This window comes from Scyliorhinus canicula, chromosome 16 (genome assembly GCF_902713615.1).
Source record: "Scyliorhinus canicula chromosome 16, sScyCan1.1, whole genome shotgun sequence".
Classification (NCBI taxonomy): domain Eukaryota; kingdom Metazoa; phylum Chordata; class Chondrichthyes; order Carcharhiniformes; family Scyliorhinidae; genus Scyliorhinus; species Scyliorhinus canicula.
Window position 1 is genome coordinate 105,991,504 of NC_052161.1, and position 71,602 is coordinate 106,063,105.

General features: G+C 49.4%; 2 protein-coding genes across 2 annotated transcripts; both read left to right on the forward strand.

Annotated features, from left to right (window-relative positions):
* The first annotated feature begins 4,338 nt into the window (after nucleotides 1–4,338).
* On the forward strand, nucleotides 4,339–42,208 carry LOC119951036. The gene is made up of 9 exons (XM_038774070.1): nucleotides 4,339–4,461; nucleotides 4,923–5,134; nucleotides 5,208–5,374; nucleotides 7,070–7,230; nucleotides 20,699–20,890; nucleotides 22,672–22,817; nucleotides 26,754–26,861; nucleotides 28,059–28,162; nucleotides 41,795–42,208. The coding sequence occupies exons 1-9, from the start codon at nucleotides 4,339–4,341 to the stop codon at nucleotides 41,965–41,967; spliced, it is 1,386 nt and encodes a 461-aa protein (XP_038629998.1). The 3' UTR covers nucleotides 41,968–42,208.
* Nucleotides 42,209–59,235: 17,027 nt separating this feature from the next.
* On the forward strand, nucleotides 59,236–67,987 carry LOC119951037 (calmodulin-like protein 5). Its single transcript, XM_038774072.1, has 4 exons — nucleotides 59,236–59,266; nucleotides 62,038–62,154; nucleotides 64,926–65,042; nucleotides 67,815–67,987. The coding sequence occupies exons 1-4, from the start codon at nucleotides 59,236–59,238 to the stop codon at nucleotides 67,985–67,987; spliced, it is 438 nt and encodes a 145-aa protein (XP_038630000.1).
* Nucleotides 67,988–71,602: the final 3,615 nt, after the last annotated feature.

Consider the following 71,602-nt stretch of genomic DNA (forward strand, 5'->3'; position numbering starts at 1 on the left):
TTCAAAGCACAAGAGGAAGGGACCACCAGGTTAGTATTGCCTGTGTTAGACAGTTTAAACTTGAAAGTGCGTTTAACATGCTTGATGCACAGTGTTGAAGAAGAGACTAATGCTTCGCTGATTTTCTGATTCTTGTTGTTGGGATGGAGCAAGTGGAGAACAGGCATAATTCAGCAAAGCAAATCGGACTGATGTGTCCCTTTGAGCACGTCCAATCAGCCAGTTGCCTAGTTGTATTGATTATAGGCTGAGAACAGGATGATTATTTGCTGTGTTGGTGGCACCTCTTTCTCGATCTGACTAAGAAAATGGTGAAGCGGTTTGAGAGAGGAGAAAAGACACCCGGCGGAATTCTCCCATCGGGAGACAAACAGCCGACGCCGGCGTGAAATCCGGAGTGTTTCACTCCGGCGTCGGAGGCCGCTCCTCGCCCCCTATTCTCTCCCCCCCCGGGGGGGGCTAGGAGCGGCAGCGCGTGAATCTCGGTTGGCCGGCGCCAACCCACGCATGCGCGGTTGCCGTCTTCCCCTCCGCTGCCCCGCAAGACATGGCGGCTTGATCTTGCGAGACGGCGGAGGGAAAAGAGTGCGTCTTTTAGAGACGCCGGCCCGATGATCGGTGGGCACCGATCGCGGGCCAGACATCTCCTGAGCACGCCCGTGGTGCTCGCTCTTCCCTCCGTCCCCCACAGGCCCCACACACAGAGGTCGCGCGCAGATCACGCCGGCAGCAACCAGGTGTGGTTGGCGCCAGCGTGAACCGGTCGGGTTCGGCAGGCCGCTCGGCCCCTCCGGGCCGGAGAATCGGCGGTCGCTGTGAGACACGCCCTTTTGGGGGGGGGGGGGGGAGAATCGCGGGGGGTGCCAGGGCGGCGTGTCATGATTCGCCCGGCCCTCCCGCGATTCTCCCACCCGGCGTGGGGTGCGGAGAATCGCGCCCACCTTGTGAGCTGGAGATAGCTGCCCTCAGCCAGGGAATAAATATTGGGCGGGATTCTTCATTCTCTGACAGCGATTTCATAATTGCCGATTGGGTGCTGAATCCCTTTTGACGCCAAGATCGGTGGTGGGGCCTTTTTGACGCAGGTGTTGTATGCTCCGCCCACTCCAAAATGGGGTCATCGCATCAAGCACCGCAAGCCGTTCGGACGGCCTGAATGCGTCACCTGAAGGCCCTACCCCAATGCTCCACCCCCGATGGGCCGAGTTCCCAGCTGTGTGATTGACATGTGGTCTCGGCGGTAACGGACCCAGCGTGGTGGCTGCGGACTGTGTCCAGTGCTGCCACAGTCAGGCGGGAGCTATGCTGCTGGCCAGGGGGTGGGGGTGGGGGGGGGGGGGGGGGAGGCTTCCACGAGGGCTGGTTGGGGGTGGCCAGGAGGGCACTCTCTGGAAGACCGGGTCCGCGCATGGCCAGCGCCATGTTTTACATCGCGACTGCTGCAGGTAGGGTAGGAGCCATGCACATGTGCGGCTATGGATTCATCCATTCTCCGGCGATTTATAGCATGGGAGCCAGGGGTTTACTGCGGCGTAGCTGCTAACCCCTCACTTGATGCAGGATCGGTGAGCGGGCGTCGCCGATTTCTTTCAGGCCACAGATCCTCCACATTTCGGCTCAGAAACAGAAAATCCAGCCCATTGTCTCAGGAATAAATATGGGCTCAGGACAGGATGTTCCCTCTGGTAGGGAGTGCAAAGCCCTGCTCCGCAAACCCAACCAGAGGGAAAAGTGCCCGGGGAGTTGGGATTTTCATTCTAGGATGGCGGGGTTCTTTGCAAGTCAGGCTGGGTGGCCCCAGTTGAGACTGTCAGCTGCAGAGGAATGCTTTGGTGCACAGATTCTTCATCAAAGATTTATTCGAAAAACATTGAAACAAAAAACAAACCCATCAGCCTCACACCGTTCATGCCCTCTTAACACTTTTACACACTCCCCATGCCCTAGCCATACCGCCCCATGCCACCTCATGCATCTATCTACCCCATGGCACCATCATACTCTCCGTGCCAACGAATGCCCCTCCTGCCACCCCTTGATCCTATGCCAACCGTGCAGCTTAAATCCAGCAATGATAGCACCCAGGCTTTTGTCAATAGCTAGGGTGAAATAGAAAGCAGAACTCCTCGCATGTTTTCAATTATATAAAGCGCAGGAGGTTCAAATGCCTTGACAGCTTAACAGTTGTTTTTGATACTTTTGACAGTTTTGACAGTTCCTCTTGACAGTTGTTTTTGACAGCTCTCCTGGCAGTTCCAATGAATTTATGCAGTTTTTCCACACATCTGTCTATGTGGGTTTGCTCCCACAGTCCTAAGATGTGCAGGTTAGGTAGATTGGCCATGCTAAATTGCCCCATTGGTGTCTAAGGGTCAGGTGAGGTAACAGGGATAGGGTGGAGGCGTGGGCCTAGGTAGGATCCTCTTTCAAAGGGTCAATGCAGACCCGATGGGCTGAATGGCCTCCTTCTGCACTGTAGGGATTTTATGATTCTATGATTACGGTCCACCAAAGTGCAAAAACTCTCACAGGACAGCAAAATGTTACAGAATCTGGGAATCTGAATTAAACGCAGGGAATGCTGAAAATACTCAGCAGGACTGGCAGCATCAGTTGACAAATAAACAGGGTTAACAACTTTTATATTTACAAGGCGGCAAGGAGGGAGTGAGACATGCAGTCATATCTCATTACCATTTCCTTCTTTTGTTTCCTGCCCGACAACTGGTCAGATTGATGGGTTGGAATCAGTACCTGGATTCATGTAAATTTTCTGGGGTGGAGATAGAGTCCAACAACATGAGAGAATTAGGAAGGGAAGGAAAGATTGTAGTTTGAACTGGGGGCTTAGACGGGGTGATGTGAGTGCCTGGTATTGGCAAAGGAGGTTGGGGTGAATAATGGGGAACGAGTGTAGGTGGTATGGTAATTGACCAATCATGGGGAAACCAGGTGACCAGGGGGTTGAAGATGGATAAGGTCAGTCAAAAATGAAAGCGAGGAGAAGCCACAATCAGCAAGAGGGAGGCCATCACATTCCTTGGGTCAGGACTCCTGCTCCCCTTGGCCCACAAGGAGTGCTATAAAATGTTGAAGCTGCCAGATTTCCTGACCCCTGTGAATCCCCACGAGAAGATGTTCCTTTTAAATAGGGCTACCAACTGGGAGCCTGTTTTAGGTATGTTAACAAGTGAGCTCTGTTTGGAGAAATGCCCCTGTGCACTGCGCCTTTGTATACTGCCCTTTGCTGTGGTCATATGACCTCTGAGGTCATCTTGGGTAAAACATGGGATTGAGGCAGAAGCCAGTTTTTCCATCTCATAAAACATGGTATCAGTCGTGTGCAGCTAGAATCACGTGAACTTTGAGGGCCATTGTAAGACACAGCAGAGAATAATTAAAACTTCAGTCAGCAACTTTGTACAAGACATTGACTGCTGGGTGAGTTAGTATGGCTTTGAATAATCCAGAACTAGCTCCTAAGCATGTGAATGCAGATTTGAAAATGAATTGGAAATTCTTGCAGTCTTAAAGGCAGAACTAGGAAATTGCCACAGAGTTAAACAAGAAGCCTGAACAAATAAGAATAGCGCATCTGGGGAAAGAGTGCTACAAGCTGTATTGCACCCTCTACCTCACTGGCAGCACGGGAGCATTGTGGACAGCACAATGGCTTCACAGCTCCAGGGTCCCAAGTTCGATTCCGGCTTGGGTCACTGTCTGTGCGGAGTCTGCACATCCTCCCCGTGTGTGCGTGGGTTTCCTCCGGGTGCTCCGGTTTCCTCCCACAGTCCAAAGATGTGCAGGTTAGGTGGATTGGCCATGATAAATTGCCCTTAATGTCCAAAATTGCCCTTAGTGTTGGGTGGGTTACTGGGTTATGGGGATAGGGTGGAGGTGTTGACCTTGGGTAGGATGCTCTTTCCAAGAGCCGGTGCAGACTCAATGGGCCGAATGGCCTCCTTCTGCACTGTAAATTCTATGAACAGGAGCATGGAGGAGCACTCTTGTGAAACTTTGGAGGTCTTAAATCATCTTCTAAAATGATCTATGATGCTGCCTGTTCAACACCAGAGCTCAGGAGGAGGAGTTGGAATATTGATCGGCATGTCACTGTACTGAGATGTCTATCTGAACCTTGTGAGTTTGGCCAACTAAAGGATGATCATATCAGAGATAGGATTGTCTTGGTGTTTCATTATAAAGAGTAAAAGTAATCCCATAACGATGATTGCTGAAAAGACATGACATGATGAATCCGATGAATCACTCTCTACGCTCGCAAAGGTCGGCACTGTCAAATCTCAAGGCAAAAAATGGTTTGCGACTATCGGAATGATGACTGCAGAAGGAGAGCATGTGAATTGTCAGGTATACACCGGTCCTCTTTGCAACATCATGACCCTTGCAAACCTGTGTGAAGCGGCTCAAGATGATGACCAGAAAGTACAGCCATCGATGGTAAAGTTGGGGTTATAAAGATGCAACAATTCTCACCTCTAGAGGACAGACCAAACTGACAGCCAAGTACAATGGAGAGAAAGAAGATCTATAGTTCCAGATGGTAGCCACTAAACAAATGCCTCTCATCTCAGCTCAGACAAGTCAAAAATTAGATTAATACCCCTCCATGTACCAAAAGAGACTTGCAATGTTTCGCAGACATTGACTGCTGATCAAACCCTAAAAAAAACTACAAAGATGTTTACACAGGTCACAGATGTCTTCCTGGTGAAGATCATCCTGAAGTAGACGAGAGTGAGACCAACTGAGGATCTTCTAGGAAGAGCTCAGCGGCCTTTACGTCCAGTCAAGGGGTGTAGGGAAAAACCAGGTAAGGATGGCAGATTTTCCACACTGAGGGATATTAGTGAACCAGATGCGTTCTTACGACAATCCACTCTGCCACTGTCTCCTCTCAGATTGAAGAGCAGTGCCTGGCGATTGTCTTCGCATGTGAGCATTTTAATCAGTACCCATTTGGAAGAGACAAAGTGATGGGAGTGCCTGACCACAAGCCCACTTCAAAGCACCTTTCTCAAATTGCTTCCAACTTCTCTGAAGTGCATGCAAAGGAGTTACTTAATTTGCAGGGAGATCATTTGGAAGGGAAGGACAAGAAAGACGAGCAGATGTACTTGGCTGACATACACTCCCTTTGAAGGAAGTTGATGATATTAGTACAAAGTGTATGTGGAATCTTCCAGGTTCAACGAGGTTCTTCCAGGTTCAACCCAACAGACATTAGATCTGACAGTCAAGAATCTTGCTCAGGTCAAGCAAACTACACAGTGTGATGCAGCTCTCTACGTTCTCTGGGACGTAGTGATAAGAGGATGGCTTGACACCATTAAGGTTGCACTTGTTACTAAAAGTGAGTATTAGGCAGACAAATAGTAAATGATTGCCCAAAATGGCATCTTGTACAAAGGAACAAGAACAAGAATCACGATCCCTAAAGAGACGGGTGAAGAGATGCTGGGATACATGCATGGAAGTGACCAAGGAATCGAGTCTAGTCTGAGGAAGGCAAGAGAAGTGCTCTCGTGGTCAAACATGTGCAGTAAAATTGAGGAAAACATGAGCCAGTGCAATGCCTGTCATGAACGTCAAGCTAAGCAAGATCATGACGCACGACATCCCAGAACAGATTAGAAAGGTTAGCTTTTACTTCATGTGTGTTGACATTTCTTTTATAGACTAGGCATGTGGTAACTTGCAACTTCAAATGATACTGCATACAATGTGTTTATCTTTTTATGAAAGGGGGATGCTTGAAGAAATGTCTTTGTGAACCACTGACCTTTGTGACTTGCTAAGGTCATGTGACCTCTGAGGTCACCTTGGGTAAACAAAGGATTGAGGAAGAAGCCATTTTATACGCCATTTGCAACGCGCTGCACGACAAACAGACTGTTGCAAAACTGGTGGCCCATGCCTAATTTGCAATCTGGTGACACTCTCCCCGATATTGTTTAGTTTTAACTCCTTTCCATCTGCTCTGGGAAGGTATCAACTCCGGTGTTTCAGGGCAATGACCTTCCATCAAAACTGTAAAGTAACTCAGTCAAAATTGCCCAACCGAGGGCAGCACGGTGGCCTAGTGGTTAGCACAATCGCCTCACGGCGCTGAGGTCCCAGGTTCGATCCCGGCTCTGGGTCACTGTCCGTGTAGAGTTTGCACATTCTCCCCGTGTCTGCGTGGGTTTCGCCCCCACAACCCAAAAATGTGCAGAGTAGGTGGATTGGACACGCTAAATTGCCCCTTAATTGGAAAAAATAATTGGGTACTCTAAATTTAAAAAAAAAAAATTGCCCAACCTGCATTTCCTACCGTAATTCCAGATTTCCAACCTTCATCATTTTCCGCTTTATATTAGCGGATTACAAGTCAGGAAGAGGGGAGAAAATTGTCAGGAAATAAATGGTGCAAGCTCATCCCCATCCCCTCAAAAAACCTGATATATCAAAAATGTCTTTGAACAGGTGAGGGCAGCGCTGTAAGGTAAATGAAAGTGTGACATTTAAGAGCTCTGAATTACTTCTGTAACCTTTTAACTAGCCCTTTACAAATATGAAAGCGCATTCCGAAAAAACATGGCATTCTCTCAGTTTCGGGAATTGATTACTGACACAACTATAGCTCTGCAGCTCTCAGCAAACATGAGCTTAAACACAATCACGGTGCCTTGGAGGGGGGTGGGGGGTAGGTCCGGGGAACGGGGCAGCTAGATCAGATTTCATTTTGACATTTTCTTTGACGTAAACTTGTTTTGAAAAAGAAGCATTTGCAAAACTATCAACTGCCCCCTCCTCTGCAGAGAAAAAACATTCAGTGCAGTCATACGATGTGACTCAATCTCTTCCCTCCCTTCAGCACAGAAAGGGACTGAGCTATACATGTTGGTGGTCCGAGTTTGTTTTCCCCGTCCCTTCTCTGCTGAGTTATGACATTGCCGGCGGGGCAGTGCCAGAAGGCAGTGCCAGGGCACTGCCAGGCATGTCCCTCTCCCTCCTAAGGTCTGTACTTACCTGTGCGTCTCTAATGTGGTCTTTTCGCCTGGTTCAGCTTGCCCCACGCCTGTTGTAAACCTTGTTGACGGGACATTTACATCAGCAAGGGGAGAATTCCCAATGTGGGAGGACGACACAGCGGGGATGCTGCTAATGGAATGGAAATGTGAAATTCCCGACCTTCCTGGGAAGGAACACCATCATGTCAACGGTCAGGTAGGGGGGGGGCAGGAAGGGACCATCACATCACCAGACCGCGCAGGCAAGATTCTCGTTTTTGGCCTCTTGCTGGATTTGCACCCACATCGCCATTTCACGGACGCAAAGCCCCGGTCAATTCGTGAGATTTCATAGATACATAGAAGATAGGAGCAGGAGGAGGCCTTTTGGCCCTTCGGGCCTGTGGTGATATGCATCACTGTAAATACACAAGGGGTTAATGTAAATACACATAGACTAGCTAGATACTAGAGGGAGCACCAGAGACATGACACACAGACATTCAACCACTAGGCCAGTAAGATAGGACACGACCAATGGGCATTCACGACACACACAGAGGTGACACTACCACAGGGGGGGCATTACACCAACCCATATATAAGGACACAACACACATGCTCAGGCTCTTTCCAGTGGAGACACTTAGTGAGTACACAGGGTTGATTGAAACACATCACACCCACTACGTGGTTGTAGCAGACTGGTTAGATCATCTGAGTAGCTGTAGCAGGATTAACAGGAGAGTCGAATCCAAGTGGGAGAATCGTTAACAGTTTAATAAATGTGTTAAAGCTATCTCCAAGTCTGAACCTTCCTTTGTCAGAGTGCACATCAAGGAAGCAGCTTATGATACGTCAAGAGCATAACAAGACAGAGCCTGCTCCACCATTCATCACGATCATGGCTGATCATCCAACTCAACAGCTCATGATTGCTATCCAATATCACCAGGAAAGTGCGCATGGGTAAATGCTCGAGGGGAAGGGCGGCAATGAGCTTTTGCGTGACTGAGTTGTCTGGCAGCATTGTCCAGGCGCCCCCCTGGAAATGCCCCGAGCAACGGTCAACCCTCATATGGCCGACAGGGCTAGGCTGATGCAGTACAGTTCAGCTGCCTTCTCAGGTTGACGGGAAAGATCGTGTCTACACTATTCTAAAAGAAGAGTGCAGCTCTTCCCCAGTGTCCTGGTGTGTTTATCTCTCAACCCACACAACTCCAAAAAACAGTTTCGTCATTATTGCTGTTTCTGGAAGCTTACAATGGACAAATGTGCTGCCATTTTTCCATTCAAACAGTGCCTCCATTTTCAAAGTATTCAATCAGCCGTACGGTGCTTTGGGAGTTCTTCAGACCCTGACAGTCTCGATATAAATTCTTTCTTTTCTTTTTGATCACTATGAAGTCAGGGGCTCCATCAGGTTACGGTTGAGAAATCAGACTGAAAATAGGTCGCTGGTGAGGATCTTCATTCAGTCGTGAAATGGTGCAGTTGGACTTGCATATTTGATCTTCAAAAAACCAGAATAAAAACAATTATATTTTGTTTGATATTGTGCTTGGAGCTTCAGAACATGTTACAAATCCAATTTTCGCATTGCAATTTTAACTTGCATCTTCACGTAAAGGTTAGAGTGAGCTGGATTCTCCGGTTTCCCAGCCGTGGGTTTCTTGGCAGTGCGCCGCTGGTTTTTGAAATATTAAGTTGTGGAGCTGTCTTTAGATCCAGTGTCACCTTTCATTCCGCCCATCTCTGTCCCTGTCTCAGATCCTACATTGCTGAAATCTGCACTCACAAATTTGATACCTGTAGAAGTGATGATTCAAATGTTCTCCCAGGACTTGCCACCTTGCTTAAGCTTGAGCTCACCTAAGACCCCAGTGCCGGTGTCCTAAGATGCACTAAATCCCAATCACCCATCACCCCCCCATGTTTCCTGCCTTACACTGGCTCCCGGTTAAGCAACACCTCAATTTTAAAATCCTCCTCCTTGATTTCTCATCTCTCAGTTGGCTTCTCCCTGCCAATATCTGCAACCTCCACCAGCCCCAAATCTCTGCACTCCCCCAATTCAGGCTTCTCGTGCATCCCTAACTTTCTTCGCTCCACCATTGGATGCCTGGAGATTCATCTCTGGAATTGCCTCCTTAAACCTCTTGGTATCCCTCTCTACCTTTACGGGCCGATGGGTGATTTCTCCCATGGAGCTGAACTATAGGCACCACGTTCAGGAGATTGGAGTAAGGTACAACACGCAGCTGATTCCATGCATACTCTATTGTTATTTCCACCAAAAAGTCAGACTATTTTGCAAGGAGAAAAACGGAAGGAAAATCCACACAGAGGTTACTTTAATGAATCCCCAAGGAATTCTATAGTGTGTTGAGAGTAGTGACGAGGGACCAAGCCCCTCAGCCTATCCTGTCAATGGGAAAGGCACAGTGTTAGGTAGAATTCTGCACTGATAGCAAACTGAAAATATAAAATTAATAAGCTCAGCGAAGCCCTTCATCAGTTTGTGCGCTTTGTCAAGAGTTTGTTTATCGAAAATGCTGCCGAATTATATTTGCCTTTGTCAAGGGAAGGAAAAGAAAACAAGCAAAAAAAAATGTACAATTCTTTCTAAAAATAGGTGGACACGTCGGAAATTCAGGCCCAGCTGAGAACAGGCTAAATACTGTGAACGAACAATGTTTTCAATTGTGTTGATCAATCAGGATGTCACTATCGTTCTTCACACTCACAGCTGAGGGGAAATGAAATAAAATAATGGGCAACCACAGGGGTCCTCAATCAATGTGGTATCATACTGTGATCCACGTGATGCCCTATTTCGACAATCTAAAAACTGGAAACTGTCAGGCCTTTCATTGTGCTAACGTTTTCTATCCAGTTTATAAAAGTTATTTAAAATAAATGGCTTTTTCACAGAATAAAGAGAGTCACGCCCTTCAGAACCTGGTGATGAGGCCTAACGTGTGGCTGTTGCTATGGGCATGTTTCGATTGTTCAATAGAGCTGATCCCAACTTTCATTGTACCTACCTGTATGAGGTAATGGGGCCTTTTGGCAAGTATGAAAGACCCATTGGGGGATTTATAAAAACAGTTTCAGGCATGAGTAGAGACACCTCGACCACTGTCTCGAGCGGCCTTATCGTATTTTTTGTGGGGGAGGCGGTGATACTTCCTCTTCCTTTGTGTCAGAAGGTGCTTGGCCTGTGCTGGCATTCAAGGCCACAAAGTGCCTGCCTCCTTGTGGTAGTTGGTATTAAGGGTATTACAGTACCCTGGATAATGCTGTAAGACCATTAGTGTGGGAGGTACCTGAGACTGCTATATCATTGGTGGAGCCTGCCTGCTGGTCCCGCCCAGTAAGGCGGAGTATAAGAGCCCATGTCTCCCCAGCAGCTGCATTCTGTACCTGCGCTGTTGGGGGAAACATCTAGTACAATAAAGCCTTCAATTGTCGTCCAATCTCACTTCTGGAGTCATTGATCGAGCATCACTCCCCTGAACCAATCCATTGCCTCCCGGCAATCTTTCTTTAATGATTTATTACTAGAATGCCTCACCACACTTACGACCATGATTGGCTTCAGTGGCTTCATCTTGAGTATCCTGCACTGAATCTTTTTGTTTGGTGGGAGGAGAGGTATCTGGATCTCCTGACTTTTTGCGATACAATTCGGAGCTGTATCCATTTTTTTAAATAAATGTCTTTATTGGGTTTTTGAACAAAGTATATTTACCGTTATGTACACAGAATAAGAAATATATATATGCATATATATATACATATATAGAAGAGAAGGGCACACCCAAACATACCAAAAGAAAACAGTGATAATAAAAAATAAAATAAAAAATAAAATAGAATAACTGGTAGGGTATTGTGCACCAGCTCAACAGCAGCAACTCTGTACAACTGGCAAAATTATTTACAACACATAAGTAGACGACTGTTTGCCGGGGGGGGGGGGGGGGGGGAGTGGGGGGTGGAGACTGGGGAAGTAAATATACATTCGGGTGCCGGAGAAACAATTACAGTGGGCAAAACTCAAATGGATTTGGTGTTGTTGTCACTTGGTTCTCCCGGACAGATCTCGCTGCTGTCTCATGCTCACCTCCGCTTCAGCCGTTCCTCCCATCTTTCGCCTGTATTCTCCTTGTTCTTTGTTCCTGGAGATGCCAAGTTTGTTATTGTATACCGTGCCCTCCTTCCGATTTTCATTTCCCTGCCTCCCCCCCCCACCTACATGGTTCTCCTCTCTTGTTCCCTGCCCCCCCCCCCCCCCCCCCCTCTCTCACGGTTGAGCTCTCCCTCTCATGCTTTGGCTACTTTCCCCTAATTCTTGGCTACCTGGCTATTCTTCTGTTTGTTCGTTGGCCACAAATAGGTCCCGGAACAATTGGGTGAATGGCTCCCAGGTTCTGTGGAAGCCGTCGTCTGACCGTCAGATGGCGAATTAGATTTTCTCCATTTGGGGAGATTCCGAGAGGTCGGACAGCCATGGGTGGTGCTGCTGACCGCCAGCCGAAAAGTTATTTAAAATAAATGGCTTTTTCACAGAATAAAGAGAGTCACACCCTTCAGAACCTGGTGATGAGGCCTTTTTTTCCCCCAGCGCCCCACCCAGGCCACCCCTTCCCCATCCATGGCGTCTCCACCACCAGCCCGGGTGACGGAGACTGTTCAAGGACCATCGCTCCCGGACTCCAGGACATCAGCGGAACCACCACCATCGGCTGAACCAACATCACCAACTCCACTGCGGTGGTCTGCCAGGACGTCACGGGCAACGAAAAGGCTGATCGAGTCTATTTAATTTTCAACAACACCATGGACCTTGTATGGACAATATGTACTATTGTTAAATGTCTGGGCCAGTGGGAAGTCAAACCTTTTTTTTTCTCTCTTCTCTGGCTTCTACTCATACCACCAGTTCTCCTCCCCCCCCCCCCCCCCCCCAACCCCCTGGCTTCTTTCTCTGCAAGGGGTGAATGTGGTAGTATGATTTACATAGCTGTCTGCCATTGGTGCAGAACACCGGCTTACCATTGTCCCTGGTCGATCATGTGCCTCTCCTCCGATTGGTTGAGACCAGTCATGTGACGGCTCCCCGATTGGTCGAGAGGCTGAGTTAACCCCGCCTCCAGAGCGAGGTATAAATACCCAGAATGCCCGGCGGTCGTCCATTTACTGTAGTTGACCGCAGGGCTGACATCTAGCTTATTAAAGCCTAACTTTTGTACCGCAACTCGTCTCGCGTCCAATTGATGGTTCATCAGCGCGATTGCTAGTGGTTTGATCGCTAGAGCGAACAGCAGCAGGGACAGTGGGCATCCTTGTCTGGTGCCCCTGTGCAGCTGGAAGTATCGGGAGTTGGTGTTGTTGGTCCGTACTCTCACCATGGGAGCATTTTATAGGAGCTTTACCCAGGAGGTGAATCCTGTTCCATAGCCCGAGCCGCTCCAGTACCTCTATGAGGTATTTCCATTCGACTCAGTCAAAGGCCTTTTCTGCGTCTAGGAAGACGATCACCTCTGGTGTTCTCTCCCCAGATGGGCCATTATCACGTTCAGCAGGCGCCTGATGTTCGAGGTAAGCTGGTTACCTTTGACAAAGCCTGTCTGGTGCTCTGCGATCACCCCTGGTACACAGTCTTCTAGCCTTGTGGCTAGGGATTTTGGCCAGTATTTTGGCGTCTGCGTTCAGCAGTGAGATGGGTCTGCATGACCCACATTCCGTTGGGTCATTGTCTTTCTTAGGTATCAGCGAGATTGAGTCCTGGGCTAGCGGGGTGGCAGTGTGCCCCTAGCTTTCGAGTCTGTGAATATCTCCCGCAGATGCGGGGCCAGTGCTGTCGCAAATCTTTTGTAGAAGTCAGCCGGGAATCCGTCCGGTCCCGGCGCCTTCCCTGCCTGCATGGAGCTAATGCTGTCCATGATCTCTCCCAGTGCTAGTGATGCTTCCAGGCCCAGTTTTCTGCCCTCCCCCACGACTGGAATGTCCAGTTCATAAAGGAACCGTTTCATCCCGGACACCCCATTGGGGGCTCTGAGGTGTACAGCCCTTGGTAGAAGGCCTTGAAGGTTTTGTTAATCTTTTCTGGTTCTGTTTCTAACGTGCCTCTGGTATCCCTGCTTTGTGCAATTTCTCTAGTGGCTGCCTGCTTTCTCAGCTGGTGTGCCAACAGGTGGCTGGCTTTGTCTCCGTTTTCGTATCGGGTCCCACGTGTCTGGCGGAGTTGGTGCACTGCTTTTCTGGTGGAGAGCAGATCAAAGTTCCTTTGTAGCTCTTTCCTCTCCGCCAGGAGCTCTACGGTTGGGGCCTCAGAGTATTTATGGTCTACCTCAGTATGGAGTCGACCAGCTGTTGCCTCGCCACCCTTTCCTCCCTATCTCTTTGCGCTTTGAAAACAATGATTTTGCCTCTTAATACGGCCTTTAGCGCTTCCCAGAACGTGGAGGGTGAGACCTCCCTGTTCTGGTTGTTCTCCATGTACTCTGCTATGGCCCACGATATCTTTTCATTGAAGGCCTTGTCAGCTAGCAGGACAATGTCCAACCTCCAAGTGGAGCGTTGGGCCCTGCCCGTCTCCAGCCTCACGTAATGTGGAGCATGCTCTGATATCACAATTGCGGAGTATTCCACTTTGTCTGTCCCCGGAAGCACCGTTTTCCCCACTGCAAAGAAGTCAATTCTGCTGTATACGTTGTGTACTGGGGAGAAGAAGGAGAATTCCTTCTCCCCAGAGTGGGCAAACGTCCAAGGGTCCACCACTCCATAAAGTGACTGAGTTCCCTTGCCATGCTTGAGGCTTCCCCGTTTTGGGGTTTGATCTGTCTGTCGTTGGATCCTGTACACAGTTGAAGTCACCCCCCCCCCACCCCCATGATTAGTCGGGTCCCTGAGCTCCGGGGTTTCCCTTTGTCCAGGGGGCACCCGATCATGGAAGCCTACCTGCACTCTGGGGACTCCCTTCACCCAGAGACCGTACTGGGTGGGTGCTTGCAGCGATTCCTTGTTTCGAGTCCTTGGTTGTGGCACTTTGTAGCCCTATTGCTATTCCTTTTCCAGCGTTGTTTGTCCCACCTTCCCTGTCCGCCCCCCCCCCCCCCCCCGCCCCCGGGTCTCTCCCTCCCTGTGTCTCCCCCCCCCCCCCCCCCCGGTCTCTACCTTCCCCCCTCTCCCCTAGACACCTCCTTTGTCCCTCTTTCCCCTGTTCCTATCCACGTTTGCTCTCCCGCCTCTGTTGAGTGATCCCCCCCACCCCCCGCACCTTCCCCCATGTTGGGGGCGCGCTGCGGCCCTGCTTTGTTGCGTGCCCCCGGCGCTAGCTTTCCTGCTCATGCGGTGCGCCCCCCCCCCCACCTCGGGATTTACTGTCTCGCTTCCCCCCTGCCCGGCCTCTGTGGTTTTCTGCCCGCTCTTCCCCCATCCTACCCTGCACTCCTCCAGCTTGCTCTCCCTTCTCCGCTACTCTCGTTCCCTCATGCTGGGGCCTGGTCTCCCACCTGAAGCGGCCCCTCGGGCAGTGGTTGTTTTTTGTTCAGGTTGCTCTCGTCGTGGCGGGGGTGGGGTCGGGGGGGACCTGGCGTTGCCTCCCCCTCCCGTCGGAGTGTTGTTGCCACTTGCCAGGGGCCCCTTATTTCTACCCTACCTGTTGGTTTTCCAGCCCGTGTTCCTCGACAAACTTGTTTGCTTTGGCGGGGGCTGTGAAGAAGTATTCTCTTTCTTGCTATGTGGCCCAGAGTTTCGCTGGGTACAGCATACCAAAATGCACTGTCATAATATACTCCAATACATCATGGTGCAGACACACACTGATGGACACACACAGGGACCAATCAACATGTACAAACACCGCAGCCAATCACCAGTTAGAATACACACACTATAAAGGCAGAGGGCACCACGGTTCCCGCTCATTCTGGGTGCTGCTTCTCAGTGTAACAAGAACTCATCCAGCCCAGCACAGACTCACACCATGTGCTGAGAGAATCAACTGGTTCGGACAAGGCTTAGGTCTCTAGTTTAAGTTAGCATTATTTAGACCCACAGTCATCGTGTGTTAGTTAGTTAGAAGTAGTTAATAAAATTGAGTTGAACCTTCATCAGTGTTGGAAGTGTCTGTTAATCTCTCAAGCCTACACTAGCCAACACATCACACACTTCGTTCTAGTGAAGAGTATTGAATTCGGCCCGTCTCCTGGCTAGGTCTGCCCCAATGTCCTCGTAAATTCTAATGGCGTGTCCTTCCCATTTGCAGGTCCTGTTTTACCTGGCCCAGCGCAGGATTGTTTCCCTGCCTTGGTACCGGTGCAGTTTAGCTATAACTGCTCTCGGGTGGTCCCCAGCCTTGGGCTTCGGGCGCAGCGACCGGTGTGCTCTGTCCATTTCTGGTGGGTTGGGTAAAGTTTTCCTCCCCATTAAGTTCCCAGCATCTCGGCCACGTATGCCGTGGGGTTTCTACCCTCGCTCCCCTCCGGCAGGCCCACTATCCTGACATTTTGCCTTCTCGAGCGGTTTTCCTGATCGTCCACTCTGCACTTCAGGCTCCCCTGTGTTGTGCCCAGTCTCGCCACCTCCCTCTCCAGGGCCGTGATCCGGTCGCTCATGTCAGTCACGGCTTTTTCCAGGTCCTTAATGGTAGCCTCTTGGGCTTCCAGTTTCTCCTCTTGGGCTTCCAGTTTCTCCTCTGCTCTGCCAGGGCATGCTGCACCTCCGCCAGGGCCTTGGCTGTGGTAGTCACCACTGTTGTATTATATTGTATATATTGGTATTACGGTAAGGCCCCTGTACTACAGGTACGGGGGTAGATCCCTGCCTGCTGGCTCCGCCCAGTAGGCGGAGTATAAACGTGTGTGCTCTCCGAACAATAACCATTTTGCCAGCTGCTGTAGGAGGCCACACATCTCTGTGATTACTCTCTACACTCGTCTCGTCATAATTGATAGTGCATCATTGGCCATTGCTGCCTGCACTGCAGCCTCCATGTCTGCCCTAGCCTCTGCCTTGTTTTTCTGCTGATGTTCCCTCAGCACCTCGGCAAAGGCTGCCTTCCAGTTCCGGTTCCCCTCTGGCCCAGGGGGAAAATGCTCCTGTCTGCCCAGTTTTTTTTGTTGCGGCGAACCTTCCGTTCCGCCGCTTTGTGCACTGATTTGCTCATCTGAACGGGCTCGCACATTGCCCCGTCTGCTTTTGGTGTCCCTTCTCTCTCTGCTTTGGCTCCCTTCTGGCATTTCTTTCCCTCCCTTTTTTTCCCCCCTCCCTTTTTTTTCCTCTTTCTTTTCCCCTTCCCCCCCCCCTTTTTCTTTCCCTCACCCTTCTCTCCTTTACCACTTTTTTAAATAAAATTATTTTCAAGAGAATTTGATTTTTTTTAAAGAAAATGGGTGAAAAATAAAAGTTATTTTTTCTTTTCCCTCACTCACCCAGGATCGAGAGAGAGAGGCTTCTGGCCGGGAGTCACTCTTCGTTCCTGCCTCGTGGTGGTCGCGCCGGAGGGGGGGTGGGGTCGGTCCTTGTCGCTGGCTCGGTCCCTGCTGTTGGCTCGGCCCCTGCTTTGGCCCCTGCCTTGGTCTGGGCTGCCGCTGGTCTTACCCTGCACTCTCCTGCCGGGGGTGTGGGGGGGGGGGGGGGGGGGGGGGGGTGGGGGGGGCTGCCGGCAAATCGCTCCACTCCCGATTGCCCAGTTTTCCCGTTCTAATGAGTTTCGGAGTCCGGGTTTTTCTAAGTCCTCACTCTCTTGTTGCGGGGGAGGGGGGGGGGGGGGGGGGGGGGGGGGTGGCAAACGGGTGAATTTGCGCGCTTGGCTGCAAGCTCTCGGCGAGGAGTGGGACGCAACTTTGTTCCCCTCCAGGAGCTCCTCCACCCGCGACCACTCTCTTCCCCCGCCGCTCGGATCTGTATCATACGGTTAGATCTTCAATTTGCTTCACTGAGGGTACAGATGGTGCTGACACACTTTGAGCCATCAGCAGATATGAGGAAGAGCCCATGTTCTATCTGAGGTTTCTGCTGAGTCAACTCTTTGATAAGTGTGATGCAAATTACCTCAATGCCGTTCTGGCTGTGAGCAATCAACGATTCATAGGAAAGAAGGACGAGTATGCAGATTGTTGATGTAGTAATCGTCATGTTTGTTCATACTCGCTTAACTAAACCCAGACATTGGGAATGGGAACTTAGAAAGCTGGGGGGGTGCCTTCTGAGACCATACCTCAACTCAACCAAAACACCAATAGAAATGCAAAATACTGCATATGCTGGAATTCTGAAACAAAAACAAAGATCCTAAAAACAGTCAGCGCAAGGCAGCATGGTGGCGCAGTGGGTAGCACTGTTGCCTCACGGCGCCCAAGACCCAGGTTCGATCCCGGATCACAGTCCATGTACAGTTTGCACATTCTCCCCAATTCTGCATGGTCTCACCCCCACAACCCAAAGATGTGCAGGGTAGGTGGATTAGACCCTTAATTTGAAAAAGTGCCGGGATTCTCCAAAATCCTGGCCAAGTGTTGACGCCGGTGTAAACACCGGAGTGTTTCACGCCGGCGTCAATAGGCCTCTTGGCCCAGCGGTTCAGTGGGCCACAGGGGGCCAGCACAGTACCGGAGTGCTGCGCGCTGCTCCAGCGGCGATACGTGGCCGTGCACTGCCGGCGTGGGTCCGCGCAGGCGCGTGGTGCCCATTTCCACACTGTCGTATGCGCGTGGTGGCCGTTTCCACGCCGGCACCATGCAACATGGCGGAGACACACAGTGGGCCCACGGGGAAGTAGGTAGGCCCCCTGCAGATCGCGTGCGCCCGCCGATTGGTAGCCCCTGATCACAGGCCTGGCCATCGTGCAAGCCCCCCACGGAGTCTGATCCTCCCGCCCCCCCCCCTCCCCCCCCACCAGGACGGCCACCGTAGCCGCGGGTCCAAGCTCCCGCCGGCTGGTACCTGGTTGGAACCACGCCGGCGGAACTCGGTGGGAACGTGGCCAGTCGACCACGGAGAATTGCCACGGGGGGCCGTTTACAACGGCCCCCGTCCAGCGCCACGTCCACCACGCGCGCGACTGCCGCCAATTCTCTTGTCGCCGGAGAATCGTGTCCCGGCGTCGGAGTGGCATGGCAGGAATTTCCAGCATCACCGGCGTGGGCTCAGGGAATCCCGGCCAAAGTTTTTAAAATTTAAAAATTCTTAGCGGGCCAGGTGGGGGAGAGAAACAGAGTTAAGTTTTCAGGTCAATGTACCTTCACTATCAAATTTTGTCAAGAACTCTTGTGAACTGCTGGGGGGGGGGGGGTTGGTTTACCGTGTTATACAGGTGCTATACAAATGCAAGTTGACGGTTCATTCAACAGATAGATGGAGAAGGATGGGGAGGATAGTTTTAAAATAATCTAATTTTATGCATTCACTTTAACTCGGTAATTCTAAAATTATTTAATTTTGAGCTCTCAATGTTCCTGCCTGTGACTTGTTTTCTGCTGATGAAGTTACTGTGAAAAGCCCCTAGTTGCCACATTCTGGCACCTGTTCAGGGAGGCTGGTACGGGAATTGAACCGTGCTGCTGGCCTGCCTTGGTCTGCTTTAAAAGCCAGTGATTTAGCCCTGTGTGCTAAATCAGCCCCTGAAAAGATGAGATACAGGCTTATTGTTGAAATCTAAATAGTGGACCTTGTTGAATAACCCTTCATGTACCATTCTGTTTCTCTGTGTATTTTGGATGATTCTCCAGTTGTTCCCTCAGTCAACACCGTCCAATTTCACTCTGGTCCTTGACTGACTAATTACTACTCTTTGGATTGCAAGATCAAGTTGTCTAAGACTGTCACTAGCCAATGGTCAGTCACTGACCATTAGGGACAGCACGGTAGCAGAAGTGGATAGCACTGTGGCTTCACAGTGCCAGGGTCCCAGGTTCAATTCCTCACTGGGTCACTGTCTGTGTGGAGTCTGCACGTTCTCCCCATGTCTGCATGAGTTTCCTCTGGGTGCTCTGGTTTCCTCCCAAAGACGTGCAAGTCAACCCATAACCCAATAACCCCATCTAACCTTTTTGGTCACTAAGGGCCATGATAAATTGCCCTTAGTGACCAAAAAGGTTAGGAGGGGTTATTGGGTTACGGAGATAGGGTGGAAGTGAGGTTTAAGTGGGTCGGTGCAGACTCGATGGGCCGAATGGCCTCCTTCTGCACTGTATATTCTATGTTCAGGTTCCACTGTTAATGCAGTGGAGATGCCGGTGTTGAACTGGGTGGGCACAGTAAGAAATCTTACAACATCAGGTTAAAGTCCAACAGGTTTGTTTGGAATCACTAGCTTTCAGAGCGCAGCTCCTTCCTCAGGTGAGTGATGAAGGAGCTGTGGTCCGAAAACTAGTGATTCCAAACAAATCTGTTGGGCTTTAACATGGTGTTGTAAGGCTTCTTACTGTTAATGCAAACATCCAACTCTCCTTTATCAATAACATGGGGGGTGGGGGGTGGGAGGATTGGCGGCAGTAGCAGGAAATCCTGTGAGAGTCCTGTAATGATATGCAGACATCTAACCAATGGGTCATCGGAACAAGACACAACCAATGGGTAATCAGAACACCCAGCGGTAGCATCACCACAAGAGGGCACCACACAACCACTATAAAAGGACAAGGCACACAGGTCCTCAGCCCTTCCACCGGCAGAAACCTAGATGACTTCACCCAAGTCATCAACTATTTACAAGTTATATCGATGACTTGGGTGAAGGGACCAAGTGCATGGGAGCTAAACCTGCTGATGACACCAAGATAGGTACAAAGTTGTCAAGAGGAGGTAGAGGGTCTGAATAGGAATGTAAACAGGTTAAGTGAGTAGGTAAAGTATGATGTGGGTAGGTGTGAACAAAGTCCATTTTGGCTGGAAGAATAGAAAAGCAGTATACTATTTAAATGGAGAGAGATTACAGAAATTGGTGGTACAGAGGGATGTGGACACGCTGGTACATGAATCACATAGTTAGTTTGCAGGTATCATAGAATACCTACAGTGCAGAAGTAGGCCATAGGATCCATTGAACGTGCACCGAAACACCAAAAGAGCGCTCCACCCAGGCCCCCTATCCTGCCTTATCCCCATAACCCCAGCTAACCTGCACATCTTTGGAGACTAAGGGGAAAACTAGCATGGCCAATCCACTTAGCCTGCACATCTTTGGACACTAAGGGGCAATTTAGCAAAGCGAATCCACCTAATCCGCACATTTATGGATTGCAGGGAGATAACAGAGGACCTGGAGGAAAGCCATGCAGACATGGAGAGAACGTACAAACGTTTTCGTGTGAGGCCGAAAATCTGAGCCTCAGTCCTTTTAAGGCAACGTTAACTGGTTGTCTTCGCCCGTTTAGGCATTGCAGTCCACGAGGACTGTTTATCAACAAGCTCCAAATTTTTTAATGGCACAAAACGAATGAAGCTAGTATTGACTACAGGTAGGACAGCTACAGTCATCAATTTAATTCAATCAACAAAGAGTTTTGTCAAGTAAATTGACTCACAGGGAAACACAAATCTCTTTAGCTGGTTTCAGTTCAAACAGCACCCTCTGGTGATACACTTCAATGCCTACAGCAAGAGGCAAAGACTGTTGGCTTGGGTTGCTAATAGTAACCAAGTTTTAAACCTTCCCCTCCAAGCTGGAGTAGGCCTCGATTGAGACACTGTTACAGAACGGGCAATGCCTCCAAAAAAAAAGAACCATTGTAAAGAAAAAGAAGAAAAAGGTCACCAAAAAAGAGCCTCAGAAAACTTCAGTGACTAATATCAATCCTAAGACAAATCCTCCAGATTCTCTTAAAGCTGACTTTGCACCCCCACCACCTGTGCTGAGGGAGAAGGTAAGACTGTACTTAATCCTCATTATTTTAAATAAAGATTCATTGCCAAGAGTTGATCAGAAAATATTTGGTGCTGCTCAGTCTGCCATGGTAGTCGCTCTTTTAAAATGCTCTTTCCATCTTCTGTGTTGTGCATGTTGCTTGGAAACGAAAAGGCACCACCCGCAATTGCGTGCCTGAGAGTAAGCCTGTATATGTTTATCATCGTTCAATTCCTCAGTGTCTTACCATAATTATGAACATAATTGATTGTTATTTTGCTTTCTTTTTCTGCCCAAATATTTCCCCTCCCTTCCTCTTATAATAAATTTACTTTCTTACTGTGTCACGGATCTATAGACACCAACCAACCCACCATCACCTCAGCCCTCTGCCCAACCTGCATCACCACAGGCACCCCTCCAAGTGAATATCATTCAGAGGCAAACTTGCTCCTCGGGTGAAGGTAAAAGAAAGATAATGAAAGGATTAATATTGAAAGATGGCCGTGCTAGTTTGAAACAAATCCTGATTGGTGTTCAAGATAAAGATATATGTGTGTGTGTGTGTCCCTGAGTGAGTGTGCAGTGAGTGCATGTGATTATGTATGTGTGTGAAAGGCACTCTGAAGTTCTTCTTGAAGCGCGGCAGCATTGACATTAATAACTGGCTGGAGCTTCCCACCAATCCTTCACAAACCTATCCATCAAGTTGCACCATGCTTTGAGTCCAAATGTCTTAACAATGATGCAGATTGACAACAGAGAAGGAAAGAAAAGGAAAGAAACCCTGCATCCCAGATCCCACTTGCAAGTGGGGTGTGGGAGAGTTCTGTTTTGGCTACCAAAGTGAATTGTTGACTTTGCTTGATTGATTAAGTTGTTCTTTCTGTGATCTCTTTTGTCAATGTCTCAAGGTTTATTTGAACAAAATGTAAAAGAATGAAGTATCTGAAGCATCTATTATTGCTACTTTTATGGTCTATCTGATTGATACTTTTATAGAGTTATCGGAACAGCAGGATTTTTTCACGGTAACTTCATTGAAGCGTATTTGTGACAATAAGCGATTATTATTATTATTAATAATTTTAAATGAAAATTTGCGTATGGGTGCTTTTTTTCCCCAGCAGCTCCAACCTGCCATTGTTAATGTGGCTCGTTGGTAATGTGCATAGTGTATAATGGGTGAATGGGCCTGGAGGTTGCACGAGTTGGCAATGAGTTGGCATAGGGAATATGAGTGGTCATGGGCAGTGGCTGTGGGACATGAGTTGGCATGGAGGAGGTCTGGGAGTTATTGGAGGAGCATGGGTAATACCTTTCAAACTTACTTCTTAAGAGGTTGTGGATTCAGATTATGGTTCCGGCTTCTCTGAGGGCTATAGATAGGCTAACCTGAGTCTATGGAAATTGTTGGGGGGGGGGGGGGGGCAAGAATTCCCTACGCCGACAGTATAGCCCACCAGGTCAGGAGGGCAGGGTGTGGGCTTGCTGCCCGCACCCTTAACCTGCGCAGGGAAGATTTGGGGTGCCAGGAGCAGAATCCTGGAATAGGGTCCCACCTGCCATTTTTAAATAGCTTTGGAGTTGTTCTGACTCCCAAGAAAATCCAGCCTTTAACCTACACCTATGACCTGTTTCCAGTTGTTAGCGCATGTGTCATCTTTTTATGAGGTCGCATAACTGTAAATGGCCTTTTGACATTTTAATACGTTGAAGGCGCTTGTTGGTGCCCTTAACCATTGAGCCATTGGGGAAATCCGGCGATCTCTGATCTCTTCGCTGTTCCTTCCTCTCCAGATGTTGGCTTTTCTCCAGGACTGGAAAGCTGAACAGCAGGAAATTGTTCGGGGAAAACTCTCTGACAAAATCGACCAGGAACTAACGGCCCAGGACATCCGGGATCTCAGACTAGTGTTTGACACCACGGACACAAGTAACACAGGGTCAGTGTGAAAGGAAACTTTCCAGACACCACAGGACCCACAGAGAAAACAAAAGAATACAAAGCACCACCGCAGGAATCCACATTATCGGAGGGATGTGATTCCACGGGAAAGGGTGTAGAGGAGAACAAAGAACAAAGAAAAATACAGCACAGGAACAGGCCCTTTGGCCCTCCAAGCCTGTGCTGACCATGCTGCCCGTCTAAACTAAAATCTTCTACACTTCCTGGGTCCATATCCCTCTATTCCCATGCTATTCATGTATTTGTCAAGATGCCCCTTAAATGTCACTATTATCGCTGCTTCCACCACCTCCTCCGGCAGCGGGTTCCAGGCACTCACTACATAGATTTACATAGAATTTACAGTGCAGAAGGAGGCCATTCGGCCCATCGAGTCTGCACCGGCTCCTGGAAAGAGCACCCTACCCAAGGTTAACACCTCCACCCTATCCCCATAACGCAGTAACCCCACCCAACACTAAGGGCAATTTTGGACACTAAGGGCAATTTAGCATGGCCAATCCACCTAACCTGCACATCTTTGGACTGTGGGAGGAAACCGGAGCACCCGGAGGAAACCCACACACACATGGGGAGGATGTGCCGACTCCGCACAGACAGTGACCCAAGCCGGATTCGAACCTGGGACCCTGGAGCTGTGAAGCGATTGTGCTATCCACAATGCTACCGTGCTACCCTCTTTGTAAAAAAACTTGCCTCGTACATCTCCTCTAAACCTTGCCCCTCGCACCTTGTGATGATTGATTACTGCACCTTTAATGTAATGATCCCTTTAAGACCGCGTTTGGAACCCTGGGGGACTCCGCCTCCGGCTCCACCCCCCCAGGGAGCCATATATAAGGTAATGTTCAGTGGGCACACTTCTTGGCAGCTGTCTGGTTCTCTGCTAATTAAAGCCTTTGTATTACCAATCATCTCTCTTGAGTTGTAATTGAGGGCATGACACACCTTAAACCTATGACCCCTAGTAATTGACCCCTCTACCCTGGGAAAAAGCCTCTGACTATCCACTCTGTCCATGCCCCTCATAATTTTGTAGAATTTTTGTAGGAGGTTTACCAAGATGCTGCCTGGGAGTGTTAGTTAGGAAGAGAGATGGGACAGACTGGGGTTGTTTTCCTTGGAGCAGAGGAGACTGAGGGGGGACATGATTGAGATGTATAAGATTATGAGGGGCATAGATAGAGTAGACAGGAATAAACTTTCCCCCTTGGTGGAGGGATCAATGGCCAGGGGCCATAGATTTAAGGTCAGGGGCAGGAGGTTTAGAGGGGATTGTGAGGAAAAACCTTTTCAGCCAGAGACTGGTGAGAGTCTGAAACTTGCTGACTGAAAGGGTGGTGGAGGCAGAGACCCTCATATATTTAAGAAATATTTAGAAGGGTATGAGCCAAGTGCTGAAAATGGGATTAGAATGGTTAGGTGGTTATTTTTGACCAGCGCAGATGCGATGGGCAGAAGTGCTTTTTTTTGTGCTGTAGACCCCTATGACCCTGTGACTCGAAGACTGAAACAAGAATGGCAAATGCTGAAAATATACAGCAGGCCAGTCAGTATCTGTGAGGGGAGAAAGGGCTAAACATAACATTGTGTTTGCAGTTTTGTTTTGGTGTCAAAATTAACTGGATTTTTTGCCATATTTAGAATGAAACAAATACATCAGAGTTTTTTATGTTACAAGGAACAAAATTCTGGGGTAAAGTGGCTCATGCGAATGCTCAGCAAATGAAGTGAGTGGATAAAGTCATGGTCGTGTTCACACCCTGCTTTCGGCTGCATTGAACATGGAGGTTCAGTGGATGGGACAGTCTTGGAGGGCGGAGGGGAAGGATGTGGAATCAGAGGGGAATGGTCCACAACCGAGCAAACTCAGGCGTAACCCATAACTGCACCTCTATCCTAGTAATCCATGTCAGCAGCCAATGCAGGTGTACGGCACACTGCTGACTCACACCCCCAGGGACCCGGGTTTAATTCCAGCCTTGGGTGACTGTTTCTGCGGAGTGTACATGTTCTCCCCATGTCTGCGTGGGTTTCCTCTGGGTGCTCCAGTTTATCCCACAGTCTAAAGATGTGCAGGCTAGATGGATTGGACATGACAAATGTGGGGGTTACAGGCATAGGGCAGGATGAATGGGCCTCGGTACAGTGCTCTTTGGGAGAGTCGGTGCAGATTTGATGGGCTGAATGGCATCCTTCTGCACTGTTGGGATTCTGTGTACCCGGATTGAGGGCTGTATTGTTGTTGAGCCAGGAGGATGAAAGAGAGGATACAATTCATGGAGCAATAGGTGGGAAAAATTGAATAAAATGAATCTGGGATTGATTCTTTCCGTCAACGCACTCCAGGACTCACGTTCAGGCCTGGGTTCAAAGGGCAATATTACCAATAATAGCAGGAATTGTATCCTTAAGTAGATAAATTGTATCCTTAAGTTTGTCTTGTGTATTGGAGTTTTTTCTCATAATGATCCAGTGCTTTATTTTAGGAAAATTTTCAGGATTAAAAGAACATGAAATATTAAAACTTAGTTAAAAGGACGATCTACATTTTGCAACATGGTCGTTTTTGTAGACATGTTTTAATCAAACAGGTTCATTATAACTGGTCGGACCAGAACAATGTGTAATCAGCTCCTAAGAATTGTCGTTTGGAAGGTTACAATTAACACATAATTCCTCTAACCTTTACTTATGAATAATTGCCTTGTGATTTTCTCAAATGAGTTGTTCCAGTTAATATAATGTTATGATCTTCGGTGTATGGTTAATTGAGTGAATTTTCTACAAATTTTATGTATTTGGAATAAAGAATCCAAAGGTAGTCAAATGTGTGATGATCAGAAATGGTTCAGTTTAAAACTCCATTTTGGTATTGTCCTCAACAAAGAAAGGAAAGAATTTGCATTTATATAGCACTCTTCACAACCTGCAGACACTCCAAACTGTTTTTAAGCAATTGAATTAGCATAGTGGTTAGCGCTGCTGCTTCACAGCTCCAGGGTCCCAGGTTCGATTCCCGGCTTGGGTCAATGTCTGTGTGGAGTCTGCACGTTCTCCCCGTGTCTGCGTGGGTTTCCTCCGGGTGCTCCGGTTTCCTCCCACAAGTCCCGAAAGACGTGCTTGTTAGGTGAATTGGACATTCTGAATTCTCCCTCCATGTACCCGAAGAGGTGCCGGAATATGGCAACGAGGGGCTTCTCACAGTAACATCATTGCAGTGTTAATGTAAGCCTACTTGTGACAATAATAATAAAGGTGAAGGTGAAGGTTCTAAACAGTTTTTCAAGTGTTCCTTTAAAAGCATCACCGACCTCTCACCCTCTCCATCTCTACAAACAATGGAGTCTTTCATGTTTGTATTCTAAATCACAATAAGTTCCATTCACCCATTATTCCTGTGCCTACTGATATAAGTTGGTTCACGTTTGAGATTCTCAAATCACCCTTCCCAATCTCTCTAACCTCTTCCAGCTCTAAGATCCTCTGTGATATCTGTGCTCCTCCAATGATCCAATTCTTGCCGCACCACCCTTGGTGGCTGTGTGTTCAAACACCCCAAAGCTTTGGAATTCACTCCCTAAAACACTCCGTCTCTCTACTCTTTCTGCCTTTAAGAAGCGCCTTAAATCCTATCTCTTTGACCAATCTTACGTTCATCTTCTCTAATATCTTCTTATATAGTTTGGTGTCAAATGTTTCGTTTGATAACGCTCCTGTGTAGAACCTCTGATAAAGGTGCGACATAAATGCAAACTGTTGTTGTTAATGCAGAAAAGTTTGTGATCGATTCTAATCAGGCAGCGCATATTGAAAAGTTACACTGTGACCAAGTACAGTCAGAAACTCATGGGATGTAATTTATTTAACGTAAGAAGAGGCTTCATGTGTATTAATTACCTCTTTTACTCAGGTATCTAAGTACAAATGAGGTTTATGCTGCTCTGCGGACCCTAGGATTTAGTGTCAGCCATCAGGAACTGAGGAACACGCTGAGGAATTTGGGGGAGTCGAAAGAAGAGTAAGTTTAGTTGAGATATTTGCTTGTCAGTGCTCTTCATATTACACAATCCCTTCCATCCAGCAGGGTTGCTTTCTTCTCCTCTCTGTGCTCTGCCGTTGACAGTGTTAACCTCTGCTGGGGGAATGGACACCAACATAGACCCTCACCCACAGATCTGTTCTTCATCTGGGATCCCAGACAGTGGGAATCCATAGGTTACTTGCTTGTAGGGATAATCATTGTCCTTCGAAGATTTCCAGTGCATGTCCATGTGCCAGCAGATCCCATTGCATACCGCAGGCTGAATTTTCCAGCCATTCCTGCCAGCAGTACCCCCGCCCATCCGAGGCAGTTTCCCCGGTGGGAGGACCCATGCAGCACATGGCAAATATCGACTGCTGGAAAATCCTGCTCCACATCCTCTTTTCCTTCTTTCGGCCTTTTCCACATAATAATAATAGCTTATTTTCACAAGTAGGCTTCAATGAAGTTACTGTGAAAAGCCCCTAGTCACCACATTCCAGCACCTATTCAGGGAGGCCGGTACAGGAATTGAACCCGCGCTGCTGGCATTGTCCTGCATTGCAAGCCAGCTATTTAGCCCACTGTGCTAAACCAGCCCACATTACCTGTGGCCACCATTTTGCTGGTTGATCACCTTGATATCATTATTTTGTTTGGATTTGGCAGGTGGTTTTTTAGCCGGTCGTTTTTCCTGCTGCTCACCTTCCTTATTTTATCCGGAGGCGGGAACTGGAGCATGGCTGTCCAGGAGTCTCTCCCGCTCATAATGCCTGCCATAGGCAGGTTGGAAGGATTTATGGGTTGACAGTCAACCTGTTTGGCCATGTTTGAACGCACCTTCCTAATGCCATTGCATACCACCCAGGAGTGGAAAAGCAGCCTATGTTTCCCATCCTAATCCAGAGGTACTGAGGGCAACTATAGTTCCCACCATCATTTTGTCTGATATGAATATGAATCAGGTAATAGGAACTTGTTAACTTGCCTATACTGATCGCCTACCACATAGCAAACACCTACTGAGAAAACAGGGAGATCCATTGCTTCCGTCTGCCTTGTCTTCCACCTCAATTACCTTTGTCTTACTTTTCATTTATTTTTTGGTTTTATTTTGCAGTGAATTTTTGTGGCAGAACTGAGGTTACGGGTGTCGGAAAGCTCCACCACTTCTTAATTTTGTGTTTTCTACAGGAAAGTAAGTTTTGCTGACTTCCTTGAGATTGTAGTGGAACGCCAGGGAGATGCCAGAGATACCTGTGAGGAAATCAAACAGGGATTCAGCCTGTTTGACTGTGGTAAGTAGCATTACTGCAACTTTCAAAGCCCAGTCAGGAATGATCACTGGACAACATATTTAAGGGCATAACAAGGCATCATATTACAAATTGGCAGAATGGCAGATTTCCTTCCCGATTAGTCATTAAACTGAGGTCCCTTTTGCCAGTCTGGGTAGATGTAATAGAATCCCCCGGTAAAATTTCAAAGAAGTTATCCCCAGTATCCTGACAAAAATATAATCTTTAATCAACAAGCCAAAAACAGATTATCTTTCAATCTCCATACTGCAGAAGGAGGCCATCAGCCCATCAGATCTGCACCGACCCTCCGAAAGAGTACTCTACCCTAGACCCAATTCTCCTCCCTATCCCCATAACCCCACCTAACCTGCACATCTTTGGACACTATGGGCAATTTAGCATGGCCAATCCACCTAACCTGCACATCTTTGGACTATAGGGAGAAACCGGAGCACCCAGAGGAAACCCACCCAGATACGGGGAGAACGTGCAAACTCCAGATAGCCACTCAAGGCCGGAATCAAAACCTGGACCCTGGGCCTGTTGGACAGCAGTGCTAACCACTGTGCCAACATGTGTTGTTTGTAGGATCTTGTTGGTACAAACTTGCTGTCAAATTTTCTACAGTTTGTTAGGAAAGCTATACTTTGTTCTCTTTAGTTCAGAGGTCGCCAACCCCAGTTCCCGATGCACCGTGGGATGCGGCGGCTGGGAACTGGCTGCAGGTGAACAGTTCAGTGGTTTCGCGTTCTTCAGGCGAGGGACAGGCCTTGGTGCCTTTGCAGATAAAAAATAAACGGAACGGCGCAAAAGAGGCAGGTCAATGACCTGGATTGGAACACCATGATCTTGCAGGTGTGCCGTGGGAGCGAGAGGTCCCGAAAGATAAGCCCAGGAAAAGGACAACAGCCTGATGACAGAAATAGGTCACTTGGGTGAAGATGAAGACATGGGCAGACTAATAAGCTCCAAATTCAAGACCTAGCTGCAGGGAGCAGAGTTGAAATGAAGTGGGCATGAGATGAGCCCTGAAAGTTTGCGAAGGCAGCTGAATTTTGGTGACTTTGTGCTCAGCACGGTCAACGATCTGAAGTTATGCTTGGATGATGTAGCTCAGGGGTCCAAGGGGAAGGAATCTTGGAAGGCGAGATTGAAACCCTGTGGGGTGGGTTATTGGTAAAGCTGTCCAAGTGGGGCCAACCTTTGAAGAGAATTCCAAGGCAAGATCTTCAAACGCGAAGATTGGAATCCTCATGAGAAAGACAAGGGAGTGATCTAACAGAAATGTTTCTAAGTTTCAGAGCCGGCAAGTTCCCCACCACAATCAACCGACACTTAGTCACTTTTTTGGACCCTGGGGAGTTTCTCACCAGTTTAGCCAATACATGGGTGGAATTTACCTGTGGTTCACGCCGGCGGGATATTCCGGTCCCACCGACGGCTCATTGGTTTCCTGGCGAAGAGAGCTGCAGTCAACAGGAAATCCTGTTGACAACGGCAGGACCAGTAAATCCCACTGGTGGGCCACCTCTGTTCGGTTCCGGCCCCGGGTCACTGTCCGTGTGGAGTTTGCACATTCTCCCCATGTCTGCATTGGTCTCACCCCCAAACCCAAAAGATGTGCAGGGTAGGTGGATCGGCCATGCTAAATTGCCCCTTAATTGGGAAAAACAAATGAACTGGATACTCAAAATTATTTTTAAAAGGAACTTTTTTCATCACTGGGGAGCTGAACTCAGAGTTCGGGCCGCCATTTTGAAAGGGTCCCGATCTCTAAGTGAGCTTTGGGACGTCCCCCGCACCCTCCCCACCCCCCCCCCCCCACCCATGGGCAATGCCACTCCCACACACATGGGCATTACTCCACCCCCCCCCCCTGCCAAAGTGAGGACATCCGTTATGGGATCCCTGGGAGCCCCCCCCCCCCCTTTTAGGTCCTCCCAAACCACCTTACAGGCCTCCCCTTCCAGGAACCCCACCCACCATCCCTCCAACCTTCCAGAGGCCCCTTCTTACTTGCCCTGCACCCCACCTTCATATTCCCTCAACCTCCTTTCATGGGCATAGCCCCCCTCAGGCCCTGACTCTTGGCAGGGTGGTGCCAAGGCCAATTGTGCAGAGCCAAGGTGCCCACAATCCAGGCGAGAGCAAGGAGGCCATCCTGTCCGAATCCTGACCACCCAGGGATCTCCAATGGCCTGGGAAACCTTCTGGGCACCGTTCTACCTCGTCCGCGTTTGTGTGCACCAGTAGTGAACGGCGCCCGGCTGGGGACTCCCTGGGGAAGCCATTAGATGCCGGGAGGCCGGTAGATCCTGGGTGAGTAGGCCTCAGCAGGTTTAAGGCCTCTTATGTGAGCGTGGCTTTGTTATGTCCATTGTGGGCGCGTTCCGGACTTGGGTAGATCCCGTGAGCTGTAGTGGCGGCCAGGAAGCCCGCTGGAGGTTTTGTGTCACGGCAGGTAGATCTCACCCACAGTTTCAGTGAAATGGGTTGGTTTACAATGTGAAAATGCCTCGGTGGGCTGTTGAGAAATTCATGGAATCTGCTTTTGTTACGTCTGTCATCTACTGTGTTGTGTGACGTGACACCTGCGTGCTGTTAATTCACATGTACTCATAATGTTAGAGTATAAGATAGTTATTGTAAATTGCTTTATTTCTGCTCCTTCTGGTTCTTGTCAGGTGTGCTCTGTCCACTACTTTCAGCTGCATGAGGAGCCTTGTGCATGAGGAGGTGGAGTTGCTCAGTGCTTCGCTCCAGAGTCCCCACCCTACTTCCGTCACTAGCTCTTCCTCCCATTTGTCCCGTGTCTTGTCCAGTGGAGAGCATGTCCTTTCTAAGAGTTGTCCATACAGGTCCCCACAGTTCCCCTTCCCCAGACTGTCTACGTCCAGTAACTCCTCTACCAATGTGCTTCTCGGGTTTTGTGGCTATGCTGTTGTCTCCTTGCAGAGAAAGTTTTTGACCTGTAGATGGCGGAGTTCACTTCCGTTTGGTAGTTGCAGCCTCTCCATTCTTCTGCGGTCGTTGGTCTGTCTTCAGTGTAAAAGTCTCTTTTTTTTTAAATAATTTTTATTGAAATTTTTACAAAATATAAACATCTCAACTCTATTAACAAAACAACCGCGGTAACACCCCAAGAACAATACCCACCCAACTTCAAAAGCAACTACAAACAAAAGAAAAAAAAACAAAAGAACACCCAAACAACAAAAGGGAAAGAGATAACACCCGCCACATCCCACAAACCCATGTAAACAGTTCTCCCTCCCACCGATCCAAACCCCCCCCCCCCACCCCTTCCCCCGGGGTTGGTGCTGCTGTCGGCCTATTTCCCTACCGTTCCACCAGGAAGTCCAGGAAAGGCTGCCACCGCCTAAAGAACCCTTGTACTGATCCCCTCAGGGCAAATTTCACCTTCTCCAATTTAATGAACCCCGCCATATCATTGATCCAGGCCTCCACGCTTGGGGGCCTCGCATCCTCCCATTGGAGCAAGATCCCCCGCTGGGCTACTAGGGACGCAAAGGCCAGGACCCCGGCCTCTTTCGCCTCCTGCACTCACGGCTCCACTGCCACCCCAAAAATTGTGAGTCCCCAGCCTGGCTTGACCCTGGATCCCACCACCCTCGACACCGTCCTTGCTACCCCCTTCCAAAACTCCCCCAGCGCTGGGCACGCCCAAAACATATGGGCGTGGTTCGCTGGGCTCCCCGAGCACCTAGCACACCTGTCCTCACCCCCGAAAAACCTACTCATCCTCGTCCCCGTCATGTGGGCCCTATGCAGCACCTTGAACTGTATGAGGCTAAGCCTCGCACAGGAAGAGGAGGAATTCACTCTCTCCAGGGCATCCGCCCACGTCCCCTCCTCAATCTCCTCACCCAGCTCCTCTTCCCATTTACCCTTCAGTTCCTCCACCGAGGCCTCGTCTACCTCCTGCATTACCCGGTATATGTCCGAAATCCTCCCTCCTCCAACCCACACCCCTGAGAGCAACCGATCCAGCACCTCTCGTGGGGGCAGCAAGGGGAACCCCTCCACCTGCTGCCTGGCAAACGCCCTCACCTGCATGTACCTAAACATGTTCCCCGGGGGGAGCCCATACTCCCCCTCTAACTCCCTCAAGCTCGCGAACCTCCCATCCACAAACAGGTCCCTCAACCTCCTAACCCCTGCCCTGTGCCAGCCCAGAAATCCGCCATCAATGCTCCCTGGGACAAACCGATGGTTCCCCCGTATCGGGGCCTCCATCGAGCCCCCCATTTCTCCCCTGTGCCGTCTCCATTGCCCCCAAATTTTGAGGGTAGCCGCCACCACCGGGCTCGTGGTATACCTCGTAGGAGGGAGCGGCAGCGGCGCCGTTACCAGCGCCTCCAGGCTCGTGCCCACACAGGACGCCACCTCCATCCTCTTCCATGCTGCCCCTTCCCCGTCCATTACCCACTTACGCACCATCGCTGCGTAGGCAGCCCAATAATACCCACAGAGGTTGGGCACCGCTAGTCCCCACCTATCCCTGCCCCGTTCCAGGAACACCCTTCTCACCCTCGGAGTCCCATGCGCCCACACAAATCCCGTAAGACTCCTGTTGACCCTCCTAAAAAAGGCCTTCGGGATAAGGATGGGGAGGCACTGGAACAGGAACAAAAACCTCGGGAGCACCGTCATCTTAACGGACTGTACCCTCCCCGCCAGTGACAGCAGTAACATATCCCACCTCTTAAACTCCTCCTCCATCTGCTCCACCAACCTTGTGAGGTTGAGCTTGTGCAGGGCCCCCCAACTCCCAGCCACCTGGACCCCTAGGTACCTGAAGCTCTTCCGTGCCTGCTTCAGTGGGAGCCTACCAATCCCCTCCTCTTGATCCGCCGGATGCACCACAAACAACTCACTCTTGCCCAGGTTCAACTTATACCCAGAGAAACCCCCGAATTCACTAAGAATCCTCATCACCTCCGGCATCCCCCCCACCGGGTCCGCCACATACAGCAACAGGTCGTCCGCATACAGCGACACTCGATGCTCCTCCCCACCCCGCACCAGGCCCCTCCAGTTCCCTGACTCCCTCAACGCCATGGCCAGGGGCTCAATCGCCAACGCGAAGAGCAAGGGGGACAGGGGGCACCCCTGTCTCGTCCCCCGGTACAGCCGAAAGTACTCCGACCTCCTCCTATTTGTGGCTACACTCGCCATCGGGGATCGTAGAGCAGCCTCACCCACCGGATAACCCCTCCCCAAACCCAAACCTCTCCAGCCCCTCCCACAAATACTCCCACTCAACCCTATCAAAGGCCTTCTCCGCATCCAATGCCACCAATATCTCCGCCTCCCCTTCCATGGCCGGCATCATAATGACATTGAGGAGCCTTTGCACGTTTGCATTCAACTGCCTTCCCTTCACAAACCCCGTCTGGTCCTCATGAATGACCTCGGGCACGCAGTCCTCTATTCTAGTGGCCAGGATCTTTGTCAGCAACTTAGCGTCGGCGTTTAGCAGCGAAATCGGCCTATATGACCCGCACTGCAGAGGGTCCTTGTCCCGCTTCAGGATCAAGGAAATCAGCGCCCGTGACATAGTTGGGGGCAAAGCCCCCCCCCCCCCCCTCCCCCTTGCCTCGTTAAAGGTCCGGACCAACAGGGGGCCCAACAGGTCCAAATACCTTTTATAAAATTCCGCCGGAAATCCGTCCGGCCCTGGTGCCTTCCCCGACTGCATGCTCCCTATCCCTTTAACCACCTCCTCCAGCTCGATCGGCGCCCCCAGTCCCTCCACCTGCTCCTCCCCCACCCTCGGGAATCGCAGCTTGTCCAAGAAGCGCCCCATTCCACCCCCCTCCACCGGGGGTTCCGACCGGTACAGTTCCCCATAGAAGTCTCTGAAGACCCCATTAACATCTACTTCCCTCCGCACCACCTTCCCAGCCTTATCCATCACTCCCCCAATCTCCCTGGCCACGTCCCGCTTTCGGAGCTGGTGTGCCAGCATCCTGCTCGCCTTCTCCCCATACTCATACACCGCCCCCTGTGCTTTCCTCCACTGAGCTTCCGCCTTTCTGGTAGTCAATAGGTCGAATCTGGCCTGAAGGCTATGCCTCTCCCCCAGCAATCCCTCCTCTGGAGCCTCCGCATATCTCCTATCCACCCGCACCATCTCCCCTATCAGTCTCTCCCTCTCCCTCTGCTCCCCCCTCTCCCTATGGGCTCGGATGGAGATCAATTCCCCCCTCATCACCGCCTTCAATGCCTCCCAGACCATCCCCACTCGGACCTCCCCGTTGTCATTGGCCTCAAGGTACCTCTCGATACACCCCCGAACCCTCTCGGCCACCTCCTCATCTGCCAGCAGCCCCATCTCCAAGCGCCAGAGCGGACATTGGTCCCTCTCTTCCCCCAGCCCGAGGTCCACCCAGTGCGGGGCCAGTGTAAAAGTCTCTAACCGTCATTGTCCCCGCGTCCTGTCTCCACCTCTTAACGGTGGCATCAAGCATAGCTGGTGCGAAGCGATGGTTGCCACAGATGGGAGCCATGATCGGCATTTCGGTCATACCGAAGTTCCAAGTTCTCAGGGTAGCTACCAGCACTGGGCTTGTTGAGTCTTTTGCTGGTGGGAATGGGAGCACTGCCGTGGCGAAGGCCGGGAGGGTCGTTCCTGTACAGGACTTCTCCTCCGTCTTCACCCATTCCATGCCTGACTCCTTCACCCATCACCCATCCTCGCACTTTTTCCGTCGTGGCTGCCCAGTGGCAGTATTCTAGGTTCGGGCGGGCCAAGCCCCCCCCCCCCCCCCCCACCCCCCCCCCCCCCCCCCTCCCCACACCCCCCACCCCCTGCCCCCCCCCCCCCCCCCCCCCCACCACCACCCCCGGGCATGTTTCTTTTTCTTTGTCTGACTTTTTTGGGGATTAGAGGATTCTTTGCGCCCCCCCCCCCCCCCCCCCCGCCCACCACACAAATGTCACAATCATCTTGTCTATTGAATTGAAAAAGGCCTTGGGAATGTAAATCGGTATGAGGAACCTGGGCAGTACGTTCATCTTGATTGTCTGTACCCTCCCTGCCAGGGAAAACGGGAACGCATCCCATCTCTGCATTTGGGGTTTGACAGCAATCCAGTGGTATTATGATCACCATTATTGACACTAGTGATTTTCTCAAAATTTATGTCATCGATTGATTTTGAATTTCCCAGCTGCCATTTTGGGATTTAGGCTCATGTCTCTGGATCATTAATGCAGACATCTATGTCCAGTCATATGTCCTTACGGCACGTAGAAGGACCATAGAACCCCTACAGTGCAGAAGGAGGCCATTTGGCCCATCAAGTCTATATCGGCCGTCTAAAAGAGCATTCTGCCCAGGCCCATTTCCCCACCCTATCCGGGTAACCCCTGTCATAATATCCACTCATGTATATAATGAGATGCAGACAGGCAGCGATTGACACACAGGATGACCAATGAACACACAACACAGAACAACCAATCACCAGACAGGACACCACCACTAAAAAGCCCATAGAGCATTAAGACTCCCGCTCTTTTCAGGACCCAGATACTGAGACAGTCAGAGTGCACAGGTTAGTGGGCACTATTGCCATGTGGTAGCTAGTAAGTCTGGCCGAGTCAGTAAGAGATCATCAGTAGGATTAGTAGTGTCAACCCACAGCTGAACATGTACAGCAGCTCATAGTTAAATAAAACATGATGGGGCAGCACGGTGGCGCAGTGGGTTAGCCCTGCAGCCTCACAGCGCCGAGGTCCCAGGTTCAATCCCAGCTCTGGGTCACTGTCCGTGTGGAGTTTGCACATTCTCCCCGTGTTTGCGTGGGTTTCACCCCCACAACTCAAAGATGTGCAAGCTAGGTGGATTGGCCATGCTAAATTGCCCCTTAATTGGAAAAAATTAATTGGGTACTCTAAATTTAAAAAAATATTTAAAAAAAAATAAAATAAAACATGATGTGGAGATGCCGGCGTTGGACAGGGGTGAGCACAGTAAGAAGTCTTACAACACCAGGTTAAAATCCAACATGTTTGTTTCAAACACTAACTTTCGGATTCACTTGAGGAAGGAGCAATGCTCCAAAAGCTAGTGTTTGAAACAAATATGTTGGACTTTAACCTGGTATTGTTAAATAAAACAGTGTTGGATCATTTCCGGTGTCAGATGTTTGTTTCTAGCTTCCCTGCATCCAGTTGCAGTCGACGTCGAACCAACCTGCCTAACACATCATGGTACCAGGGTGCTATTAATCCTGCCGAACCTACCTCGAGTGAATCTGCAACCACCAGCAAGCGGCCATCCAGCGGCATGGAAAACATCCAGCCTCCTCCACATCTCCGGCAACCTCACCACCAATTGGAAAATCTTCAAGCAAAAGTTCCTCCTGTATATCGAGGCCCCTGACCTCGAGGCAGCATCGGATTGAAGGAAGATCGCGCTATTTCTCTCAACCGCGGGGGATCACGCCATCCATATCTACAACTCACTTACGTTTGCCGATGGCGAAGACAAGACGAAGTTCAAAACAATTCTGCTAAAATTCGACAGCCACTGCGACATTGAAGTGAATGAGAGCTTAGAACGGTACATCTTCCAACAGAGGCTTCAGGGTAAGGATGAACCTTTTCAGTCCTTCCTGACCAATCTCCGCATCCTGCCGCAGTCATGTAATTATGGCTCGATGGCTGATTCCATGATCTAGGATCAGATCGTTTTCGAGGTCCACTCCGACTCCCTGCAGCAGCAGCTCCTCAAAATCACACAGTTTTGATAAAGAGTCATCGGACTCGAAACGTTAGCTCTTTTCTCTCCCTACAGATGCTGCCAGACTTGCTGAGATTTTCCAGCATTGTCCCTTTCGTATCACACAGCTAACCCTCTCCGTCACTATCGAGAGGTGCATAGTCCATGAGCATGCCAAGAATCGATATTCTCACATCAGGGCGGCAGAAACTGCAAAACTGGCCTCCCACGAGGCAGAAAGGGTGCAGGCCATTGCAAAAATGCAAGGCCTGAGTGTTGAGGAGAGTGGCCGTTTCTTGCGCTTTTCCCGGGTCCCTACACATGCGCGCCACGACAAGGTGGACGACGAGGCCAAAAACCCTAATGCGCATGTGCGTACGTCAGCCGACCGCACTGCGCATGCGTGTTGGCGCACGGAACGCGCTGACGTCAGCGTTATGACGCGTCCGAATTGTGGCTCCGCCCATTTAAAGCGGCAATGTCCAGCCAAAGGACGGCGATGCCTACATCCTGGCCATTACGAGGCCTGCTGCAGGTCCGCTCCACCGATTATCACCCAGCAATCCCAGCCACGGCGCAGAAGTATCCGCTACAACATGACATGCAGGATGCTGATCCCGACAGCCCAACAGACCCCGTGCTGACTGCATCGAGTCTCCATATCGGGTGGGCATCATATCCACGCGCAAACTGGTCTCCACTGCACCTGCAATCCGCCTTTCGATCCTCAGTGTGGATCCTGACGATGAGTGGTGTGCTATCCTCACAATCAACCAGGCTCGCATCCGATTTAAACTGGACACCGGCGCGTCTACGAACCTCATATCGCAGTCAGATCTCAACAGCATCCATGACCAACCAAGCATTCCTCCACCAGCGTGCCAACTCCTTGACTACAATGGCAATGCCATAGCTGCCAGTGGATTGTGTTGGCTTGGGGTAACTCACAAGGAAATCAAGGCAACTTTACGAATCGAGATTGTTCGGCCTGACACAGCGTCCCTGCTCGGTACTCACGCATGCAAGCTCATGAATCTGGTCCAGCGAATCCACACCATGTCCTCGACACCGTCAACTGCCTCGCCCGATGTGAATCTCCAGGCCGAGATAGACAACATTCTCACACAATACTACAATGTGTTTGATGGGATGGGCACGCTCCCATATCGCTACAAAATTTTGCTCAAGCCGAATGCCACCCCAGTGATCCATGCACCACGCCGGGTGCCGGCTCCTCTCAAGGATCGTCTGAAAAAGCAGCTGCAAGACCTCCAAGACCAGGGCATCATCTAAAAGGTCACGGAACCAACAGACTGGGTCAGCTCCATGGTCTGCGTAAAAAAACCCTCTGGTGAACTTCGCATTTGAAATGAAATAAAATGAAAATGAAAATCGCTTATTGTCACGAGTAGGCTTCAATGAAGTGACTGTGAAAAGCCTCTAAAGACCTGAACCGCAACGTCATGCGAGAGCGCTACCCGATCCCGAAGCGTGAAGAGTTAACCAGTAAGATGGCTCATGCCAAATTCTTCACCAAGCTGGACGCCTCCCGTGGCTTCTGGCAAATACAGCTGAACGCGAAGCTGTGCACGTTTAACACTCCGCTATTGCTAAAACCCCATGCCCTTCGGTATCATATCAGCTTCCGAAGTATTTCATCGCATCATGGAGCAAATGATGGAGGGCATCGAGGGGGTGCGAGACTATGTGAACGACATGATCTGGTCCACGACGCCCGAGGATCACATTGCCCGCCTCAGACAGGTTTTCCAGCGGATTCATGAAAATGGCCTCCAGCTCAACAGGGCCAAATGCTCGTTTGGTCAATCCGCTATCAAGTTTCAGGGTGACCACATTTCACAACACGGGGTGCAACCTGACGCCGACAATGTGCTGGCGATCAACGCCATGAAGACCCCGGAGGGCAAGAAGGCGGTCCTCCGCTTCCTTGGGATGGTAAATTTTCTCGGGAAATTCATTCCCAATTTGGCAGCCCACACCACGGCCCTCTGGCATCTCGTAAAGAAGTCAACAATGTTCCAGTGGCTGCCCGCCCATGAAAAGGAGTGGCTCAAGCTAAAGGCAAAGCTCACCCCAGCCCCAGTACTGGCGTTCTTTGACCCAACCAAGGACACCAAGATATGTACTGACGCTAGCCACGACGGTTCCTCGTCCTGGGCTCCAGTGGCATATGCCTCCAGGGCCATGACTCCAACCGAGCAATGGTATGCCCAGATTCAGAAGGAGTGCTTGGGTCTCCTGACAGGAATAGTCAAGTTTCATGACTACATGTACAGCCTGCCGAAATTTACGGTGGAAACAGCCCACAGGCCTTTAGTCCACATAATCCAGAAGGATTTAAATGACATGACACCTCGGCTACAGCGAATTCTTCTTCAGTTCCGCCGATATAACTTCGAACTCGTCTACACACCGGGTAAGGAGCTGATCATCGCAGATGCTCTATCCCGGTTCATCACCACGCCGTGTGAACACAGGGCGACTTCATCTGCCACATAGAGGCACAGGTGCAGTTGTGTGCCAGCCACTGATGAACGTGTGGTCCAAATACGTGAAGAAACTGCCAAGGATCCTCTACTGCAGCACGTGATACAACACCTTGCCCATGGCTGGCAAAAGGGGCAATGTCCCCAGTTCTTTAATGTTAAGGACGAGTTAACGGTCATTGAGGGAATCCTTCTTAAACTGGATAGGATCGTCATTCCTCAAAGCATGCAAGCTATGGTGCTCGGACAGATCCATGAGGGTCACCTTGGGGTTGGAAAATGTCGATGCAGAGCCCGCGAGGCGGTTTATTGGCCTGGCATCAACCAGGACATCGCTGACACGGTCCTCAACTGCCCAACCTGCCAGAAGTTTCAACCGGCTCAGCCCAAAGAAACACTGCAATAGCACGAGATTGTGACCTTTCCGTGGTCTAAAGTGGGGATAGCACAGTAAGAAGTCTTACAACACCAGGTTAAAGTCCAACAGGTTTGTTTCAAACACGAGCTTTCGGAGCACGGCTCCTTCTCCAGGTGAATCCTGAACCCTAAAGTGGGGATAGACCTCTTTCATGCCAATGGGTGTGATTATGTGCTCTTGGTCGACTACTTCTCCAGTTACCCGGAAGTGGTGAAATTGTCGGACCTCACGTCTAGGTCCGTTATCAAAGCCTGCAAAGAGACGTTTGCCAGGCATGGGATACCACTTACGGTAATGAGTGACAACGGTCCATGTTTCTACAGCCAGGAGTGGTCCGACTTTGCACAATCCTGCAACTTCAGTCACATCACCTCCAGTCCCCATTACCCACAATCAAACGGGAAGGCTGAGAAAGGGGTCCATATTGTCAAGCGGTTGTTGTGCAAGGCTGCAGACGCAGCCTCCGATTTCAACTTGGTGCTGCTCACCTATAGGGCAGCCCCTCTGTCGACTGGTTTGTCTCCGGCGCAGTTGCTCATGAACCGCAACCTGAGGACGACTGTTCCAGCCATCCATATTCCAGACCTTGACCACCTCACGGTGCTGCAAAAAATGCATTGGTCCAGGGACCAGCAGAAGATCACATAGAACATAGAACATAGAACAGTACAGCACAGAACAGGCCCTTCGGCCCTCAATGTTGTGCCGAGCCATGATCACCCTACTCAAACCCACCCTATACCCGTAACCCAACAACCCCCCCCCCCCATATGATGCTCATGCCACGGATCTGCCTGCGCTGGCCCCAGCAGATGTTGTTCGCGTCCAGTTGCCTGAGGGAGGTTGGTCGGCCCAAGCTGTTGTTGTCAAGAAGGCCGCCCCGAGGTCTTTCATTTATCAAATGGCTTATGGCTCCATTCTCCAGCACAAGAGGGGGGCGCTGCGGAGAGTTCCCCGCCCACTGCCTAACCGCATTTCTCCGCCGGCTATCATGCCTCCTCCGGATGTCTCCTGCCACGAGGCCACCGCCCTGCCAGCGATCCCGCCTGTCCACAAGACCACCGCAATGTCAGCAATCCCACCTGTCCAAGTGCCGGCGTCTCCTGCTCCACCTCTGTGGCGATCGACCAGAATTCATCGGCCACCTAAAAGACTGAATCTATAGACTTTACTTTTGTTAATTTTGTTCAGTTTGCTCTGTATCTGCACGATAGACACCTTCCCATGTACATATATTCGTTAACTTGTACATAGTCAGGCATGTATATACCTCCACGTTCCATAACTTATTAAAAAAAAGGGGGAGATGGCATAATTTCCACTCATGTATATAATGAGATGCAGACAGGCAGTGATTGACAAACAGGAAGACCAATGAACACACAACACAGAACAACCAATCACCAGACAGGACACCACCACTATAAAGCCCACAGGGCATTAAGACTCCCACTCTTTTCGGGACCCAGATACTGAGCTAGTGGGCACTATTGCCATGTGGTAGCTAGTAAGTCTGGTCGAGCCAGTAAGAGGTCATCAGTAGGATTAGTAGAGTGTCAACCAACAGCTGAACATGAACAGCAGTTCATAGTTAAATAAAACAGTGTTGGATCATCTCCGGTGTCAAACGTTTGTTTCTAGCTTCCCTGCATCCAGTTGCAGTCGACGTCGAACCAACCTGCCCAACACATCAACCCCATCTAATCTGCACATCCCTGGACACTAAGGGGCAATTTAGCATGGCCAATGCACCTAACCTGCACATCTTTGGACTGTGGGAGGAGACCGGGGCCTGCCGACAACCTCCCAGTAGATTCTAGAGCAACAAATAGTTTTGCTGCAGCAACTACCACGCCCTCCGCTGTAAAGTAGAGCGAGGAAAGCACAACTCGGAAAAGCCAGATAAGAAAATTAGCCCTTTATGTAAAGTATGTAAATGTGATTATTTGCAGATGGTGATGGAAAGATAACCTTTGACAATCTCAAAGCCGCTTGCAAATCAGCAGGTGTCCACTTCTCACACCAAGATTTGCGGGAGATGATCAAAGAAGTGGACACTAATGGCGATGGTACAGTGGACATGGAAGAGTTCATCAATCTCATGCTTCAGACAAACCTCTTTTGACTGAACAATCGCCTAACGGCATTTTAAGACTGTTAATAGCTTCCATCACACTCAAATGTTAACTATTCTCTCTGTATCTGGTCAAATCTACCTCTTGATTATTCATCCATCGGAGGATTAAAAAAAATAAAAACATAACCGTTTCCAAGGCAAGGATAAAAATCCTTCCACCGCCAGTTGTTTTTTTTAGTTGTCATTTGCAAAATGTAAAAAAAAAGAAATTATTGTTTTCATCCAAAAACTGTGAAGTCCGTGTTCATTGTAGATTCTATAAATCTTGGAACCTGCGTAAAACAAAGTTTCAGAATTTTAAGGTCCAGAGCTGTCTATGGAAGATTGATTATGGAAGTGAATTGCATTGGGTTTTCTAACTGCTCTACTGCCATAACTCTGATAGAAATTCTGTTTGCGTGCATTACGGTGGTGTGTGTCAAGTCTCCAACTTAAGTTCCAACAGCCAAGCAGCAGAGACGCCCCGAGGAAATTCTGGCATTTTTCTCTTCACTATTTATAGTTGCGCTTCATAGAACCATAGAAATCCTACAGTGCAGAAGGAGGCCTTTTGGCTCATTGAGTCTGCACTGACCCTCTGAAAGAGTACTCTACCTAGGCCCACTGCAAGGCCCTGTCCCCGTAACCCCACCAAACCTACACATTTTTGGACACTGAGGGGCAATTTAGCATGGCCAATCCACCTAACCTGCACATCTTTGGACTGTGGGAGGAAACCGGAACACCCGGAGGAAACACACGCAGACACGGGGAGAAGGTGCAAACTCCACACAGTCGCCCAAGGTGGGAAACTACCTCTTCCTTCACATAAATGGTTGTGAATCGTTGAAATTCCTAGCCCAGCGAGTTAGCGATGTCCATCTTTGAATATACGCTCAAGGAATATGAAGAGGTGGGAAAGTTGTGCTAAGGCCAGTGATAAGCTACAATCACATCGAATGGTGGAGCAGGTTCAAAGGGACTATAGCATTTGCTCCTGTTCCAATTTGCTATGTTCTTTTAAGAAACATTTTTCATACATACCACTATCACAACCACATTCAAATATCAATTACAATATTGATGTTACAATATTTGAACCCCCCCCAACCCCCAAAACCAGACCCAAGAAGAACAAAAAATAACTCCCCCCCCCGCCCCAACAATCCACACCCTCCCCCCCCACCCCCCAACATGTGAAGTGGGAAATGAACGGCTACCACTCAAACAGAACCCTTCCGTCGACTCTCTCAGGGTATATGTGGTGGTATGAATGGGAGCACTGCCATTGGTGCAGAGCACTGGTTTCCCATTGGCTCTGGCTGGTCATGTGCCTCTCATCTGATTGGCTGGGCCTAGTCATGTGACTGCTCAATTGGTCAACAGGCAAGTAGACCCCGCCTCAGAGGCAAGGTATAAGTACCCAGAGTTCCCGGCGGTCGGCCTTTCTCTGTAGTCAACCACCGGGCTAACAACTAGCTGATTAAAGCCACAGTTCGGATCTTCATCGTGTCTCGAGTCCAATTGATGGTACATCAATTTAATCAGCTAGAATTTTGGAATGGAGCTACGCATCAAGCCTGACTGCCTCTGCACCAGCCCACTATTTATAGTTGCGCTTCATAGAACCATAGAAATCCTACAGTGCAGAAGGAGGCCTTTTGGCTCATTGAGTCTGCACTGACCCTCTGAAAGAGTACTCTACGTAGGCCCACTGCAAGGCCCTGTCCCCGTAACCCCACCAAACCTACACATTTTTGGACACGGGCAATTTAGTATGGCCAATCCACCTAACCTGCTCATCTTTGGACTGTGGGAGGAGACCGGGGCACCCGGAGGAACCCCACGCAGACACGGGGAGAACGTGCAGACTCCGCACAGAGTCACCCAAGGCCGGAATCAAATCTGGGTCCCTGGCGCTATGAGGCAGCAGTGCTAACCACTGCACCACCGTGCCGCCCCCATGTTGTAATATTTTTCCTTCCGTGACGAGAGGTATATGAAGTGATTTCTGACGTTCAGCTGAAGCTTCCACTATTCTGCCAGCTCTTTACATTTGGTAACCCCGTACTACCAGTTCTCAAGTTGTCCTCAAGCTGACACCCAGGAGCTCAATAGTTTCAGGAACAACAGTTTAAAAAAGGAAAAAGAAACTTGCTGTCAATTATCTAAAGCTAATTCAATCTATCAGATTTAACAATCAATTGATGCCCGTTTGAATGTTCTTTCTTTGGCAAACTGAGCTCGGGTCAGTTTTGTTGCAGTTTCTCTCCTCTCGTTTCTAAAGCTGCAGATTCATACCAATGTTTACACACAGAAGTCTTTTTCCAATCCCTCGCCTGGGCTGCTGCCCAGGCAGCGAGATCGCAGCCAATTCCAATTCTGCCCAGTAACTCTTATCTTAACAAGAACAAGAGAATAGAAATGCTTTCTGCAGCTTTGATGAGTATTGTTGATCATTCGGTCCAAAGGTTTGGGGAGCAGTGCGAGGTGCACGTAACCTCGGCTTTTGATGTTTGTGCTGCGTTTTGTTACCGAAATACCTCAATTTTTCCCAAAAGGTCCTGCCGACAACCTCCCAGTAGATCTAGAGCAACAAATAGTTTTGCTGCAGCAACTACCACGCCCTCCGCTGTAAAGTAGAGCGAGGAAAGCACAACTCGGAAAAGCCAGATAAGAAAATTAGCCCTTTATGTAAAGTATGTAAATGTGATTATTTGCAGATGGTGATGGAAATTTTTCCTTTGACAATCTCAAAGCCGCTTGCAAATCAGCAGGTGTCCACTTCTCACACCAAGATTTGCGGGAGATGATCAAAGAAGTGGACATTAATGGCGATGGTACAGTGGACATGGAAGAGTTCATCAATCTCATGCTTCAGACAAACCTCTTTTGACTGACCAATCGCCTAACGGCATTTTAAGACTGTTAATAGCTTCCATCACACTCAAATGTTAACTGTTTCTCTCTGTACCTGGTCAAATCTACCTCTTGATTATTCATCCATCGGAGGATTAAAAAAATAAAAACATAACCGTTTCCAAGGCAAGGATAAAAATCCTTCCACCGCCAGTTGTTTTTTTTAGTTGTCATTTGCAAAATGTAAAAAAAAGAAATGATTGTTTTCATCCAAAAACTGTGAAGTCCGTGTTCATTGTAGATTCCATAAATCTTGGAACCTGCGTAAAACAAAGTTTCAGAATTTTAAGGTCCAGAGCTGTCTGTGGAAGATTGATTATGGAAGTGAATTGCATTGGGTTTTCTAACTGCTCCACTGCCATAACTCTGATAGAAATTCTGTTTGCGTGCATTACGGTGGTGTGTGCCAAGTCTCCAACTTAAGTTCCAACAGCCAAGCAGCAGAGAGGCCCCGAGGAAATTCTGGCATTTTTCTCTTCACTATTTATAGTTGCGCTTCATAGAACCATAGAAATCCTACAGTGCAGAAGGAGGCCTTTTGGCTCATTGAGTCTGCACTGACCCTCTGAAAGAGTACTCTACCTAGGCCCACTGCAAGGCCCTGTCCCCGTAACCCCACCAAACCTACACATTTTTGGACACTGAGGGGCAATTTAGCATGGCCAATCCACCTAACCTGCACATCTTTGGACTGTGGGAGGAAACCGGAACACCCGGAGGAAACACACGCAGACACGGGGAGAAGGTGCAAACGCCACACAGTCGCCCAAGGTGGGAAACTACCTCTTCCTTCACATAAATGGTTGTGAATCGTTGGAATTCCTAGCCCAGCGAGTTAGCGATGTCCATCTTTGAATATACGCTCAAGGAATATGAAGAGGTGGGAAAGTTGTGCTAAGGCCAGTGATAAGCTACAATCACATCGAATGGTGGAGCAGGTTCAAAGGGACTATAGCAGTTACTCCTGTTCCAATTTGTTATGTTCTTTTAAGAAACATTTTTCATACATACCACTATCACAACCACATTCAAACATCAATTACAATATTGATGTTACAATATTTGAACCCCCCCAACCCCCAAAACCAGACCCAAGAAGAACAAAAAATAACTCCCCCCCCCCCAACAATCCACACCCTCCCCCCGCCACCCTCCAACATGTGAAGTGGGAAATGAACGGCTACCACTCAAACAGAACCCTTCCGTCGACTCTCTCAGGGTATATGTGGTGGTATGAATGGGAGCACTGCTATTGGTGCAGAGCATTGGTTTCCCATTGGCTCTGGCTGGTCATGTGCCTCTCATCTGATTGGCTGGGCCTAGTCATGTGACTGCTCAATTGGTCAACAGGCAAGTAGACCCCGCCTCAGAGGCAAGGTATAAGTACCCAGAGTTCCCGGCGGTCGGCCTTTCTCTGTAGTCAACCACCGGGCTAACAACTAGCTGATTAAAGCCACAGTTCGGATCTTCATCGTGTCTCGAGTCCAATTGATGGTACATCAATTTAATCAGCTAGAATTTTGGAATGGAGCTACGCATCAAGCCTGACTGCCTCTGCACCAGCCCACTATTTATAGTTGCGCTTCATAGAACCATAGAAATCCTACAGTGCAGAAGGAGGCCTTTTGGCTCATTGAGTCTGCACTGACCCTCTGAAAGAGTACTCTATGTAGGCCCACTGCAAGGCCCTGTCCCCGTAACCCCACCAAACCTACACATTTTTGGACACGGGCAATTTAGCATGGCCAATCCACCTAACCTGCACATCTTTGGACTGTGGGAGGAGACCGGGGCACCCGGAGGAACCCCACGCAGACAAGGGGAGAACGTGCAGACTCCGCACAGAGTCACCCAAGGCCGGAATCAAATCTGGGTCCCTGCCGCTGTGAGGCAGCAGTGCTAACCACTGCGCCACCGTGCCGCCCCCATGTTGTAATATTTTTCCTTCCGTGCGAGAGGTATATGAAGTGATTTCTGACGTTCAGCTGAAGCTTCCACTATTCTGCCAGCTCTTTACATTTGGTAACCCCGTACTACCAGTTCTCAAGTTGTCCTCAAGCTGACACCCAGGAGCTCAATAGTTTCAGGAACAACAGTTTAAAAAAGGAAAAAGAAACTTGCTGTCAATTATCTAAAGCTAATTCAATCTATCAGATTTAACAATCAATTGATGCCCGTTTGAATGTTCTTTCTTTGGCAAACTGAGCTTGGGTCAGTTTTGTTGCAGTTTCTCTCCTCTCGTTTCTAAAGCTGCAGATTCATACCAATGTTTTACACACAGAAGTCTTTTTCCAATCCCTCGCCTGGGCTGCTGCCCAGGCAGCGAGATCGCAGCCAATTCCAATTCTGCCCAGTAACTCTTATCTTAACAAGAACAAGAGATTAGAAATGCTTTCTGCAGCTTCGATGAGTATTGTTGATCATTCGGTCCAAAGGTTTGGGGAGCAGTGCGAGGTGCACGTAACCTCGGCTTTTGATGTTTGTGCTGCGTTTTGTTACCGAAATACCTCAATTTTTCCCAAAAGGTCCTGCCGACAACCTCCCAGTAGATCTAGAGCAACAAATAGTTTTGCTGCAGCAACTACCACGCCCTCCGCTGTAAAGTAGAGCGAGGAAAGCACAACTCGGAAAAGCCAGATAAGAAAATTAGCCCTTTATGTAAAGTATGTAAATGTGATTATTTGCAGATGGTGATGGAAATTTTTCCTTTGACAATCTAAAAGCCGCTTGCAAATCAGCAGGTGTCCACTTCTCACACCAAGATTTGCGGGAGATGATCAAAGAAGTGGACATTAATGGCGATGGTACAGTGGACATGGAAGAGTTCATCAATCTCATGCTTCAGACAAACCTCTTTTGACTGACCAATCGCCTAACGGCATTTTTTTTTTTAAAATAAACAATTTTATTGAGGTAGTTTTTGGCTTTATAAACAGTTACAGACATCATCAGAAAGGAAGCAAAAAAGGCAAAAATGTGCAAACATCCACGTTCTTTCAATACTTCCACCGTAACATATTGCACAAGCCCGCTCCCCTCCCATCGGTACTACCCGCCATATTTTCCCTCCTACTCTACTCTAACCCCCCCCCCCCCCCCCCCCTGCTGACGCTCACTCTCCCGCAAAGAAGTCAATAAATGGTTGCCACCTCCGGGTGAACCCCTGCACAGAACCCCTCAAGGCGAACTTGATTTTCTCCATCCCCAGGAAACTCGACATGTCCGCTAGCCACCACTCCGTCTTCGGGGGCTTTGAGTCCCTCCACGCCAATAGTATTCGTCGCCGGGCTATCAGGGAAGCAAAGGCCAGCACATCGGCCTCTTTCTCCCCCTGGACGCCCGGGTCTTCCGAAACCCCAAAAATTGCCACCCCTGGGCTCATCACCACCCTTGTTTTTAGCACCTGGGACATGACCCCCGCAAATCCCTCCCAGTACCCCCTCAGCTCAGGGCATGCCCAAAACATGTGAACATGGTTCGCTGGTCCTCCCGCACACCTAGCGCATTTGTCCTCTATCCCGAAAAATTTGCTCATCCGAGCCACCGTCATATGGGCCCGGTGAACGACCTTAAATTGGATCAGCCCGAGCCTAGCACATGTCGCGGTCGAGTTTACCCTACTCAGGGCCTCTGCCCACAGCCCATCCTCCATTTCCCCGCCTAGCTCCTCCTCCCATTTAAGTTTCAGTTCCTCTGTCTGGGACCCTTCCTCCCTCATGAGCACCTTATAAATACCCGAGACTCTACCCTCCCCTTCATCCCTCCCAGAGACTATTCTGTCTAGGATCCCCATTGGCGGGAGGCGCGGGAAAGATGGGACCTGTCTACGAACAAAGTCCCGCAACTGTAGGTATCTAAAATCATTTCCCCTTACCACCCCAAATTTCTCCTCCAAGCTCCTCAAACTCGCGAAGCTCCCTTCCAGGAACATATCACCCACCCTTCCCGCCCCTGCTCGCCGCCATACTCGGAACCCCCCATCCATACTGCCGGGGGCAAACCGATGGTTGTCGCAGATTGGCGCCCAGACAGACGCCCCCATCTCCCCCACATGCCTCCTCCACTGGCCCCATATCCGCAGGGTCGCCCCCACTACCGGGCTGGTGGTGTACTTGGCCGGCGGCAGCGGTAGAGGAGCCGTGACCAGGGCTTCCAAACTGGAGCCCCTGCACGAAGCCGCCTCCACCCGCTCCCAAATAGACCCCGTACCCACCATCCACTTCCTTATCATAGCGATGTTGGCCGCCCAGTAATAATTGACCAGACTCGGCAAAGCCAGCCCTCCCTCGCTGCGGTTCCTCTCCAACATCGCCTTCTTTACCCGCGGAGACTTTCCCGCCCAGACAAAGCTCATGATCAGCCCGTTAACTCTTTTGAAGAAGGACTGTGGGATAAAGATCGGGAGGCACTGAAAAATAAACAAAAATCGAGGGAGGATTGTCATCTTTACAGTCTGCACCCTCCCTGCCAGCGACAGCGGGAGTGCATCCCATCTCCGAAACTCTCCCTTCATTTGCTCCACCACCCTGGCCAAATTTAACTTATGCAGCCTGCCCCAGTCTCGTGCCACCTGGATTCCCAAATACCGGAAATTTTCCTCAACCAGCCTAAACGGTAGCCCTCTCAATCTATTCTCCTGGCCCCTTGCCTGGACCACAAACATTTCACTCTTGACCGTATTTAATTTGTATCCTGAGAACTGGCCGAACTCCCTCAGCATTCCCAGTATAGTTCCCATCCCGGCCACTGGGTCCGACACGTACAGGAGCAGGTCGTCTGCATAAAGCGAAACCCTGTGTTCAACCCCGCCCCTCACCATCCCCTTCCAACCCTCTGCGGCTCTCAGCGCCATCGCCAGCGGCTCTATGGCCAGCGCAAACAGCAGCGGGGAGAGCGGGCAGCCCTGCCTGGTCCCTCGGTACAACCTAAAGTACTCCGACACTTCTCTGTTAGTCCTGACGCTGGCCCTTGGGGCCTGATATAATAATTTGATCCAATCCACCAATCCCTCCCCGAACCCAAACCGTCCGAGCACCTCCCATAGATAGTCCCACTCTACCCGATCAAAGGCCTTCTCGGCGTCCATTGCCACCACTACCTCCACATCTCTACCCGCCGGGGGCATCATTATCACGTTGAGCAATCTCCTCAGATTGGCCGCCAGCTGCCGACCTTTAACGAACCCAGTTTGATCCTCCCCAATCACCTCCGGTACACAGTCCTCCATTCTCCCCGCCAGTACCTTTGCCAGGAGCTTGGCGTCTACATTAATCAGGGAGATTGGCCTGTAGGACCCGCACACCTCCGGGTCTTTACCCCGCTTCAATATCAGAGATATGGTGGCTTGTGACATTGTCGGCGGCAGGGTCCCTCTGTCCCTTGCCTCATTGAAAACCCTCGCCAAGACCGGGCCCACCAGCTCAGAGAACTTCCTATAAAACTCTACTGGGTATCCATCCGGCCCCGGGGACTTCCCCGATTGCATGGCCTTTAGGCCCCCCAATACCTCCTCTACTCTAATCGGGGCGCCCAGCTCTTCCACTTGCCCCCCCCCCACTGTTGGGAATGTTAACCCGTCCAGAAACCTTTTCATCCCCTCCGGTTCTTCCGGCGGCTCCGAAGTATACAGCTTACGATAGAAGTCCCGGAATACCCTATTCAATTCTACCGGATCCTCCACTTTGCGCCCCCCCTCGTCCCTCACTCTACCTATTTCCCTGGCCGCCTCCCTCCTCCTGAGTTGCTGCGCTAACAGCCTGCTAGCCTTTTCCCCATACTCGTACACCACTCCCCTCGCCTTCCTAAGCTGTTCCACGGCCCTGCTCGTGGACAGTGCCCCCAGTTCCGCCTGTAGCCTCCGCCTTTCCCTGAGTAAGACCTCCCCCGGGGACTCCGCGTGCTCTTCATCTATCCGGCCCATTTCCCTGACCAATCTATCCATCTCTGCCCGGTCTGCCTTGGCTTTGTGGGCCCCAATTGAAATCAGCTCCCCCCGAACTACTGCCTTTAGCGCCTCCCACACGGTCGCCGCTGAGACCTCCCCAGTGTCATTCACCTGCAGGTAATTTTTTATACATTTCCGAAGCCTCTCGCAGATCCCCTCCTCCGACAGCAGTCCCACATCTAGCCTCCATTGCGGGCGTTGATAACTCGCTCCCCCGAACTGCAGGTCCACCCAATGCGGGGCATGGTCTGAAATGGTAATTGCTGAGTATTCCGTGTTCTTTACCTCCCCCATACAGTCCCTGCTTATTACAAAGAAATCTATCCTGGAATATACTTTATGGACGTGCGAGTAAAACGAGTAGCCCCTTCCTGTTGGCTGTCCCTCTCTCCAGGGGTCCACTGCCCCCATTTGCCCCATAAACCCTTTCAGCTCCCTTGCCATTGCTGAGAGTCTACCCGTTCTGGGACCCGACCGATCCAAAGTCGGGTCAAGGACCATGTTAAAGTCCCCTCCCATTATTAGCTTGCGAGAATCCAAGTCCGGGATCTTCCCCAGCACTCTTTTAATAAAGTCCACGTCATCCCAGTTCGGGGCATATATATTCACCAGCACCACCCTTCTCCCCTCCAGTCTGCCCCGTACCATCAGGTATCTGCCCCCCCTGTCTGCAGATATGCCCTCTGCCTCAAATTGCACGCGCTTGTTGATCATGATTGCCACCCCTCTGGACTTCGAGTCCAAGTCCGAGTGGAAGACCTGGCTAATCCAGCCCTTCCTTAGCCTGGTCTGGTCTGACACTTTCAGATGTGTCTCCTGCAACATAATTACGTCCGCCCTCAGGGCCCGCAAGTGCGCGAACACCCGCGCCCTCTTAACCGGCCCATTCAGTCCCTTGACGTTCCAGGTGATCAGCCTGGTCGGGGGGCACATCCCACCCCCCCCACCCCGCCGGTCAGCCATAGCCTTTCTCGGGCCGGCCCCTGGCCCGTGCGTCGCGCCATTCCTGGCCCGCCCTTCGGCTGCCTCCACCCTCGACCTCCTTTCCAGTGCCTATTTCAAGTCCCTCTCCCGTCAGCAGAACAACCCCCCCCTCCCCTAACCCCATCCCCCGACACCCCCACCCCCGCCATCTACTGGCTGTTACTTCCCCCCCCATCTGACTTCCTTGACTAGCCAATCTGCTAGCCCGGTGACTCAACACTCCGGCGCCTTCCTGTCCCATTCCCCTTGTTTCCCCGCCCTCCTCCCCACCCACTGGGGCAAGCCGGTTCCAGTGTCTTCCACGAGCTGCACAAAAAGCCCAAACAGGAAAAAATAAAAATAAAAAAAAAAAAAAAAAAACCCATAAAAAGGGAAAAAAAACCACAGAAAAACGAGAAAAAGCACATAAATGTCCATGAACAAAGGAAAGAGTCTCAAATGTTCCGCTTGGCCCCTTTGGCCCAGCAAACCGTTGAGCAGCGGTCCAGGCACATTCGGCGTTCCTTCCCACAGAAATCCTCGGGCCCTAACTCGCGTCCTTGGGGCCTCCTTTCGGGACCAGCCCCAGGTCCCTCACAAAATCCATCGCTTCTTCGGGCTCGGAGAAGTAGTGGTGTTGACCCTGGTGCGTGACCCATAACCGGGCTGGGAACAGCAGACCAAACTTCACGTGCTTCTTGAACAGCACCTCCTTGACATTCTTGAAGGCTGCTCGCCGCCGAGCCACCTCCTGGCTTAGATCCTGATAAATGCGGAGAACACTGTTGTTCCACGTGCTGCTCCTGACGCTCTTTGCCCACTGCAGCACCCGCTCCTTGTCCACGAACCTGTGGAACCTAATCACCATCGGGCGGGGGGGTCCGCCCGGCCGCCCCTGCCTTGCCTGCACTCTGTGTGCCCCCTCCAGCTCCAACGGTCGTGGAAAGGCTTCGGCTCCCATCAGCTGCTTCAGCAGGTCTGCTACAAACGCTGCAGCATCAGCTCCCTCCGCCCCCTCCGGGAGGCCGACCATCCTCAGATTGTTCCTGCGGATTCTATTCTCCAGCTCCTCCACTCTGTCCAGCAGTCTTCTCTGCCGCTCTTTCAGGCCGTCCACTTCTACCGCTGCAACCGTTTGCGCATCCGCCTGCTCCTCCACCGCCTCTCCCAGCTCCTTAACTTTCACATCCTGGGCGTCCATCCTCTGGTTCAGCTGATCCACCGCTTTCTGGATTGGGTCCAAGCTGTCCCGCTTCAGCGCTTCAAAACTGGACTTCATTACCTGGAGCATGTTATCCAGCGCCAACTGGATTGCTGAGTCCGGGGTCCGTGTGTCCGCCATCTTAGGTCCCAGGTAATTTTCTTCAGGTCCTTGTCTCTGTCCCTTTTTCTCCTTCTTCTTCTGCCTTCTGGAATCCCGCTGTTCCATATGCCGCAGCCCGCTCCTCAGCGCCTTCGCTGCCGCTTTCCTTTGCCCAGCACCTTAAATTTTTACCCCCTCCTGGGCATCTGAAGTGGGTCCAAGCTGTCCCTCCTCAGCAACTCCAAACTTTTTTTTCCCTTTGTCCTGGAGGAAGGAAGGTCCGTGGGTCCGCCATCTTACCCTGCAGGTCAGCTTCCTCCTTGCCTCCGTCTCTCTCTCTTTCTTCCTCACCTGCTGGCCTCCCACACTTTCATTTTCTGCAGCCCGCTCTCCTCTTCTGTTCCCGGCAGCCTTTCTGCCGCCTCCGTGGTCCCGCTATCGCGGGGAAACAGCTGTTCAGTCCCGCCGGAGTGAGAGCCCACCGAATGTGCGGCTCACTCGGACATCGCCGCCACCCCGCCTAACGGCATTTTAAGACTGTTAATAGCTTCCATCACACTCAAATGTTAACTGTTTCTCTCTGTATCTGGTCAAATCTACCTCTTGATTATTCATCCATCGGAGGATTAAAAAAAATAAAAACATAACCGTTTCCAAGGCAAGGATAAAAATCCTTCCACCGCCAGTTGTTTTTTTTAGTTGTCATTTGCAAAATGTAAAAAAAAGAAATTATTGTTTTCATCCAAAAACTGTGAAGTCCGTGTTCATTGTAGATTCCATAAATCTTGGAACCTGCGTAAAACAAAGTTTCAGAATTTTAAGGTCCAGAGCTGTCTGTGGAAGAGTGATTATGGAAGTGAATTGCATTGGGTTTTCTAACTGCTCCACTGCCATAACTCTGATAGAAATTCTTTTTGCGTGCATTACGGTGGTGTGTGCCAAGTCTCCAACTTAAGTTCGAACAGCCAAGCAGCAGAGAGGCCCCGAGGAAATTCTGGCATTTTTCTCTTCACTATTTATAGTTGCGCTTCATAGAACCATAGAAATCCTACAGTGCAGAAGGAGGCCTTTTGGCTCATTGAGTCTGCACTGACCCTCTGAAAGAGTACTCTACCTAGGCCCACTGCAAGGCCCTGTCCCCGTAACCCCACCAAACCTACACATTTTTGGACACTGAGGGGCAATTTAGCATGGCCAATCCACCTAACCTGCACATCTTTGGACTGTGGGAGGAAACCGGAACACCCGGAGGAAACACACGCAGACACGGGGAGAAGGTGCAAACGCCACACAGTTGCCCAAGGTGGGAAACTACCTCTTCCTTCACATAAATGGTTGTGAATCGTTGGAATTCCTAGCCCAGCGAGTTAGCGATGTCCATCTTTGAATATACGCTCAAGGAATATGAAGAGGTGGGAAAGTTGTGCGAAGGCCAGTGATAAGCTACAATCACATCGAATGGTGGAGCAGGTTCAAAGGGACTATAGCATTTACTCCTGTTCCAATTTGTTATGTTCTTTTAAGAAACATTTTTCATACATACCACTATCACAACCACATTCAAACATCAATTACAATATTGATGTTATAATATTTGAACCCCCCCAACCCCCAAAACCAGACCCAAGAAGAACAAAAAATAACTCCCCCCCCCCCCCCCAACAATCCACACCCTCCCCCCCCACCCTCCAACATGTGAAGTGGGAAATGAACGGCTACCACTCAAACAGAACCCTTCCGTCGACTCTCTCAGGGTATATGTGGTGGTATGAATGGGAGCACTGCCATTGGTGCAGAGCATTGGTTTCCCATTGGCTCTGGCTGGTCATGTGCCTCTCATCTGATTGGCTGGGCCTAGTCATGTGACTGCTCAATTGGTCAACAGGCAAGTAGACCCCGCCTCAGAGGCAAGGTATAAGTACCCAGAGTTCCCGGCGGTCGGCCTTTCTCTGTAGTCAACCACCGGGCTAACAACTAGCTGATTAAAGCCACAGTTCGGATCTTCATCGTGTCTCGAGTCCAATTGATGGTACATCAATTTAATCAGCTAGAATTTTGGAATGGAGCTACGCATCAAGCCTGACTGCCTCTGCACCAGCCCACTATTTATAGTTGCGCTTCATAGAACCATAGAAATCCTACAGTGCAGAAGGAGGCCTTTTGGCTCATTGAGTCTGCACTGACCCTCTGAAAGAGTACTCTATGTAGGCCCATTGCAAGGCCCTGTCCCCGTAACCCCACCAAACCTACACATTTTTGGACTGTGGGAGGAGACCGGGGCACCCGGAGGAACCCCACGCAGACAAGGGGAGAACGTGCAGACTCCGCACAGAGTCACCCAAGGCCGGAATCAAATCTGGGTCCCTGCCGCTGTGAGGCAGCAGTGCTAACCACTGCGCCACCGTGCCGCCCCCATGTTGTAATATTTTTCCTTCCGTGACGAGAGGTATATGAAGTGATTTGTGACGTTCAGCTGAAGCTTCCACTATTCTGCCAGCTCTTTACATTTGGTAACCCCGTACTACCAGTTCTCAAGTTGTCCTCAAGGTGACACCCAGCAGCTCAATAGTTTCAGGAACAACGGTTTAAAAATGGAAAAATAAACTTGCTGTCAATTATCTAAAGGTAATTCAATCTATCAGATTTAACAATCAATTGATGCCCGTTTGAACGTTCTTTCGTTGGCGAACTGAACTCGGGTCAGTTTTGTTGCAGTTTCTCTCCTCTCGTTTCTAAAGCTGCAGATTCATACCAATGTTTTACACACAGAAGTCTTTTTCCAATCCCTCGCCTGGGCTGCTGCCCAGGCAGCGAGATCGCAGCCAATTCCAATTCTGCCCAGTAACTCTTATCTTAACAAGGACAAGAGAATAGAAATGCTTTCTGCAGCTTCGATCAGTATTGTTGAGCATTCGGTCCAAAGGTTTGGGGAGCAGTGCGAGGTGCACGTAACCTCGGCTTTTGATGATTGTGCTGAGATTTGTTACCGAAATACCTCAATTTTTCCCAAAAGGTCCTGCCGACAACCTCCCAGTAGATCGAGAGCAACAAATAGTTTTGCTGCAGCAACTACCACGCCCTCCGTTGTAAAGTTGAGCGAGGAAAGCACAACTCGGAAAAGCCAGATAAGAAAATTAGCCCTTTATGTAAAGTATGTAAATGTGATTATTTGCAGATGGTGATGGAAATTTTTCCTTTGACAATCTCAAAGCCGCTTGCAAATCAGCAGGTGTCCACTTCTCACACCAAGATTTGCGGGAGATGATCAAAGAAGTGGACATTAATGGCGATGGTACAGTGGACATGGAAGAGTTCATCAATCTCATGCTTCAGACAAACCTCTTTTGACTGAACAATCGCCTAACGGCATTTTAAGACTGTTAATAGCTTCCATCACACTCAAATGTTAACTGTTTCTCTCTGTATCTGGTCAAATCTACCTCTTGATTATTCATCCATCGGAGGATTAAAAAAAATAAAAACATAACCGTTTCCAAGGCAAGGATAAAAATCCTTCCACCGCCAGTTGTTTTTTTTAGTTGTCATTTGCAAAATGTAAAAAAAAAAGAAATGATTGTTTTCATCCAAAAACTGTGAAGTCCGTGTTCATTGTAGATTCTATAAATCTTGGAACCTGCGTAAAACAAAGTTTCAGAATTTTAAGGTCCAGAGCTGTCTATGGAAGATTGATTATGGAAGTGAATTGCATTGGGTTTTCTAACTGCTCCACTGCCATAACTCTGATAGAAATTCTGTTTGCGTGCATTACGGTGGTGTGTGTCAAGTCTCCAACTTAAGTTCGAACAGCCAAGCAGCAGAGAGGCCCCGAGGAAATTCTGGCATTTTTCTCTTCACTATTTATAGTTGTGCTTTATAGAACCATAGAAATCCTACAGTGCAGAAGGAGGCCTTTTAGCTCATTGAGTCTGCACTGACCCTCTGAAAGAGTACTCTACCTAGGCCCACTGCAAGGCCCTGTCCCCGTAACCCCACCAAACCTACACATTTTTGGACACTGAGGGGCAATTTAGCATGGCCAATCCACCTAACCTGCACATCTTTGGACTGTGGGAGGAAACCGGAACACCCGGAGGAATCACACGCAGACACGGGGAGAAGGTGCAAACTCCACACAGTCGCCCAAGGTGGGAAACTACCTCTTCCTTCACATAAATGGTTGTGAATCGTTGGAATTCCTAGCCCAGCGAGTTAGCGATGTCCATCTTTGAATATACGCTCAAGGAATATGAAGAGGTGGGAAAGTTGTGCTAAGGCCAGTGATAAGCTACAATCACATCGAATGGTGGAGCAGATTCAAAGGGACTATAGCATTTACTCCTGTTCCAATTTGTTATGTTCTTTTAAGAAACATTTTTCATACATACCACTATCACAACCACATTCAAACATCAATTACAATATTGATGTTACAATATTTGAACCCCCCAACCCCCAAAACCAGACCCAAGAAGAACAAAAAATAACCCCCCCCCCCCCCCAACAATCCACACCCTCCCCCCCCCACCCCCCAACATGTGAAGTGGGAAATGAACGGCTACCACTCAAACAGAACCCTTCCGTCGACTCCCTCAGGGTATATGTGGTGGTATGAATGGGAGCACTGCCATTGATGCAGAGCATTGGTTTCCCATTGGCTCTGGCTGGTCATGTGCCTCTCATCTGATTGGCTGGGACTAGTCATGTGACTGCTCAATTGGTCAACAGGCAAGTAGACCCCGCCTCAGAGGCAAGGTATAAGTACCCAGAGTTCCCGGCGGTCGGCCTTTCTCTGTAGTCAACCACCGGGCTAACAACTAGCTGATTAGAGCCACAGTTTGGATCTTCATCGTGTCTCGAGTCCAATTGATGGTACATCAATTTAATCAGCTAGAATTTTGGAATGCAGCTACGCATCAAGCCTGACTGCCTCTGCACCAGCCCACTATTTATAGTTGCGCTTCATAGAACCATAGAAATTCTACAGTGCAGAAGGAGGCTTTTTGGCTCATTGAGTCTGCACTGACCCTCTGAAAGAGTATTCTATGTAGGCCCACTGCAAGGCCCTGTCCCCGTAACCCCACCAAACCTACACATTTTTGGACACGGGCAATTTAGCATGGCCAATCCACCTAACCTGCACATCTTTGGACTGTGGGAGGAGACCGGGGCACCCGGAGGAACCCCACGCAGACACGGGGAGAACGTGCAGACTCCGCACAGAGTCACCCAAGGCCGGAATCAAATCTGGGTCCCTGCCGCTGTGAGGCAGCAGTGCTAACCACTGCGCCACCGTGCCGCCCCCATGTTGTAATATTTTTCCTTCCGTGACGAGAGGTATATGAAGTGATTTGTGACGTTCAGCTGAAGCTTCCACTATTCTGCCAGCTCTTTACATTTGGTAACCCCGTACTACCAGTTCTCAAGTTGTCCTCAAGGTGACACCCAGCAGCTCAATAGTTTCAGGAACAACAGTTTAATAAAGGAAAAATAAACTTGCTGTCAATTATCTAAAGGTAATTCAATCTATCAGATTTAACGATCAATTGATGCCCGTTTGAATGTTCTTTCTTTGGCAAACTGAGCTCGGGTCAGTTTTGTTGCAGTTTCTCTCCTCTCGTTTCTAAAGCTGCAGATTCATACCAATGTTTTACACACAGAAGTCTTTTTCCAATCCCTCGCCTGGGCTGCTGCCCAGGCAGCGAGATCGCAGCCAATTCCAATTCTGCCCAGTAACTCTTATCTTAACAAGAACAAGAGAATAGAAATGCTTTCTGCAGCTTCGATGAGTATTGTTGATCATTCGGTCCAAAGGTTTGGGGAGCAGTGCGAGGTGCACGTAACCTTGGCTTTTGATGTTTGTGCTGCGTTTTGTTACCGAAATACCTCAATTTTTCCCAAAAGGTCCTGCCGACAACCTCCCAGTAGATCTACAGCAACAAATAGTTTTGCTGCAGCAACTACCACGCCCTCCGCTGTAAAGTAGAGCGAGGAAACACAACTCGGAAAAGCCAGATAAGAAAATTAGCCCTTTATGTAAAGTATGTAAATGTGATTATTTGCAGATGGTGATGGAAATTTTTCCTTTGACAATCTCAAAGCCGCTTGCAAATCAGCAGGTGTCCACTTCTCACACCAAGATTTGCGGGAGATGATCAAAGAAGTGGACACTAATGGCGATGGTACAGTGGACATGGAAGAGTTCATCAATCTCATGCTTCAGACAAACCTCTTTTGACTGACCAATCGCCTAACGGCATTTTAAGACTGTTAATAGCTTCCATCACACTCAAATGTTAACTGTTTCTCTCTGTACCTGGTCAAATCTACCTCTTGATTATTCATCCATCGGAGGATTAAAAAAAATAAAAACATAACCGTTTCCAAGGCAAGGATAAAAATCCTTCCACCGCCAGTTGTTTTTTTTAGTTGTCATTTGCAAAATGTAAAAAAAAGAAATGATTGTTTTCATCCAAAAACTGTGAAGTCCGTGTTCATTGTAGATTCTATAAATCTTGGAACCTGCGTAAAACAAAGTTTCAGAATTTTAAGGTCCAGAGCTGTCTATGGAAGATTGATTATGGAAGTGAATTGCATTGGGTTTTCTAACTGCTCCACTGCCATAACTGATAGAAATTCTGTTTGCGTGCATTACGGTGGTGTGTGTCAAGTCTCCAACTTAAGTTCGAACAGCCAAGCAGCAGAGAGGCCCCGAGGAAATTCTGGCATTTTTCTCTTCACTATTTATAGTTGCGCTTCATAGAACCATAGAAATCCTACAGTGCAGAAGGAGGCCTTTTGGCTCATTGAGTCTGCACTGACCCTCTGAAAGAGTACTCTACGTAGGCCCACTGCAAGGCCCTGTCCCCGTAACCCCACCAAACCTACACATTTTTGGACACTGAGGGGCAATTTAGCATGGCCAATCCACCTAACCTGCACATCTTTGGACTGTGGGAGGAAACCGGAACACCCGGAGGAAACACACGCATACACGGGGAGAAGGTGCAAACGCCACACAGTCGCCCAAGGTGGGAAACTACCTCTTCCTTCACATAAATGGTTGTGAATCGTTGGAATTCCTAGCCCAGCGAGTTAGCGATGTCCATCTTTGAATATACGCTCAAGGAATATGAAGAGGTGGGAAAGTTGTGCTAAGGCCAGTGATAAGCTACAATCACATCGAATGGTGGAGCAGGTTCAAAGGGACTATAGCATTTGCTCCTGTTCCAATTTGTTATGTTCTTTTAAGAAACATTTTTCATACATACCACTATCACAACCACATTCAAATATCAATTACAATATTGATGTTACAATATTTGAACCCCCCCCCACCCCCAAAACCAGACCCAAGAAGAACAAAAAATAACTCCCCCCCCGCCCCAACAATCCACACCCTCCCCCCCCCCCACCCCCCAACATGTGAAGTGGGAAATGAACGGCTACCACTCAAACAGAACCCTTCCGTCGACTCCCTCAGTGTATATGTGGTGGTATGAATGGGAGCACTGCCATTGGTGCAGAGCATTGGTTTCCCATTGGCTCTGGCTGGTCATGTGCCTCTCATCTGATTGGCTGGGACTAGTCATGTGACTGCTCAATTGGTCAACAGGCAAGTAGACCCCGCCTCAGAGGCAAGGTATAAGTACCCAGAGTTCCCGGCGGTCGGCCTTTCTCTGTAGTCAATCACCGGGCTAACAACTAGCTGATTAAAGCCACAGTTTGGATCTTCATCGTGTCTCGAGTCCAATTGATGGTACATCAATTTAATCAGCTAGAATTTTGGAATGCAGCTACGCATCAAGCCTGACTGCCTCTGCACCAGCCCACTATTTATAGTTGCACTTCATAGAACCATAGAAATCCTACAGTGCAGAAGGAGGCCTTTTGGCTCATTGAGTCTGCACTGACCCTCTGAAAGAGTACTCTATGTAGGCCCACTGCAAGGCCCTGTCCCCGTAACCCCACCAAACCTACACATTTTTGGACACGGGCAATTTAGCATGGCCAATCCACCTAACCTGCACATCTTTGGACTGTGGGAGGAGACCGGGGCACCCGGAGGAACCCCACGCAGACACGGGGAGAACGTGCAGACTCCGCACAGAGTCACCCAAGGCCGGAATCAAATCTGGGTCCCTGGTGCTGTGAGGCAGCAGTGCTAACCACTGCGCCACCGTGCCGCCCCCATGTTGTAATATTTTTCCTTCTGTGACGAGAGGTATATGAAGTGATTTGTGACGTTCAGCTGAAGCTTCCACTATTCTGCCAGCTCTTTACATTTTAAAACCCCGTACTACCAGTTCTCAAGTTGTTCTCAAGGTGACACCCAGCAGCTCAATAGTTTCAGGAACAACGGTTTAAAAAAGGAAAAATAAACTTGCTGTCAATTATCTAAAGGTAATTCAATCTATCAGATTTAACAATCAATTGATGCCCGTTTGAACGTTCTTTCTTTGGCGAACTGAGCTCGGGTCAGTTTTGTTGCAGTTTCTCTCCTCTCGTTTCTAAAGCTGCAGATTCATACCAATGTTTTACACACAGAAGTCTTTTTCCAATCCCTCGCCTGGGCTGCTGCCCAGGCAGCGAGATCGCAGCCAATTCCAATTCTGCCCAGTAACTCTTATCTTAACAAGGACAAGAGAATAGAAATGCTTTCTGCAGCTTCGATCAGTATTGTTGAGCATTCGGTCCAAAGGTTTGGGGAGCAGTGCGAGGTGCACGTAACCTTGGCTTTTGATGTTTGTGCTGCGTTTTGTTACCGAAATACCTCAATTTTTCCCAAAAGGTCCTGCCGACAACCTCCCAGTAGATCTAGAGCAACAAATAGTTTTGCTGCAGCAACTACCACGCCTTCCGCTGTAAAGTTGAGCGAGGAAAGCACAACTCGGAAAAGCCAGATAAGAAAATGAGCCCTTTATGTAAAGTATGTAAATGTGATTATTTGCAGATGGTGATGGAAATTTTTCCTTTGACAATCTCAAAGCCGCTTGCAAATCAGCAGGTGTCCACTTCTCACACCAAGATTTGCGGGAGATGATCAAAGAAGTGGACACTAATGGCGATGGTACAGTGGACATGGAAGAGTTCATCAATCTCATGCTTCAGACAAACCTCTTTTGACTGAACAATCGCCTAACGGCATTTTAAGACTGTTAATAGCTTCCATCACACTCAAATGTTAACTGTTTCTCTCTGTATCTGGTCAAATCTACCTCTTGATTATTCATCCATCGGAGGATTAAAAAAAATAAAAACATAACCGTTTCCAAGGCAAGGATAAAAATCCTTCCACCGCCAGTTGTTTTTTTTAGTTGTCATTTGCAAAATGTAAAAAAAAAGAAATTATTGTTTTCATCCAAAAACTGTGAAGTCCGTGTTCATTGTAGATTCTATAAATCTTGGAACCTGCGTAAAACAAAGTTTCAGAATTTTTAAGGTCCAGAGCTGTCTATGGAAGATTGATTATGGACGTGAATTGCATTGGGTTTTCTAACTGCTCCACTGCCATAACTCTGATAGAAATTCTGTTTGCGTGCATTACGGTGGTGTGTGTCAAGTCTCCAACTTAAGTTCGAACAGCCAAGCAGCAGAGAGGCCCCGAGGAAATTCTGGCATTTTTCTCTTCACTATTTATAGTTGTGCTTTATAGAACCATAGAAATCCTACAGTGCAGAAGGAGGCCTTTTAGCTCATTGAGTCTGCACTGACCCTCTGAAAGAGTACTCTACCTAGGCCCACTGCAAGGCCCTGTCCCCGTAACCCCACCAAACCTACACATTTTTGGACACTGAGGGGCAATTTAGCATGGCCAATCCACCTAACCTGCACATCTTTGGACTGTGGGAGGAAACCGGAACACCCGGAGGAATCACACGCAGACACGGGGAGAAGGTGCAAACTCCACACAGTCGCCCAAGGTGGGAAACTACCTCTTCCTTCACATAAATGGTTGTGAATCGTTGGAATTCCTAGCCCAGCGAGTTAGCGATGTCCATCTTTGAATATACGCTCAAGGAATATGAAGAGGTGGGAAAGTTGTGCTAAGGCCAGTGATAAGCTACAATCACATCGAATGGTGGAGCAGATTCAAAGGGACTATAGCATTTACTCCTGTTCCAATTTGTTATGTTCTTTTAAGAAACATTTTTCATACATACCACTATCACAACCACATTCAAACATCAATTACAATATTGATGTTACAATATTTGAACCCCCCAACCCCCAAAACCAGACCCAAGAAGAACAAAAAATAACTCCCCCCCCCCCCCCAACAATCCACACCCTCCCCCCCCCACCCCCCAACATGTGAAGTGGGAAATGAACGGCTACCACTCAAACAGAACCCTTCCGTCGACTCCCTCAGGGTATATGTGGTGGTATGAATGGGAGCACTGCCATTGATGCAGAGCATTGGTTTCCCATTGGCTCTGGCTGGTCATGTGCCTCTCATCTGATTGGCTGGGACTAGTCATGTGACTGCTCAATTGGTCAACAGGCAAGTAGACCCCGCCTCAGAGGCAAGGTATAAGTACCCAGAGTTCCCGGCGGTCGGCCTTTCTCTGTAGTCAACCACCGGGCTAACAACTAGCTGATTAGAGCCACAGTTTGGATCTTCATCGTGTCTCGAGTCCAATTGATGGTACATCAATTTAATCAGCTAGAATTTTGGAATGCAGCTACGCATCAAGCCTGACTGCCTCTGCACCAGCCCACTATTTATAGTTGCGCTTCATAGAACCATAGAAATTCTACAGTGCAGAAGGAGGCTTTTTGGCTCATTGAGTCTGCACTGACCCTCTGAAAGAGTATTCTATGTAGGCCCACTGCAAGGCCCTGTCCCCGTAACCCCACCAAACCTACACATTTTTGGACACGGGCAATTTAGCATGGCCAATCCACCTAACCTGCACATCTTTGGACTGTGGGAGGAGACCGGGGCACCCGGAGGAACCCCACGCAGACACGGGGAGAACGTGCAGACTCCGCACAGAGTCACCCAAGGCCGGAATCAAATCTGGGTCCCTGCCGCTGTGAGGCAGCAGTGCTAACCACTGCGCCACCGTGCCGCCCCCATGTTGTAATATTTTTCCTTCCGTGACGAGAGGTATATGAAGTGATTTGTGACGTTCAGCTGAAGCTTCCACTATTCTGCCAGCTCTTTACATTTGGTAACCCCGTACTACCAGTTCTCAAGTTGTCCTCAAGGTGACACCCAGCAGCTCAATAGTTTCAGGAACAACAGTTTAATAAAGGAAAAATAAACTTGCTGTCAATTATCTAAAGGTAATTCAATCTATCAGATTTAACGATCAATTGATGCCCGTTTGAATGTTCTTTCTTTGGCAAACTGAGCTCGGGTCAGTTTTGTTGCAGTTTCTCTCCTCTCGTTTCTAAAGCTGCAGATTCATACCAATGTTTTACACACAGAAGTCTTTTTCCAATCCCTCGCCTGGGCTGCTGCCCAGGCAGCGAGATCGCAGCCAATTCCAATTCTGCCCAGTAACTCTTATCTTAACAAGAACAAGAGAATAGAAATGCTTTCTGCAGCTTCGATGAGTATTGTTGATCATTCGGTCCAAAGGTTTGGGGAGCAGTGCGAGGTGCACGTAACCTTGGCTTTTGATGTTTGTGCTGCGTTTTGTTACCGAAATACCTCAATTTTTCCCAAAAGGTCCTGCCGACAACCTCCCAGTAGATCTACAGCAACAAATAGTTTTGCTGCAGCAACTACCACGCCCTCCGCTGTAAAGTAGAGCGAGGAAACACAACTCGGAAAAGCCAGATAAGAAAATTAGCCCTTTATGTAAAGTATGTAAATGTGATTATTTGCAGATGGTGATGGAAATTTTTCCTTTGACAATCTCAAAGCCGCTTGCAAATCAGCAGGTGTCCACTTCTCACACCAAGATTTGCGGGAGATGATCAAAGAAGTGGACACTAATGGCGATGGTACAGTGGACATGGAAGAGTTCATCAATCTCATGCTTCAGACAAACCTCTTTTGACTGACCAATCGCCTAACGGCATTTTAAGACTGTTAATAGCTTCCATCACACTCAAATGTTAACTGTTTCTCTCTGTACCTGGTCAAATCTACCTCTTGATTATTCATCCATCGGAGGATTAAAAAAAATAAAAACATAACCGTTTCCAAGGCAAGGATAAAAATCCTTCCACCGCCAGTTGTTTTTTTTAGTTGTCATTTGCAAAATGTAAAAAAAAGAAATGATTGTTTTCATCCAAAAACTGTGAAGTCCGTGTTCATTGTAGATTCTATAAATCTTGGAACCTGCGTAAAACAAAGTTTCAGAATTTTAAGGTCCAGAGCTGTCTATGGAAGATTGATTATGGAAGTGAATTGCATTGGGTTTTCTAACTGCTCCACTGCCATAACTGATAGAAATTCTGTTTGCGTGCATTACGGTGGTGTGTGTCAAGTCTCCAACTTAAGTTCGAACAGCCAAGCAGCAGAGAGGCCCCGAGGAAATTCTGGCATTTTTCTCTTCACTATTTATAGTTGCGCTTCATAGAACCATAGAAATCCTACAGTGCAGAAGGAGGCCTTTTGGCTCATTGAGTCTGCACTGACCCTCTGAAAGAGTACTCTACGTAGGCCCACTGCAAGGCCCTGTCCCCGTAACCCCACCAAACCTACACATTTTTGGACACTGAGGGGCAATTTAGCATGGCCAATCCACCTAACCTGCACATCTTTGGACTGTGGGAGGAAACCGGAACACCCGGAGGAAACACACGCATACACGGGGAGAAGGTGCAAACGCCACACAGTCGCCCAAGGTGGGAAACTACCTCTTCCTTCACATAAATGGTTGTGAATCGTTGGAATTCCTAGCCCAGCGAGTTAGCGATGTCCATCTTTGAATATACGCTCAAGGAATATGAAGAGGTGGGAAAGTTGTGCTAAGGCCAGTGATAAGCTACAATCACATCGAATGGTGGAGCAGGTTCAAAGGGACTATAGCATTTGCTCCTGTTCCAATTTGTTATGTTCTTTTAAGAAACATTTTTCATACATACCACTATCACAACCACATTCAAATATCAATTACAATATTGATGTTACAATATTTGAACCCCCCCCCACCCCCAAAACCAGACCCAAGAAGAACAAAAAATAACTCCCCCCCCCGCCCCAACAATCCACACCCTCCCCCCCCCCCACCCCCCAACATGTGAAGTGGGAAATGAACGGCTACCACTCAAACAGAACCCTTCCGTCGACTCCCTCAGTGTATATGTGGTGGTATGAATGGGAGCACTGCCATTGGTGCAGAGCATTGGTTTCCCATTGGCTCTGGCTGGTCATGTGCCTCTCATCTGATTGGCTGGGACTAGTCATGTGACTGCTCAATTGGTCAACAGGCAAGTAGACCCCGCCTCAGAGGCAAGGTATAAGTACCCAGAGTTCCCGGCGGTCGGCCTTTCTCTGTAGTCAATCACCGGGCTAACAACTAGCTGATTAAAGCCACAGTTTGGATCTTCATCGTGTCTCGAGTCCAATTGATGGTACATCAATTTAATCAGCTAGAATTTTGGAATGCAGCTACGCATCAAGCCTGACTGCCTCTGCACCAGCCCACTATTTATAGTTGCACTTCATAGAACCATAGAAATCCTACAGTGCAGAAGGAGGCCTTTTGGCTCATTGAGTCTGCACTGACCCTCTGAAAGAGTACTCTATGTAGGCCCACTGCAAGGCCCTGTCCCCGTAACCCCACCAAACCTACACATTTTTGGACACGGGCAATTTAGCATGGCCAATCCACCTAACCTGCACATCTTTGGACTGTGGGAGGAGACCGGGGCACCCGGAGGAACCCCACGCAGACACGGGGAGAACGTGCAGACTCCGCACAGAGTCACCCAAGGCCGGAATCAAATCTGGGTCCCTGGTGCTGTGAGGCAGCAGTGCTAACCACTGCGCCACCGTGCCGCCCCCATGTTGTAATATTTTTCCTTCTGTGACGAGAGGTATATGAAGTGATTTGTGACGTTCAGCTGAAGCTTCCACTATTCTGCCAGCTCTTTACATTTTAAAACCCCGTACTACCAGTTCTCAAGTTGTTCTCAAGGTGACACCCAGCAGCTCAATAGTTTCAGGAACAACGGTTTAAAAAAGGAAAAATAAACTTGCTGTCAATTATCTAAAGGTAATTCAATCTATCAGATTTAACAATCAATTGATGCCCGTTTGAACGTTCTTTCTTTGGCGAACTGAGCTCGGGTCAGTTTTGTTGCAGTTTCTCTCCTCTCGTTTCTAAAGCTGCAGATTCATACCAATGTTTTACACACAGAAGTCTTTTTCCAATCCCTCGCCTGGGCTGCTGCCCAGGCAGCGAGATCGCAGCCAATTCCAATTCTGCCCAGTAACTCTTATCTTAACAAGGACAAGAGAATAGAAATGCTTTCTGCAGCTTCGATCAGTATTGTTGAGCATTCGGTCCAAAGGTTTGGGGAGCAGTGCGAGGTGCACGTAACCTTGGCTTTTGATGTTTGTGCTGCGTTTTGTTACCGAAATACCTCAATTTTTCCCAAAAGGTCCTGCCGACAACCTCCCAGTAGATCTAGAGCAACAAATAGTTTTGCTGCAGCAACTACCACGCCTTCCGCTGTAAAGTTGAGCGAGGAAAGCACAACTCGGAAAAGCCAGATAAGAAAATGAGCCCTTTATGTAAAGTATGTAAATGTGATTATTTGCAGATGGTGATGGAAATTTTTCCTTTGACAATCTCAAAGCCGCTTGCAAATCAGCAGGTGTCCACTTCTCACACCAAGATTTGCGGGAGATGATCAAAGAAGTGGACACTAATGGCGATGGTACAGTGGACATGGAAGAGTTCATCAATCTCATGCTTCAGACAAACCTCTTTTGACTGAACAATCGCCTAACGGCATTTTAAGACTGTTAATAGCTTCCATCACACTCAAATGTTAACTGTTTCTCTCTGTATCTGGTCAAATCTACCTCTTGATTATTCATCCATCGGAGGATTAAAAAAAATAAAAACATAACCGTTTCCAAGGCAAGGATAAAAATCCTTCCACCGCCAGTTGTTTTTTTTAGTTGTCATTTGCAAAATGTAAAAAAAAAGAAATTATTGTTTTCATCCAAAAACTGTGAAGTCCGTGTTCATTGTAGATTCTATAAATCTTGGAACCTGCGTAAAACAAAGTTTCAGAATTTTTAAGGTCCAGAGCTGTCTATGGAAGATTGATTATGGACGTGAATTGCATTGGGTTTTCTAACTGCTCCACTGCCATAACTCTGATAGAAATTCTGTTTGCGTGCATTACGGTGGTGTGTGTCAAGTCTCCAACTTAAGTTCGAACAGCCAAGCAGCAGAGAGGCCCCGAGGAAATTCTGGCATTTTTCTCTTCACTATTTATAGTTGCACTTCATAGAACCATAGAAATCCTACAGTGCAGAAGGAGGCCTTTTGGCTCATTGAGTCTGCACTGACCCTCTGAAAGAGTACTCTACCTAGGCCCACTGCAAGGCCCTGTCCCAGTAACCCCACAAAACCTATACATTTTTGGACACTGAGGGGCAATTTAGCATGGCCAATCCACCTAACCTGCACATCTTTGGACTGTGGGAGGAAACCGGAGCACCCGGAGGAAACACACGCAGACACGGGGAGAAGGTGCAAACTCCACACAGTCGCCCAAGGTGGGAAACTACCTCTTCCTTCACATAAATGGTTGTGAATCGTTGGAATTCCTAGCCCAGCGAGTTAGCGATGTCCATCTTTGAATATACGCTCAAGGAATATGAAGAGGTGGGAAAGTTGTGCTAAGGCCAGTGATAAGCTACAATCACATCGAATGGTGGAGCAGGTTCAAAGGGACTATAGCATTTGCTCCTGTTCCAATTTGCTATGTTCTTTTAAGAAACATTTTTCATACATACCACTATCACAACCACATTCAAACATCAATTACAATATTGATGTTACAATATTTGAACCCCCCCAACCCCCAAAACCAGACCCAAGAAGAACAAAAAATAACTCCCCCCACCCCCAACAATCCACACCCTCCCTCCCCCCCACCCCTCAACATGTGAAGTGGGAAATGAACGGCTACCACTCAAACAGAACCATTCCGTCGACTCCCTCAGGGTATATGTGGTGGTATGAATGGGAGCACTGCCATTGGTGCAGAGCATTGGTTTCCCATTGGCTCTGGCTGGTCATGTGCCTCTCATCTGATTGGCTGGGACTAGTCATGTGACTGCTGAATTGGTCAAGAGACAAGTAGACCCCGCCTCAGAGGTGAGGTATAAGTACCCAGAGTTCCCGGCGGTCGGCCTTTCTCTGTAGTCGACCACCGGGCTAACAACTAGCTGATTAAAGCCACAGTTTGGATCTTCATCGTGTCTCGAGTCCAATTGATGGCTCATCAATTTAATCAGCTAGAATTTTGGAATGGAGCTACGCATCAAGCCTGACTGCCTCTGCACTAGCCCACATGCTTCAAATGCGTCTGCGATCTTTAAACACTGGCAGGCATATTTTAATAGCTTCCTGACGACTGCAGCCGGCAAGCCCACCAAGGAGCAGAAACTCCACATCCTCCACTCATGCATGGGCACGGCGGTATATTCAATGATTGAGGACGAAAGTGATTATGACGCGGCCATGGAAATTCTCAAAGGACATTTTCTCCGGCCGGTCAACGAAGTATACGCACGGCATCTCCTGACGACTAGACAACAGTTCCCTGGTGAGTCACTCGACGAGTTCTACCAGGCCCTCACGGCTCTAGGGAGAATGTGCGCCAGTCCCCAAGTTTCGGCGACTGAGCACATGGAACTTTTAATTAGAGACGCTTATGTTGCCGGCATGCAGTCCCCTTCTATCCGCCAGCGATTGCTGGAGAAGAACGCCCTCAGCCTAGCTGAGGCACGGACCCTCGCGACCTCCCTGGAGGTCACCGACCTGAACGCCCACCGCATAGGCCCCTGGCCACGCAGCAACCCCCTGGACTTCATGGCATACGCCACCCCCGTCCTCCGTTGACCCCGACACCCCCCCCCCCCCAGGCCTGCGCTGCGGGTCACTCCGACAAGCTAGCGGGGCCCCGCTGCTATTTGTGTGGCCTCTACAAGCACCCCCGCCCGCGCTGCCCGACCCGTTCCGCTCTGTGTAAGAGCTGCGGGAAGAAGGGCCACTACGCGGTGGTCTGCCAGACCAAGTCGGTCGCTGCTGTTCCGTGCAGCGACCGCGGATCGCCCCCTCCCCCCCCCCCCCCCCCCCGGGCCCCCCTAGGGCCCAGCACCGAGCACCGACCTCTCCGGCCTGCCTCCCGGCCCCCGCAACGGGCCCACGGTCCTCCCGACCCTCGCTCCCGTCTGCCCCGACCGGCCCGCAGACGCTGCTGACACTGCCACGAGGTTCCCACGGGCGCCGCCATCTTTGGCCCCGGACGCCACGAGCGGGTCATGGGCACCGCCATCTTGGGGCCCCGGCTCCACGTGCGGGTCCTAGGCGGCGCCACCTTGGGACCCCGATTCCACGTTTGGGTCCTGGGCGCCGGCATCTTGGGCCAACACGGAAGGCCCTGCCAGCGATTACTCTGCCACCGAGGATGACTTGGAACGCTCGCCATGACTTGCTTCCATCACACTCGACCATTCGCGACCACGCATGCTCGCCAAGACTACGACAACGATCGAGCTCAACGAACACAAAAAGAAATGCCTACTGGACTCCGGGAGCACGGAAAGTTTCGTCCACCCCAACACGGTAAGACACTGCGTGCTCCCCATCCATCCAGTTAAGCATAAGATTGAATTGGCCTCGGGTTCGCACTCTGTCCAAATCACCGGGTGCTGTATAGCGGACCTCACGGTCCAGGGGAGGGTTTTCAAAAACTTCAAACTCCTCATTCTCCCCCGTCTATGCGCTCCGGCACTCTTGGGCCTGGATTTCCAGTGCAACCCGCAGAGCTTGACCTTCCAATTCGGAGGCCCTATTCCCCCCTTACTATCTGCAGCCTCACATCCCTCAAAGTGGACCCCCCTTCCTTGTTTGCTAATGTCCACAGTTCTATATGAAGCTTTTTGTGCTGGCTTAAATCAGCATGATTCAAGCAGGATCCTGATGCTGGAAAATGGGGGTCATTACATTCCCTATAGTTAAGTACATGATAAGTGAGTCCTTCCGAGAACGACTCTAATATTATTTCCAAGCACCGTTCCCTTTGATCTAACACCTTTCCACCCTCTGGACATATCGTTATGTAACAGGGACCTGTTCACAGTGGGGTATGGATTGGACATCGTTGTTGAATATCACAGTTTTATGGCACGTAAAGACATCCTGGGAGTTGAGCTGCTTCTGTTTGGGAATCCATTAGCAGTACTTGGCCTTACCCAACTCAACACAATTAGGGGTCAAAAAAAGGTCTCTGTTGCTTGGGCTATTTAAGTTCAAGACTGCCAATGGAGGAGCAAGTGAAGCCCTGCAGCTAATCATACTCGGGTA

Coding starts and splice junctions, on each gene's coding strand:
- LOC119951036 (XM_038774070.1), top strand. CDS start 4,339: ATGACTGCAGAAGGAGAGCATGTGAATTGTCAGGTATACACCGGTCCT. Junction 5,135..5,207: donor GACAAGAAAGACGAGCAGAT/GTACTTGGCTGA, acceptor GGAATCTTCCAG/GTTCAACGAGGTTCTTCCAG. Junction 26,862..28,058: donor TTGGGGGAGTCGAAAGAAGA/GTAAGTTTAGTT, acceptor TGTTTTCTACAG/GAAAGTAAGTTTTGCTGACT.
- LOC119951037 (XM_038774072.1), top strand. CDS start 59,236: ATGATCAAAGAAGTGGACACTAATGGCGATG. Junction 59,267..62,037: donor AGTGGACACTAATGGCGATG/GTACAGTGGACA, acceptor GATTATTTGCAG/ATGGTGATGGAAATTTTTCC. Junction 65,043..67,814: donor AGTGGACACTAATGGCGATG/GTACAGTGGACA, acceptor GATTATTTGCAG/ATGGTGATGGAAATTTTTCC.